This window comes from Trichechus manatus, unplaced genomic scaffold, assembly GCF_000243295.1.
Source record: "Trichechus manatus latirostris isolate Lorelei unplaced genomic scaffold, TriManLat1.0 scaffold00001, whole genome shotgun sequence".
NCBI classification, from domain to species: Eukaryota; Metazoa; Chordata; class Mammalia; order Sirenia; family Trichechidae; genus Trichechus; species Trichechus manatus.
In genome coordinates this window covers 31,664,288-31,735,479 of record NW_004443937.1, presented here as the reverse complement: position 1 = coordinate 31,735,479, position 71,192 = coordinate 31,664,288, and the positions used below count along the sequence as shown (strand labels likewise).

At 46.3% G+C, this 71,192-nt stretch overlaps 1 protein-coding gene across 3 annotated transcripts; it reads left to right on the top strand.

Annotated features, from left to right (window-relative positions):
* Positions 1-15,599: 15,599 nt before the first annotated feature.
* On the top strand, positions 15,600-55,230 carry RFT1 (RFT1 homolog). 3 transcript variants are annotated; one of them, XM_004368753.2, is made up of 13 exons: positions 15,600-15,676; positions 20,832-20,917; positions 25,374-25,490; positions 26,613-26,802; positions 28,710-28,811; positions 32,272-32,409; positions 39,712-39,790; positions 43,703-43,753; positions 44,727-44,857; positions 45,989-46,133; positions 50,257-50,362; positions 54,166-54,415; positions 54,761-55,230. In XM_004368753.2, the coding sequence occupies exons 1-13, from the start codon at positions 15,614-15,616 to the stop codon at positions 54,926-54,928; spliced, it is 1,626 nt and encodes a 541-aa protein (XP_004368810.1). In that variant the 5' UTR covers positions 15,600-15,613; the 3' UTR covers positions 54,929-55,230. The 3 variants fall into 3 exon arrangements, with proteins under 3 accessions (XP_004368810.1, XP_023583081.1, XP_023583083.1); XM_023727313.1 differs by lacking the exon at positions 54,761-55,230 and adding an exon at positions 53,438-53,550 and having other exon boundaries at positions 54,166-54,326; XM_023727315.1 differs by lacking the exons at positions 15,600-15,676; positions 20,832-20,917; positions 26,613-26,802 and adding an exon at positions 23,430-23,500.
* Positions 55,231-71,192: the final 15,962 nt, after the last annotated feature.

Genomic DNA, 71,192 nt, shown 5'->3' with positions numbered 1-71,192 from the left:
TAATCAGCAATCAACCCGCAAACCTTTACGGAGTCCCTACTCTGCTGAGTGCTGACGAGAGGTGGAAGGAGGGAGTGGCAAATTCCTAGCAAGTGTGCTGCTCTGTGCTTGGGACAGATATTGCTAATTGATCATAGCACTTCCTGCTGAGCCTGGAGGGATGCAGCTCAGAATCCTTCTCAACACAGCTCCAGGGAGCCACTGGCAACCAGTCGCATGAGCTGAGACCCATTTGCCCTCCCTTCTGCAGCCCGCCCCCTGCCCAGGATTGAGGCCAGGGTCAGGGCCAAGGCTTCCTGTGCAAAGCTGTCCTCATCCGGTCCCACCTTGCACCGCCTGTGCCCTGGATTCTTTGTCCTCGTTCTCAGCACCTGACACAGGATGGGGAGGAGGGAGACAAGATCGTCTGTCTTCTCAGCTCAGGTTCCTGCAAGGCTGCGATGGCCTGGTTAGGGGACACGGCCCCAAAGTGCTGCAGTGCCTTTGGCTGGGAGGTGTCTGGGCTGCTGCAGCACAGTGCCCCCACAGCCACCTCCATCCAACACCTGAGACCCTCTCCTGCCACACGTTTTCTCAGGGCTGCCCTGTGGCCTGCCTGCTCCCAAGGCATGCACTGGGCACCCTTCCCAGGTCGAGGACAATCTCAACCTTTCCTGGCCTTTTCCAGTCACTCTACCAATGGGCATGGGCACCCTCTAGGTGCCACAGCTTGTGGGAGGAGTCGAGGGCCTCCCTGAGCAGAAACGAGAGGGTCCTGACTCAAGAAGCTGGAGGTCTGCAGGGGAAGGAGGTGTGTTGCCAGTGGGTTATTGAGAAAGCACCGGCCTTGGGGTCAGACAAGCTGGAGATCAGTCCCAGCAAAGCCACTTGGGCCTCAGATTTCTTATCTGTAAAACAAGGATAATAGTAATCATAAAAACATTAACACTTGTCTGGCAGACTTCTTTCAAGGATTAAGCAAGATAATTTCTTCTGTCCTTTAACGCTGTCAAACACCTACTATACACCAAGCTCTGTGCTCAGCTCTAGGAAAGGGATTGCTCTCTTGGAGCTGACAGTCCAAGGGAGAGCAGACAAGTCACCAGGGAATGACCGACCACACAGAGCGAACAGAGCCAGGTGTGGGAAACCGAGGGACCGTGGGGGCAGAGGGGCTCCGGACCCCACCTAGAGGAGGTGACTCCTGAAGGGGAAGGCTGAACCAGCCAGTTGGCCACTGGATGGTACAAATGGAGTTTTGCGTTCACCCAGAGGCACCTCGAAAGAAAGGCCTGGTGATCTACTTCTGAAAAATCAGTCATTGGAAACCCTATGGAGTACAGTTCTACTCTGACACAGATAGGGTTGCCATGAATTGGCATCGACTCCACAACAACTGTTTTTGGGAGGGAGAAGGGCAGCATTTCGTTCCGCTGTGCATGAGGTCACCGTGAGTGGGGGGCGACTCAACAGCAGCTGTGACAACAACAAGGTAAAAGGAAGTTTCAGGGAGAGGGAGCGGCCCGGGCAAAGGCGAGGCAGTGCCGATGGTGAGTGTGAAAGCGCCCTGCGCTGGGCCTTAGAGTTTGTTTAAAACCTACAAGGCAGGAGCGAGGCCCAGACAGACATCCCTGGGTGCTGGATGTGGGACAGATAAACTGGGTCGGGCGTGTCCTGGGAGCTGCATTATTTACCATCCCAACTATAAAATATTTACACAGGCTTCCTGATGATTTATGGTGTTTGTTTTCCTACCTCCGGGCTCCTGGCAGGTAACCTGTGTGCCCTGCAGCTCACCCCTGGGAGGACTCCCAGGCCACTGGTGCCAAGCACCTAACTGGGCCAGGGGAGGAGCTCCAGTCCAATGGGCCAGGCCGGGAGGCAGCTCTGACCTCTTCTCATGAGATGTGTGCCCCACAGGCCTGAAGCTACTGCCCGAGGATCCCCAGGGTAGAGCCGGGAGCGAGAGACAGGGGTGCTGACAGGGAGAGGCCCAGGCCAAGTAAGGGGCAGAGACAGATAATGGCCCTGGTACTCACTGGCTGTGTGGCCTCAGGCAAGGTGCTGGACCTCTCTCATCCTGCTTTCTCCCCGGAAAGATGGGGTTAGCAACAGTACCGTGCTCTGAGGAGCAGACTGAGATCACAGAGTGCAGGGTCGGAGCTCAATGACAGGAAGCTCAGAATTTCTACGTGTTGAATTAAATGGCTGCAAAGTGTAATATTAGGACAACCTGTCAACTGCAGTGCACCTCAGCTCCTACTGAGTGATGCAAAGGTGTTTTAATGTGAGAAATGAGTGCATTTTAAGCTGCTGGGGAAGCTGGGAGTCGAAAACCTACAGAGACTTAGAAGGGCCTGACCTCAGCCTCCATAGGAGGGAGACTGGGCCTCCCTTGTTCTGAGCCTATCTTGGAGTCTTCCTAGAAATCTTCTGGGAACTGGTCCATTCTCCTGTTACCTTCTGGAGAGGAGGAAAGGAGGAACCCGAGGCAGTGGGAAGGAGGTGGGGTGAGGCATGATGTGGGGAGAAACTCAAGTGGACCCTGCCTGGGCCAGGTGGTACCTCTGCTCTCCTTAGGAGAAATGTGTCCCTCTGCGCAGGCAGAAGGCGGATCCCCTGACAGCTGGAATCACTCCTGGTCCCCCAGGGTCGGGGGCCTGGGCTCATGAAGATTGGGCTTCAAGGGAGAGTGGGCACAGGACTGGATGGATTCCAGCCTGGAACAGCAGGATGGACAAGAGAGGTCAGCAGGGCTGGTGAGGTCAGCAGATTCCTGAGAGGAGCTTCTAGAGAATCGTGACCTGGATATGCATGAGAAATTAGTCTTCACACCCAGGGTCTTCCTCCAAGGCCTCCAAGGCCCCCTAGCCTGACCAACCCCTTCAATGAGCAGGTGGGCACACTAAGGGCAGAAAGTGAAGGAATTAGGTCATCCAGGATGAGAATTGCAACCAGAACGTAGAGAAATTTGTGTCCTTGCTCTAAGAGTCACAGCTCTGTGGACTTTCAAAGAGCAAGGGTCCTCAAAAACCATCTCGTCTAACTCCTTGCCATGGTACACAGAAGGGGAATGTGCCCATCCTGAGCCTGTTTGCCTTGAAAAATTCCTCCCCCTTTATCTGCTCTGATCTTTGTCAGTGGCAGAGGGGTCAGTCCCTGCAGGGTGGATTCCCCACACTTCCCTGTGGCTTGGTTTGGTCTAGGAGGGATACTGGAGGGAAACTGGAAGGAGACAGGAAGAGAGACCCCTTGGGTGAAGTTTCCAGTTGTGGCTGCAACTCCTCTGTAGTTACAGACAGGACCAGTGTGATTTTAGCTTCTGCTAGGTGACCCAAGTATAAGTCATTAATACTTTAGTGAGAATCAGTTGATGAGGTTCCTTAAATTCACTGCATTCCCAGACAGTACTCCACAAAGCAGAGGGAAGCTGGCACAAAAGGCTGGCATGGAGCTGGTGTGAGAAAGGCAGATCTCCAAAGGGGCAGGAGACTAAGGAAACAGGATGGGCTGCCACAGGCAAGCCCTGTGATCGTGGACAAGTGGCCTCACTTCTCTGGACTCAAGGTCCCATGGGAAAAGAGGAACTACTCTAAGTATTTCAAACAGAGAGAACTGGATTCAGAGAATCGATTACGCCTGTGACGGAAGAGTGGAGAAGCCGTACAGGGGACTGCTAGGCAGCCCATAAAGTAGCACCAGCCAGAAGCCGCTACCACCCCCAGGCTAGAGGGACAAATAGAGGAGGGGTGATCTGTATGAACCACCCCCGGAGATCCCCCTCTGCAGAGCCTGGCAGCCTGGTGGATGTTTCTCAGCTGGGTGTTTGCTGCGAGAACTTCCCCATTGAGGACACACTTCCCTCCCTCAGCTGCAGCTCCAGGGGCACAGCTGGCTGGGAAACCAGCTGCTTCCTCTGCAGGGCTTCTCTGTGAGCTTTGGGGCCTGGGGCCTAGGCCTCTGCCCCTACAGTACCCACAGGGAGAGCCAGGCACTTTTTGGGCCCAAACACCAGGGACCTGGGGAGAGAGCTGAGGAATGGGCTATGCCTTGCAAACCCAGAAAGCTGAGATCTCCATTCCACTATCTAGACTCCAAAAATCACCAGCCCTGCAGGGACTTGAGGCTAGCTTTCAACTGACCAATGGATCCACAAGTCTTTGCTGAGCACTTACTGTGTGCCAGGCAAGCACTATGATGGGTACTTGCATACACGCTATCTTGGTTTTACCTGACTCCAACCCTGTGAGGTGGGTATTATTATATAAGCCCATTTTACAGATTGCGAAACTGAGGCTCTGAAAGGTCAAATCACTTGTCCAGGATCCCTACCCTAAGACGGTGCGGTGCTATTTCGTATTTATTCTCTCACAGCTCTGAGATGTAGACATGGAGAACCCTTAGCATTCACCATTTCAACATTTGCAGTTTCAAATGTTTGGGAGTGAACCCAAAGGCTGGGGATTTTCTGTCATTTGGAGCATTGCTGAGGAGTGAATTTGAAAGCTACACAGGACAAGGCTGTGGCGGAAGGAGGTCACTGATCCTGAAGCTTAAATGTGGTGAAACAGGCTGAGCTCTTTGCAGCACCTCCTGACGTTCCAATAAGCCCTAAGACACGCTGGTGGTTACCTCTGGGGAGGCATGGGGGACCATGAGGCACGGGGGCCGGGTTACCTGGTCCCCTCCTACAGTTGCATGACCTTGAGCCAGTCCCTTTACACCCCTGAGCTGTAAAATGAGATAAATAATCCCAGCGCGCCCGATGGTTAAGTGCTCCGCTGCTAACCAAAAGGTTGGTGGTTCGAACCCACCAGCTACTCCACGGGATAAAAGACCTGGCAATCTGCTCCTGTAAAGATTACAGCCAAGTAAACCCTATGGGACAATTCTACTCTGTCCAACAGGGTTGCTGTGAGTTGGAATCGACTTGATGGCATGCAACAACACAAGAGTTACCGTGAAGAGTATGCGTGGAAAGGGCCCAGTGCTCCTGGCACGTAGTAAGTGCTTTCAGGACAATGAGGTTGCTTGCGGCCAGCGCAAATCGAAGTAAAGCTCAGGACCACACTGCAGGTCATGAGGCCTGACTTGGTACAAGCTCCAAGGGCAGGTGGGGGTAATCCCAGGGGGCCAGGGCAGCCCTTCCTGAGGAGGGTCCACATCAGTGAGCCATGAAGTTTAGGCAGGCAGGAGGGGATGGGTGTGTGCTCAGGGGCTCTGGCCTTTGAGGTCACTGAGTCCTGGGTGCAAATGGAAGCTCTGACCCTTCTTGGTGACCTTACGTAAGTTATTTCAATGGGGCCTCACTTTCCTCATCTATAAAATGGGGGTGACATCAATGCCCATTTCCTAAGGCAAAAACAACAGCGCGCGCTTGTAGCGCAGTGCAGACAAAACCACGTGATTCAAAGCATCACTGTAATTGGGTAATAATGACAGCTCTGACAGGAGTGCATTAGAGGGTTGAAAACGTAAATTAGTACAGAGTTTTAGCCTTGTAGGTATATTGATACATGTAAGCTGGGCTTATGAAAAGTGTTTTTGTTGTTATAATTAATGACAGGGATATTTTTATTAAAAAAAAACAAATTTATGCTGAAACACTGCACAAAAATTTTAGACAGTCATTTTGGTGTCACCTCCTCTGACAGTGTCACCCAGTGTGGTCCACACCACCCCTAGTGACACCACTGATCACTTCCCATCAGAATAGAATGAGGGGAGTGGCACTTCTGACCGTCCGCCCGCCCCTACGCGGTCATAAGGAAATGGGTCTGGATATCAGCTGTGAGGAGCTGGCTCCCCCACCCTGACCTGAGCTCCAGCGTCACTGTGCAGAGGCCCTCCCTGGCCACCGCTGCTGAAGGCGGCCTCCGGATCACGTCACCCAGCCTTCCTGACTGCAAAGCACTTATCAGGATCTTGAACTATAACATCATTACTGGTTTCTGGTCCATCTCCCTGCACCAGGAGGAAAGTTCCTTGAGTCAGAGTCCTTGTCTGTATCTTTCTTTTTTTTTTAATTGTGCTTTCGGTGAAACCTGGTGGCACAGTGGTTAAGAGCTACAGCTGCTAACCAAAAGGTCAGCAGTTTGAATCCATCAGGTGCTCCTTGGAAACTCTACGTGGCAGTTCTACCCTGTCCTACAGGGTCGCTAGGAGTTGGAATCTACTCGACAGCAGTGGGTTTGGTTTAGGTGAAAGTTTACAGAGCAAATTAGTTTCTCATTAAACAATATACAAATTGTTTTGTGACACTGGTTGCCAACCCCTTTGTATCTTACAGCCGGTATCTAGCACTTAATATTTACTCAGTATTTGTTGAATGAATGAATGATTGAATGAATGACCAGGGAAGCAGAAGGTGTATCTTCATGGGAGGCCTGAGAAGAACCCTGGATCAAGATGCAGGAGGCCCAAGTTCCAGGCCTGGCCCTGTCCTGAGCAGCTGTGTGACCTAGGCCTCAGTCTCCCCATTTGTACCATGAGGCCTTTGGGAGATCGGCAACCAGACCCTTTTAGGCTCTGACATTCCATGTCTCCAAGGGATTCCATGACTCTAGGAAGTAGCCTTGGCCATCGGGTAGCAGGAAGTCCCCATGACAAATGCAGCTGGGTCTGTTTTGAAATGCGTGCTCAGATTGGCTGTGTCTGGGCCATGAGCAACTACCTTTGCTTGGGGCCGCCTCCCATGGCATGTGACTCAGGGCACGTACATACATTCATCATACCACACACAGGAGTACACACACATGCTCACACATGCATGCACATATGCAGCCTGCAAATGCACACTTTTACACCTGCATGCATACACTCACACATACACACTTACCACACAACACAGGTGGACACATGATCACATGTGCTTGCACACCTGCTTTCACACACACTTGCTCTCACATACACACACATGCCCACATACACACTTGCAGGGACACACAGTCACACACATTTGCATTTATGCATGTTCACATGCTCACACACTCATTTGTACACACGGTCACATACACACTCACTTGTATCTACACAAGCTCACATGTATTCACAAGCATGCAGTTATTCACACGCACACATGCTTATGCACTCGCGCACATTCACACTTGCACATGCTCACATACTCTCATACTCAGTCTCTCACACACAGGCTCACACTCAACTTGCATACATACACTGTCACATATGCACACACAACTTACTCACATCCACACTCACACACACATGCACATCCACACTCATATACACATACGTTTATTTTATTTTTTATATTTTATTGTACTCCAGGTGAAGGCTTACAGAACAAATAGTTTGTCATGAAACAGTAGTACACATTATACACATACATTTATTGTCATGTATACCACTCATGCAGTCATGCACATACTCATATACACACACTCATCCACTCGTGTGCACACACTTACACTCACACACACTTTCACACTCACCCTTTGTTGCATAAGTCCAAGCCCTGCCATCCCACAGCTTCCCCCTCCAGGGCTCCCCGGGCCTGGCCTCATCTGATGACTGTTCCTGTTCCCTTTCCCTCTTGGTTCTATTTATTTTTCTTAGCCATGATGAGCATATTTGGAGAAGGATCTATTTTCACTCTATCTGGAAACATGTTTCCCCTCGACCATGAGCTTGGCAGATCAGCACGCTGGCTCCTGGCTGCTAGTGGTGTGGCTGGAAGGGCTGACGTGAAGCCAGGATGGACAGCAGGGAGCCACAGAGGCAGAAGGGCTCCCCAGGGTGGTATGGCCACCTGGCCCAGGCCTGTGCCTCTGAAATACTTTTGAGGCCTGAGTCAGTAACCCTGACTGGAGTCCCTGGATAGCACAAATGACTAAGCACTTAACTATTAACCAAAAGGATGGCAGTTCAAACCCACCCAGAGGCACCTTGAAAGAAAGGCCTGGCAATCTGCTTCTGAAAGGTCACAGTCTTGAAACTCCTATGGAGTGCAGTTCTGCTTTGAAATACATGGGGTCACCATGAGTTGGAATAGACTCGATGGCAACTTTTTTTTTTTTTTTTAACCCTGAACTCAGTGTGGCTTCTCCTCCAGAGGCTCCTTCCATCTAACCTAAGGGTACTGCTGGCTCCTTCTTGCCCCTCTTTTCTACAAGGGAGAAGGGCCCTTATAGATCATCTTATCTCTCTCCATTTGCAGGTGACAAAATACAGTGAACACGGATATATCAGTGATCATTTCCTCTGCTTCAATCTGTACGAAGTCCTCAAGTATCATCTCATTTCAGCTTCATAACCATCTCGAGAGGTGCCATTATTCTCCTATTTCACAGATAAGAAAATTGAGGCTCAGAGAGGTCAAGGGTTGTGCATAGGCACACAGCTGTGGGTACAGAGCAGGATCCTTCTGTCTTCCTGTTGCCCAGACCCCGAGAGTCTTAGCTGTGTCCAGCACCCACCCTGCAGAGCTGCCCGAGGATGACTAGGGGCTGTGTAGCTGGCCCTGGCTGGGTGGTAGAAGGTTTAAGGTCAGACTCCCCATGGGTGCATACCCAGGGGGTGCCTGCCCTGTTGGGGGTGCCTGCCCTCTTGGTGGCCCATGGCTGCCACTCCTGGTCAGCCTCTGGTGGCCAGGTATTGATCACACTGGTGTCGAATATGGCAGGGCAGGCCTCCTGGAGGGTGGAATGCACAGACAGCACCTCTGGAACTGTCTGCGCCTCCCCTTTCGGAGCAGTGTCTCTTCCTTCACACGCATGTTCTGGTGGAGAGCCCTGGGAGACAGAGCAGGGCAAGCCTTCAGACCTCAAGCAGAACCCCTAAGCTTTGTGTGCCCCCCACCATCCAGTATGTCCAGCACATGGTAGGTGCTCAGTAAACGTTGGCTAAAATCAAAACAATTAAAAAATGGACAAAGGGTATGTGTAGACATTTTTCCAAAGAAGATCTATAAGTGACTAATAAGCAAATAAAAAGATGTTCAACAACATTAGTGACTAAGGAAATGTAAATCAAAACCCCAGAGAGACACCACTTCACACCCACTACTATGGCAATAATCAAACAGATGGAAAATAACAAGTCCTGGTGACGATGTGGAGAAACCGGAACCCTCAGCCACTGTTGGTGGGAACGCAAAATGGTACAGCTGCTTTGGAAAACAATCTGGAAGTTCCTCAAAAGGTTACACATAGAGTTACCATATGACCCAGCAATTCCTCTCCTGGGTATATACCCCCAAAGAAATGAGAACACCTGTCCACACAAAAACTTGTACACAAATGTTTGCAGCAGTATTAGTCATAATAGCCAAAAAGCAGAAACAACCCAAACGTCCTTCAGCTGATGAATGGATAAACAAAATATGGTGTATCCATACAATGGGGTATTATTCAGCCATAAAAGGGAACGAAGTACTGATACACGCTGCAACATGAATGAACCATGAAAACATTATTCTCAGTCAAAGAAGCTGGACACAAAAGACCTCATTCTGCATGACCTGTCCTCTCCTGAGTTCCCCTTCCTCTTCTTACCACCTCAGCTTGCCTGGTGTCACTCTTGTGTTCTCTTTGGAAGGAAACCTGAGCTCTGGGAGGGCAGAGATTGTGGCTTTTTGTGTTCCTCCCAGTGCCCAGCCTGGAGCAGTGGCTCTGGAAACAGAGGCTGAATTGAAATGAACCATGCTGATGTTTCGGTATCGCAGGTAATGCTCTTCCCTCTGCACAAATCAAGGCCCAGAGGAGCTGGGTAAGACTGGGGCCCTGTGGTTGCTAAGCATCGACACATATGCAGACCCAGGACCACAGGCTGCCTTGTACACCCTTCTCAGCACAGAATTCCCCAAGGCCCTCACACAGGCACGGCCACCAGTCCCTGCTGCCCCGACCACTAGGCCCTGGGCCCAATCCTGACAGCAAGACCCCTCCAGGCTGGATAAGCCTGGCGGCAGATCTCAGGACCTGCTTTGCCTGATTTAGGCATACAGCCAGGCACACTTCTAGCCCACCAAAGGAGGCAGCTTCTCCAAGGTGCTGAAGATTCACCCTCAGGCAGGGCTTCTCACAGCTTGGTCCACTGTATCACAGGATGTAATCAGGGTGCTGGTTAATGCGGATTCCTGGGCCCACCCTAGCCTTCCTGAATCAGAATTGCTGTGCTGGAGCCTGGGAAACAGCATTAACAATAAACACTCTGGTTTAGTCTTTGATTAGGATTTTAGAAGAGTTCCTAAGTGGCACAAATGGTTAAGAGCTCAGCTACTAACAGAAAGGTTGGCAGTTCGAATCCATCCAGAGGCACCTCGGAAGAAAGCCCTGGCGATCTACTTCCAAAAGGTCACAGCCATTGAAAACCCTATGGAGTGCAGTTCTACTCCGATGCACATGAGGTCACCATGAGTCACAATCAACTTGATGGCAAATGGTTTGGTTTAAGAGTTTTAGAACCACACTGCCTAGATTCAAATTCTGGTTCCACCATTCACTAGCTGTTAGGCAAGTCCCTTAACCTCTCCGAGCCTCAGTCTCCTGGTCTGCAAAAGGGGGTAATAACGCTGCCCATCTGGTGGGCCGATGTGGGAGTTAAATGAGATTATGAAAGTTAAGCACCCAGCACAGTGCCTGGCACGTGGTATGGGCTCAACAAATGTGGGCTAATAGTATCACAGCTGTGTTCTCACGTCCAGAGGTGCCTGAGGAACAGAAGCTTGAGGTCCTACTGCCAGAAGTGACCCTGATGGAGGTCCTCTGGGTAGCAGGAAGCTACCTCACTCAAGACACCCTGCCACCTAGTATGTGGGCCATGTCCAGCTGGTGTGTGGGGGCATGCCAAACTCTCCCGCCTCTACCCATGCCACCCAGCTGAGGTCCCTGGCCCCGCTTGTCATAGCCTCTACCCTGTCTCCCTGCCTGCTGGCAACCTCCCTCCCTGCCCTGCTGCCCTGGGAGCCTAAGTGCTCTGGCACTAGCCTTGGCAGTTCCCTCCAGCTTTGTAATAAAATAGCTGGCACAGGTCAGCTTTTCCTGGCAGGGAGCCACCTGGCACAGTGAGCAGAAGAAGACAGGGTGGAGGCCTGGGGGATAGCTCCTTTGAGGACCATAAATTACAGCCTGGTATTTTCTAAGGGCCACGCGTTCCCCAAACCAGGTGACCCCCCAGGAAAGAACTCTTTCCTTTCCTAGTCCTTCACCATTCATTTGTTTACTCAGTATCGAAATGCGCACTCCGTGCCAGGTGCTGGGCTACAAGGGTGATCACCAGGGATTGGCAGACCTTTTCTTTAAAGGACCAGATAGTGAATATTTTCAGCTTTGCAGGCCAAATTACTCTGTTGTTGTAGCAAGAAACTAGCTATGGGCAATATACAAACAAACGGGTGCGGCTGTGTTCAGATAAAACTTTATGGACACTGGAATTTGAATTTCATACAACGTGTCACAGATATTCTTTTACTTTTGATTTTTTTTTCAACCATTTAAAAAAGTTAAAACTATTCTTAGCTTACAGACTATACAAAAACAGAGCCAGCAGGTCACAGCTTGCTGACCCCTGATCTAAATAGACAGAACTCTGTCTACAGAGAGACGCCAAACAAGTAAACAGTCAAAACACTTAGAAAATGGCATGTAGTGGTGTGTGCCAGGAAGAAAACAACGTGGGTGTGACTGTGAAAAACAGCAGAAGCCTGCCTCAGACAGGGTGGTCGGTGAGGGGCCCAGGAGGTTACACTGAGAATGAGACTTGAAAGATGGGAAGGAGGGAGTCGGCAAAAAGCCCGCGTATCGCTCCAGGCAGTTAAGGGAGCCTGAGCCACAGCAGCTGGTGAGAGGTGGGAGAGATGAGTCACGAGCTTGGTTTTATTCTCCTTGCTCCATGAGAAGCCCCTGGACTTGAAATGGTCTCCCTCCTCATCCTCTCTTTTGACACAATTTCCTTCATGTCCCCACTGCCCACCAGCCCTGACCTGAGTCTTCCACACAAAGCCCACAGAGTGTGCTAGGCCGTTAATGCCAAGACCTCTAACAGGGTCAACGTCTTTGGAGAGGCCCAGCTCCGAGGAGGGGCTGCCTCTCAACCCACTGCAGCTCAACCACTCCAGGCCTCCCAGAATCCACCTTTCAATGCCATATAGGTTCTCTGTGGTTTACATACGTCTTAGGTTTCCATCAGAACCAGGAACTTTTTTTTTTGTTTTTAAATTTTATTTATGTTTGTTGTCGATGTTGCTGAGAATGTACACAGCAAAACATACACCAATTCAATCATTTCTACGTGCACAATTCAATGGCATTGATTACATTCTTCGAGTTGTGCAACAATTCTCACCCTCCTCTTCTGAGTTGTTCCGCCCTCATTAACATAAACTCACTGCCCCCTAAGGTTCTGATCTAATCTTTCAGAGTTGCTGTTGTCATGTTGATCCCATACAGATAGTTCTTAAAAGAGCATAATGCTGAAGGCAGACATTTTTTACTAGTTAAACTAAACTATTGTTTGGTTTTAATAATACTTCAGGGAATATTTTTGGTTTAAGGTTTAAAGGTGATCTCAGGGTAATAGTTTCAGGGGTTCCTCCAGCCTCCATGGCTCCAGAAAGCCTGGAGTCCATGAGAATTTGAAATTCTGTTTTGCATTTTCCCCTCTTTTGATCAGGATTTTTCTATAGAATCTTCGACTGAAATGTTCAGTAATGGTAGCTGGGCACCATAGAACCGGAAACTTTTTAAGGGCAGGGGCATTGCCCTTTAAGCATATGGAGTCAGGAAGACATGTGTTCAAATACCAGCTTGACCACTCCCTAGCTGTGTGGCCTTGAACAAGTTACTTAACGTCTCTGTTTCCTCATCTGTAATGCCTACCTCTACCTCACAGGTTGTTATAAGGATGGAGGAGTTAATACATGCATGTAGAGCACTCAGATGAGTGTCTGACACAGAACCAGAGGTCACTACTCATTGACTCTCATCACAGGTCCTTCTCCTCCACCCACCCCAGCACCCACCATGGCTCTGGGTACAAAGTGGCCACTCAGTCCCTCCCTGCTAAGTCTTAACTCCCAGAATGAGAGAAAAAGGCCCCTGCCTCCTCACTACAAAGCCTCTCAGAGTCAGTACCCTGGACTCCTGGGAGGCTCTGCCTTTTGGACTTAGCTGAGAGCTCTTCCTTTTGGCTTCTTTGCCCCCGGGGAAATGATCCCCTTGCCCTCCCAGACCTGCCTGCCTGGATGCCCAGGCTTACGAGTGTGTGGACATGAAGAACTCTTGGCTGGTTTTGCTACAGGGGTGAGCTGTGGAGGAGGCTACTGCTTAACTGGGTATAAACAGAATAGGAACCCACCTTGCTACCAGCCTGGGGGTAGACCGGCTGCCCAGGTCAAGGCTTTGGGCACTCCAATCACTAGGCCATGGCCCTCCAGTGCTTTGCTCTCCTCCTCAGGCATCCTCGTCCCCCAGGTGGACACCCAGCTTGTTCTGCCTTCCAGAAGAGCATCTCTCCTTTCCCTCCAAGAGCCTCTATTGCCTTATCCAGTTTCATTCTCTCATAGCACTTATCCTTACGTGAAACTTCGTTATTTGCTTATTAGAGTTCTATTTTTTAATCTACCTTCCAATAGAATTTAATCTATTTGAGGGCAAGACTTTTGTCTGCTTTAATCTTTATGATTACCCTTACGGGGTAGATAATATCCCCATTAAATAAATAAACTGAGATCTCCCAGCTAGTCAGTGGCAGAATGAGGATTCAAGTCCAGATCTATCTGGTAGTTAAAAGCTCACATTCTAACACAGAACCACCATATGACCCAGCAATTCCAATCCTAGGTATATACTCAGAAGAAGTGAAAGCAGGAACGCAAACAGAAACCTGTACGCAATGTTCATTGCAGCACTTTTCACAAGAGCTGAAAGGTAGAAACAACAAAATATCGATCAACAGACGAATGGATAAACAAAACGTGATATATACACACAATGGAATATTACTCAGCCATAAAGAAAAACGAAGTCCTGATGCATACTACGACATAGATGAACCTTGAAGACGTGATGTTGAATGAAATTTGTCACTTGCAAAAGGACAAATACTGTATGATCTCAATTATATGAAACGTGCAAATATATAGAAACCACAAATTATTAGTGGTTATCAGGGGTGGGAGAGGGAAAAGGGGGAGTTTTGGCTTGGGGGCAGTGAGTTTATGTTACTAGCGGTGGAATGATTTGGAAAAGGATAGTGAGAATGGTTGTACATCTTGAAGAATGTAATCTATGTCACTGAATTGTACACGTAGAAGCTGTTGAATTGGTGTATGTTTTCACCACAATTTAAAAAACAAACAACAAAAAAGCTCACATTCTGAGCCTCTACGCTAAGGTAGAGCTTGGCTCACTTTTTAAGGTTGAATGCACAGGCCTCGAGCCCAGTCTGCTTCCTGCAGCAGCAGCAGCAGCAGCAGCACTAATGGGTCAGGAGACATTGATGAGAGTCCTAGGAACGTTCTCTGCCACTGCTGCAAGAGACAAGCTAGCTGGGCTGTGCTCCTGCCTTCTTGGAGCCCAGGGGCTGCTTAGACAGAGACATATATTCACGGCAAAGCAGACTCTGCTGAAAGCTATAAAAGCGTAAAAAGTGCTTTGGGGTGGGTGCCGACTATGGGATACTCAGGAAAGTTACGACAGTGGGGCCTGGGAGGGTGGGGTGCGCTGTCAGGGAAGACACATTGGGCAGAGAGGGCTGCAGGAGCAAAGGCCAGTAGCACAGGGCTTGTTTGGGAAATGGTAAGGGCCCAAATGGCTAGAGCCTAGAGTGTGCTGGAAAAGGTGGTTGAAATCAAATCATGGAAGGTCTAAAAGGGATTGGGAAAGACTGGGTTTCCTATGGCCTGCACACTTGATAATAGGTACACTAACAGAACAATAGCTGACTACTTACATTGGATACTTTTTATCTTAACAAAACACTTTCAGTGCATTCTTTCACTCTATGCTCACAACTGGTCGCATGCAGGAAAGAGCTGCAAGTTTAGGATCAGAAGCCTGGAGTCCACTGCACCTGGGTAGATTGAACAAGTCACTTCACATCTCTACGTCTTACCTTACTCATCTCTCACAACAGGGTCCAATTCACAGTGCTTTAGGAAAGATTACAGGAGATCACACATGTTAAAACGTTATATTCAACTTCTGGTTTTCAGTTCTTCCTCTGTAACATGGGGACAGATCCTGTCCAGCTTAACTCAGGGGGCTGTGGCTGCGGTTTTGTAAGAGAAGACCACATGGCAAAAATCTTATTAACGAGACAAGTAAGGATTTGTTCCCTTTTTGGCAGATGAGGCCCGGTAAGTTAGTGCTTCTTGGTTGGTGGGCTGGGCGCCTCAGGGGAGGGGTTCTATTAATGCTAGTCACAGTTACTTATTTGGGGCAGGGGAGGACGGAGGGATATGCACAGAAAGCGCAGAGTGGAGACTGAAAGACTGCAGAAACTGTGGCGCAGGTGCATTGACGTACCAGAACCCGGCCCATTTAAAGGGCCAGTACTTACCGCGCCCCGCCCCCAAAGTCTCAAGGTCACCAATCACCGAGCGTGTCACTCCGTGACGCTCTCTTCCCGCGACAAAGCCGGCGGACTTTCCGGGTGACAGCCCGGTGCCGAGACGATGGGCAGCCAGGAGGTGCTGGGCCAGGCGGCCCGGCTGGCCTCCTCCGGTCTCCTCATGCAGGTACTCTCTGCCTGGCCGGCTCCCAGCCTGTTCTGCTGCTGTGATTCGCGGGGAGGTGGCCCTGGGGCCTTTGAGAGCCCGCTCTGGGCCAAACATCTTGACGTGGACCCCGCTACGGAGGGGTCGACAGGAGGTGGTGGCGGTGGTGAGGGGGCGTCTGGGCGCCGGAGTTGAGAATCTGTGTTCACAGGCCTGGCTGGGAGACTGCAAACAAGCCGCTTTCTGAGGATTATTTTTGCCATATGGCACTAGGAGAGAGATCAGGTATCAGGGGAGCATTTCCTGCTCTAGAATCTGCTGTTTTTAAGACAAGAGGTTCATTTTCTCCATGCCCCACTCCTGCCCCACAAAACACCTTCCGCAAACTGTCTGACTCCCACTGAGTTCAGAGAGACAATAGGACCTGGGCTCAGGCAAGCCTGGATTGGAATCCTGGTTCTACCATGCGCTTGCTGCACCGGTGACCTCAGGACAAGCGACTTCATCCGCTAGCCTCAGTTCCTCACTGGTAAAACGGGTGTAATAACAGTATCTAGCTCATAAGGTTATGAGGATTGATTAAGATAATTCAAATAAATGCATTTAACACTGTTTAAAGTAGCTGGCTGCATCTTCCTTCTGGACAAGTCACTTCCCCTTTGTGACCCTAATTTTTCTCATCTGTCAGAGGATATGGTATATGCCAGTTGGACCAAATGGTATCTAAAGATTCAACTCTAGAAGCTGGTCATTCTAAGTCAAGGGACTCAATTTCTCTATGTCCCATTCTTGACTCTTTCAAACTTTCTTCACCACAAGTCTTGAATTCCCCTCCCCCTTATCTTAGACAGGCAGTGTTTCCCATGGAGGCTGGGAGAAAGAACCAGCCAGACTTGGGTTCAAGTTTGGGCCTTGCCACTTGCTAAATGCCTGCCCTTAGGAAAATCACTTCTCTTGCCGTCAGTTTCCTCATCTTAAGTGAGAACTGTAATTCAGCTTCATAGGGTCATTAGGAGGATTAGATTAAATCAGAGCTTTGAACGTGTTCGAACTGGTTCAGTAACAGCTGACGAAGCGAAATCAGAACAGACCTGAATTTTTAAAATTTGGGTGATCCAGAACCATAACTGGAATGAGAAAAATTATGGGTCAAAGCCTGGAGTGGGAGACTTGGAAGAGGTGCAGTGAGCCCTTTCAGGAGCCTGATGCATGAGACTGGATTATTGCCAGGACTGAGGAGAGCAACGCACATTCAAAGCGATGTGGTCGGCTGCCATGTTTGAGTGGGGCACCACTGTTTCTGACTCTGCACAAAATCCGTCGGGCAAGGGATTTGGTTGCTATGCAACGCATACACTGCCCTAGTTTTCTAAGAGGAGATTAAATTTCTCGCAGGGCTTTGACCCGTAATCATATCTGTTAAGTGCCTGGCACGTTGTTGTTGTGTGTTGTCCAGTCAGTTCTGACTCACTGACCCCATATGACAGAGTAGAACTGCCTCCATAGAGTTTCCTAGGCAGTAATCTTTATACGATTAGATTGCCAGGTCTTTTCTCCTTTGGAGAAACCGCTGACTTTTTGGTTAGCAGCCAGTTGCTTAGTCATTGCATCACCAAGGCTCCTTCCTGGGACATAACAAGTACTTAATAAATGTTGTTGTTGTTAGTTGCCATCAAGTCATTTCTGACTCATGGCAACCCCATGTGTGCAGTGTAGAACTGTGCTCTGTAGGGTTTTCAAGGCTGTGACCTTTTAGAAGCAGACATCCAGGTCTGTCTTCCGAGGTGTCTCTGGGTGGGTTCGAACCACCAACCTTTTGACTAGTAGTCTAGTACTTAACCATTTGCCCACCCAGGGACTTAATAAATGTGAACTATTTTTATTAGGTTAATAATGTTTTTTTAAATAGTATAGGGATGAAATGCGATAATCGACACGTAGAGCGTGTAGAAGAGTGCCTAGCATTCATAATTGCTTAATTGTTGTTAGCTGCCATGGAATTGACTCTGCCTCATGGCAGCCTGACGTACAGCAGGGTGAAATTTTGCCTGGTCCTGTGTCATCCTCAGTCGCAGGCATATCTGAGTCCATCGTTGTGGCTACTGTGCCAGTCCACCTCGTGGAGGCTCTTCCACGCCCTTGTTGGCCCTCTGCTTCGCCAAACATGATGTCCTCCTCTAGCAGTTGATCCCTCGTGACATGTTCAAAGCAAGCGAGTCAGACAATGTCTGTTGTGATCCATAAGGTTTTCACTGGCTACTTTTTGGAAGTAGATCACCAGGCCTCTGTTCCTAGTCTGTCTTAGTCTGGAAGCCCTGCTGAAACCTGTCCACCATGGGTGACCCTGCTGTACTTGAAATACCAGTGGCATAGCTTCCAGCATCACAGCAACATGCCAGGCACCACAGCATGACAAACTGACAGACGGGTGGTGGAAGTGCTTAATTAAGAGTGCTTTAATAATGTTAGCTATTCTTATGATACATATTTATATCTAACCCTAAGTTTACCTAGTTTTTTTTCCTATTTCATAACATAAATAACTGTGTTCAATGCTTTATCCATAATGTTGATTGTTCAACCTTTGATGATACTTTGCTACCCTGAATGGTTTCATAAAAGGAAAATAAATGTAGTAGAAAGCACATTGAACTAGGAATCAGATGGCCTACCCGCAAGGTCAAATAATTAAAAGATGTGAAAGAGTTTTTTTAAACTGTAAAGTCCTTTACAAAAGTAAATGAAGACTGTGTTGCTTGTAAGTGCCTCTGTGTGGAGCAAACAAACACCAGGTAGCATGAGTGACCTCAGAGTTTCATTAGCTCAAACCTTTATTCAAACCAGTTAGGAGATACGGATATAGCCTGGGACGTTGTTTCTTAGACAGTGGTAACTTTGGCTTTGAGGTTAACATAAGTGTGTGTATGTGGTTTTGTTTTGCTTTTTTAATAGCCATAATCTTTGGCTTTCTTGAGTGTTTTAGCTCAACCCTGCAGGCTTTCTAAATTATGATAGACACTTGAGGTAGCTTTGCAATTACATTTTATTCTGCAATAATTTCAGAGCTTATTCTCTGCCTTAACGCTGTGCCAACCACAGTAAAAGTGTGAATGCCTTTCATCTGTATGCATTTTTCAAAAATGCTTTCACCTGTACCATCTCATTCGCTCCTTGTTACCAACGCTGTGAGATAAGTAGCCTATTTGATAGAGGAGGGAACTGAGACCTATAAAAATTGGAAGATAATGGAATAAATTATAGCTAAAGAGTGAGGCAATACTCAGCTGAGCGCTTTCTCCATTAAGGGCTCCATGAATTGACTTCAGTCCTCTAGAACTGAGTGCAGAAGTTGGTGTGTGTGAATATACATGGATGTTTCTAAGGACAGGCTACGGAGCTTTCATTGGACTCTCAAAAGGTCACCTTGGACCTAAATAGGTTAAGATTGTGACATCTTAGCTTTGAAGAACTTGCCACTCAGTGACAATTCAGGGACAGTGTCATGCACCCTCCCTTCTTGGTTATACCTTTCCCTGGAGATTTTCAGACTGTAGTGGCTTCTTGGCAAACTTGCAGTTTTCCAGATTGTAGCTGTTCGTGGGTAACCCTGAGAGTGCTTGACACAGAGTGATTTGTCATTTCCTCTGGCAGGCACTTGAATTACACCCGTGGTGTTGCTGGGACGCACAGGGGGTGTCTCTTAGTGAGTGAGGCTGCACCCAGCCAGCAGCCTCATTTAGCAGCCCATATGATTACATCTGTGAGGTTCTCTAGGTCTCATGGGGAGAATTCTTTGCTCAGGTGGTTTTCTTTTTAATTCTTATTTATTTATTTTAAACATTTTATTATTTAGGTGAAAGTTTACGGAGCAAATTAGTTTCCCATTCAATGATTTATACACAGCTTGTTCCAGGACACTGATTGCAAACCCCTGAATGTGTCAGCACTCTCCCCTCTTCCTCCCTGGGTTCCCTGTGTCCATTGACCCAGCCTTCCTGCCCCTACCGTCCTTCTGAGCTTTGCTTTTGGGCAGATGCTGCCCTTTAGGTCTTGTATAGTTGATTGTTCTGAGGTGTATGTTCCTTACTGGTGTTATTGTTCATTTTATAGGCCTGTTGTATGGCTATAAATGTAATCTCCGGGAGTGATTTCAGTTCCAAGTTTGAAGGGTGTCTAAGGGCCATAGTCTGGGGGATCCCACCAGTCTCTATCAGACCAGTAAGTCTGCTCTTATTTATGACTTTGAATTTTGTTCTGCATTTCTCTCCCACTCTGTCCATGACCTACTATTGTGGTCCCGGTCAGAGCGGTGGGTAGGGGTAGCTGGGTACCATCTGGTTCTTATGGTCTCAGGCTAGTGGAGGCCATGGTTCACATGGTCCGTTAGTCATTTGGACTAATTGTTGTCTTCACTCTTCTTTGCCCCGGGCAGGAAGAGAACAATTGTATCTTACATGGCTGCTTGCCCAGGTGGTTTTCTTGAGTTGAGAAGTTTTTAAAGTTTCAGGATGTGTCCCCTGCAAATGGCAGTAGTTAGAGTCTCCCTTTATATTTTATTAATTTTATTATTGCAGTTGTTGTTTAAAAGGTATTTCAACTCCTCTCCGGAAAGTGGCAAATATTCAATAAATAAACACAGCCTTTTCTGTTTTCTAATTGAGAAACCTGAAGTTCAAAGAGATTAAATGTCATTATTGTAATCCCTGGATACTACCAGGCAGAGAAGAAAGGGGAATTAGACCCCAGGATTCCTAGTGAGTCTGCTATACCCTGCAGGCTCCTGCTTGCGGAGTGTGTGCTATTGCTGCACAGGCTGGTGGCTTTCAGCTAGAGGGAGGGGCAGTGGGAACCACCAACTAGGATTCTCTTTCTGCCTCCTGGAGTGCCTACTTCCAACCTGAAGAAATGCACTGAATCTCTGGGGGTCTCCCTCTTCTCATCAGTAAATTACAGAGACTTCCAAGTGCCTTCCTGGGTACTCAGGAGTACTGAGAGGCCCCAGGGAATGAAATTTCAGAAGAAAAGCAGACAGGCTGATCATTTTAGAGAGAGCCATGGTGGTAAAGCTAGCTTGTGTCATGGTATCATGTTAGGGAGAGCGGCCACGTTGTTCTCATCTCAGCGAGGTAAACGTTTCAGCATAACTGAATCTTACACGTTTGTTCTTTTTCTGTAGGTATTGTTTCGACTGATCACCTTTGTCTTAAATGCATTTATTCTTCGCTTCCTGTCCAAGGAAATTGTTGGCATAGTGAATGTAAGGTAAGAGGGATGTACCCTGGCCCTGTCCACAACTCCCATCCCTAGTCAGGTTTACTTCAAACCCTCTGCCTCGAATTTTGCAAGCATCCACGTTCACCAGAAGTGGAGTGTTTTGGCAGTGGGCTGAGGAGGAGAGTGCTAGGGTGGGGAGATGACGGGGTGATGGTGCTTTTAATGGGCCCGTGGAGTGTTTTCCATTAGCAGCCTCCAACTGCACATTTTTCTGCCAGCTGTTCCGGTTTGCCTGCTCTTGGAACTCAGGAGACGAGTGGGAGTAATTCATTGCAAACCCTGTCTCAGGTATAATCCTGTGTTCTTGTCCTGCTGTCAGCAAAGGAAGCAGGAGTTCTATAGTTCGTGAGGATGTGCTGCGTAATTGCAGGGCTGGAGCAGCCACCTTCCTCCCTCCTCAGCGATTCCATGATTGGGATGCTGTAACCAGGATGAGAGCTGGGGTTCTTGTTGGTAGTTTCTTGGTGACTCCTAGAAAGCTGACTTGCTTTGTCTTTCAGACTCAGCTTGGCTCCTCTAGTCTCCTCCTTTCTGCTCAAGGACACCCACACATATTTTGTATTCATAAATGACACAGAAGTATATGAAATGATGTGGGTGCTCGGAATAGCTCAGCTTCTCAGGTGTGTCTTCATGTCCTGATAAACAAGACAATGTGTTCCAGACAGATTTCTCGTCTAGCACTTACAGCAATACACCCTTGGTTCTGTTCTCAGTGGCAGTTCTCAAACTTCGGCGAGCGGAAGAATCATATGGGGTGCTTTGCACTAGGTCGGGCTCAGGAGAGGTTTAGGAGTCTGCATTTTGACAAGCTCCTCAGGTAATTTTGAAGCATGGACCATATTTTGAGAAACAGTGTTTTAAAAGCAGGAAGGAAGAGGGCCAAATCCTCTTAGGAACTCAGATTTTAAAGCAGTTTGGGCTCTCCCCATCCAGCCTTGCCCCAGTTGTAGGTCTCTGCTTTGACAGCCTTGTCTGGCCTACCCTCATCTGCTTAAGATCTCCTCATTTGCAGTGTTGGGCAAAAGCACTGTGTAGCAAGATGACCCTTGGGTAGCTGCAGAGACCTTAGCCCTGGGCCATTCTTACCTGGGCTGCTGCCTGTTGAGGAAGGCAAACCTTAGTTACTCCTTGCTGAGGGGCAGGAAGGTCTACCTTGGTGCTGCCCACCTAGGAGGTACCCAGGCAAGCCTTGCCAGTCTGGGTTGCAGCCTCTGGAATGTTGCCAGACTGATTGCCTGTCTTAAGATTCTCTTGGCTAGAGCCTCCACTTGGCAGAGACTCAGCTTCTCTTACAGGGGCCGTCGGGTCACCAGTACTGGTGTGACCAAAAGCTCCCGCTGCTGTGTGGGGCCGTGGTTTTGTCCTACTCTCCTCATGATCAGAGCCACCACTGCCTAAAGCCACGAAACTTGCAGGTTTTGGGGGGCCACTGTAGCAGTTTTAGTCCTGGGCAACACTCACTATAGGCACACACACTCAGGTGTCCCTTGTTTGGTTCCTAACTCTATTGTTCACCTAAATTAGACCAGTGGGGAGTGTCTTAGCTGTCTAGCACTGCTATAACAGAAATACCACAAATGGGTGGCTTTAACAAGCAAAAATTTATTTTCTCATGGTTTAGGAGGCTAGAAGCAGAATTCAGGGTGCCAGCTCTAGGGGAAGGCTTTCTCTTTCTGTCAGCTCTGGTGGAAGGTCCTTGTCTCTTCTGAGCTTCTGCTCCTGGGCAGTCTTCATGTGGCTTGGCATCTCTCTTCCCCCATCTCTGCTTGCCCACTTGCTTGTTTTAATCTCTTGTATCTCAAGAGAGCTTGACTCAAGACACACCCTACACTAATCCTGCCTCACTAACATAACAAAGACAACCCATGCGCAAATGGGATTATAACTACAGGCATAGAGGTTGGGATTTACAACACATATTTTGGGGAAACACAATTCAATCTATAACATTCCACCCTTTGGCCCCCAGAATTCATGTCCTTACCACATGCAAAACACATTCACCCCATCACATCATCCCAAAAGTCTTAAATCCACCCTGTCATGGATTGAATTATGTCCCCCCAAAAATGTGTGTATCAGTTTGGCTGGGCCATGATTCCCAGTATTGTGTGATTTTCCTGTGTGTTGTAAATCCTGCCTCTATGACGTTAATGAGGGAGGATGGGCCGCAGTTGTGTTAGTGAGGCGGGACTCAATCTACAAGACTGGATTGTGTCCTGAGGCAATCTTTTGAGATATAAAAGAGAGAAGTGAGTAGAGAGACATGGAGACCTCATACCACCAAGAAAGCATGCCAGAAGCAGAGCGTGTCCTTTGGACTCGGGGTCCCTGCGTGGACAAGCTCCTAGTCCAGGGGAACATTGATGAGAAGGCCAACAGAGAGAGAAAGCCTTCCCCTGGAGCTGACACCCTGAATTTGGACTTTTAGCCTACTTTATTGTAAGGAAATAAACTTGTCTTTGTTAAAGCCATCCACTTGTGGTATTTCTGTTATAGCAGCACTAGATGACTAAGACACACTCCAAGTCCGGAATCTCATCTCCTGAATCATCTAAATCAAATATGGTAAGACTTCAGGCGTATTCCATCCTGGGGCAAAATCCCTCTTCATCTGTGAAATCTAGACTACAAGTTATCTATTTACAAAGTACAATGGTGGAACAGGCACAAAGTATACATTTCCATTACACATACGAGCTCCTTTGGCCTCTTTCCTGCCTGTAGAATTCCAAGAGGCAGACAGCATTCTTTCCTTTTGTTCTTTCTCTGTCCCCTTCAGTCTAAGCTGAAGAAAACCTCATCAGGGTTTTCTGCTGTGGTAGTTGGTTAGATCCATCAGTCACAGGCTTAATTTCTTTAGCAAAAGATTGTGCAGCCACGTGAACATTCTAGGACATGTGTCCTTAGTTTGTACAACAGAATTATCCAAATCTTTAATTTTTGTTTTAATTTTGCACAGTTTATTTTTAAGTCCATCTCTTTCCTTTTGCATTTTGCTGTAAGTGGCAAGGAGAAACCACATGGCCCCTGTAAGATCTTGCTTAGAAATCTCCTCAGCCAGATATCTAAGTTCATCACTTACAAGTTCTACCTTCCACCAAACATCTGAACATAATTCAGACAAGTTCTTTGCCACTGCATAAAAAGCATCGCCCTTCCTCCAGTGTTCATCATTTTCTTTTAAAGCCTCACCAGAAGAACATTTAACATCCACATTTCTAGCAACATTCTGTTGCTGGCACCATATGTATTCTCTAAGGTGACAGAAACTTTCTCTGTACCTCTCCTCACTTCCTTTTGAACCCTCACCAGAATTGCATTTGACGTCCATAATTCTACCAACAGTCTCTTCAAGGCAATCTAGGTTTTTACTGTTAAGCACCTTAAAACTCTTCCAGCCTCTACCCATTACCCAATTACAAAACCGCTTCAGCATTTTAGATATCTGTTAGAACAGCACCCCACCCTTCTGGTAAGTGGTCCAATGTAATCAACCCGCCACCAGGATTGGTACCATATCAGGGACTCAGTATTGGTCTCTGCTGCTGGCAGATTGGGCACTCAGCAGTGGCTGTAGCCAAGTCAGCCTTGGTGAGTGGAAGTCCATGTTGCTGGGCCCATGCATAACCTCTATCCCTGCCACTGTGGCCACTTTGTTCAGGAGCCCATTGGGCAATGACAGTAGTGGCTGGGGAAAGAGGGTGACTGGTTTCCACAGAATGGTTCACCCTATCCACTTGATTGTTAAAATCCTCCTCTGCCGAGGTCACGCTTTGATGAACATTCACACATGAGACATAAATATCTTCACTTCTTTGGCCCATTTAGAGAGGTCTGTCCACATACCTCTTTCCCATACCTCCTTGTCACCGATTTTCTTAGTTATTTAGTGCTGTTATAACAGAAATACCACAAGTGGGTGGCTTTAACATACAGAAGTTTATTTTCTCACAGTTTAGGAGGCTAGAATTCGGAATTCAGGGTGCTGGCTCTAGGGAAAGGCTTTTTCTCTCTGTCAGCTCTGGAGAAAGGTCCTTGACTCTTCTGAGCTTCTGCTCCTCGACAGTCTTCATGTGGCTTGGCATCTCTCTTCCCCCATCTCTGCTTGCCCACTTGCATGTTTTAATCTCTTTTATATCTCAAAAAATATTGACTCAAGACGCAGCCTACGCTAATCTTGCCTCATTAACATAACAAAGAGAACCCATTTGCAAATGGGTTTATAACCACAGGCATGGAAGTTAGGATTTACAACACATATATTTGGGGGACATAATTCAGTCCATAACAGGGAGTTCTGTAGGAGTCCACGGCTCTCCACATTGCCACCAGCGGGCTATAACCAAGACTTTTTCTCCTCACTGACGCTAGCCAAATCCTAGAAGTTCTTTCAAGGAAAAAACTAGAGACCTTGTTTGTTTCTGCATTTCCTTTTCAGGCTAACATTGCTTTACTCGACCACCATCTTCCTGGCCAGAGAGGCCTTCCGCAGAGCTTGTCTAAGTGGAGGCGCCCAGCGAGACTGGAGCCAGACCCTCAACCTCCTGTGGCTCACGTGAGTTGCTTTGGTAGGAGAGTTTCACAAAGGGAATTGTAAGTTAAACAGCAACATTTGCCGAAAGCTGAATTTACTCCAGATTCAGTTTTCCAGTGGCTTTCTGGGAGTTAGGCTTGTGACAGGAAGAGAAAAGTGTCGGTGCTGAAGGAGCTTCTTGGCTTGTTTTATCTCTGGATGGCCAGGAGCAGAGAGGAGGCTCTGGGGTTGGGGTTTCCGGGCCAGGTTTCTAGCCCTGTTTACCCTTTTTGGAGGTTATTTCTGGTGTTCCTGATCTCGACTCTTGGCCCCCTTGGCCAGTGCTGTACTTTTTTATTCTTAGTCTTTTCCTCCTGTAGTATCTTTTGAGCTTTTAACAACCACTTTGTATTTTCTGAAGACCTTTTAGGAGTTTCATTATATCTTTCTTCACTTTTGTTAGGTTGATTTCAGTTCTGAGCCTTTTAGAATTTTCTTGGAGACCAAGTACGTCAATTGAAAAATGCAATGGCTCTTCCACAGTTAGATCCCTGCAGGGAGGGCTGGCAGATGAGGTTGCTTCCTAATGCTGCCCTTGCATAACCCCTTGTTGCATCATGGAAATGGCTGTCATAAGGGCTGGTGGGTGTTCATTTATTAGAGGAATGACTGCCACCACCTGGTCTTGTTTCCATGCTTTTTGGTGCACATGTGAAAGGCTATCGTGCACTGGACTGTGGTCATTTGGAGTGCAACAGCCAGCTGTATACTGTCTGTCAGTCATTCTATGTACAGGCACCAGGCATTTTTCCCTGGGATTTTTGCTTATTGAGCCAGTATAACACAGTGGGTAGAAGTATAGGCTTTTTGGTTAGACACGTTGGGATTGGGTCCTGTTTCTGCCCTTGACTGGTTGTTGATGACCTTGTCTAAATTATCCAGTGCCCATCAGCCTCTGTTTCCTCATCTTTTAGATGGGCACGATGGCAGAGGATCATTGTGAGGTATCAGTGAGATAGTGAATCACAGTACCTGGCATATAGTAAGGGCCTTAATAAGTGGTAGCTATTTTTATTATGCTTATATTCCTTTTCTGTTCAGTGTTATTATTCTAATGTGTATTTTAAACTTAGCAGATTAAGAACTTTTTTTTCCTTCTTCCAGAGTCCCTCTGGGTGTGTTTTGGTCCTTGTTCCTGGGCTGGGTCTGGTTACACTTGCTTGAAGTGCCTGATCCTAATGTCGTCCCCTATTATGGAGCTGGAGTGGTGCTGTTTGGTCTCGCCGCAGTGGTGGAACTTCTGGGAGAGCCCTTCTGGGTCTTGGCACAAGCGCATATGTTTGTCAAGCTCAAGGTCTGTGCCTTCTGCTGTGAATGGGAAACATGATGAGTAAGGGAGTGTTTTTTTTTTTTAATTGTGATTGGATGGAGTTTACATTTCAGGTTAGTCTCCCGTACAAAAATTTATACATACATTGTTATGAGACCCTAATTGCTCACCCCATTCTGCGACAGCACACTCCTCCTTTCCGCCCCTGATTCCCCATGAACATTCAACCAGCTCCTAACTCTCTCTGCCTTCCCATCTCACCTCTGGACAGAAGCTGCCCCTTTGGTCTCTTGTATCTACTTGACTAGGAGGCACACTCTTCACGAGTATCACTTTATGTCCCACAGTCCAGTCCAATCCCTGTCTGAAGAGTTGGCCTCAGAAATTGTTTTAGTTCTGGGCTGATAGAGAGTCCAGGGGCTGTGCTTTCTGGGGCGCCTCCAGTCTCATACCATTAAGTCTGGTCTTCTTACTAGAATTTGAGTTCTGCATCCCATCCTTCTACTGCTCCATCAGGGACCCTCTGTTGTGTTCCCTGTCAGGATGTTCATTGGTGGTAGCCGGGTACCATCTAGTTCTTCTGGTCTCAGGCTGATGAAGTTCTGGTTTATGTGGCCCTTTCTGTCTCTTAGGCTAATACTTTCCTTGCAGGGAGTGGTTTTTTAAAATACTTTTATACAAGAGAATGATTTCTCCAGACTTGCATCTAAAAGAATATTTGGAAAAAGGTAACTCGATTAGTTCAGTTCATTCACTTGAAGTTTGTCAGATGGGCTGGGCTAAAGTTTACCTCTGCTACATACTATTAGTGGAGCCCTGGTGGCGCAGTGGTTAAGAGCTCGGCTGCTAACCGAAAGATTGGCAGTTCGAATCCACGAACTGCTTCTTGGAAACCCTATGGGGCAGTTCTTCTGTGTCCTACAGGGTTACTATGAGTCGGAATCGACTCATTGATAGTTAGATAAGAATTTAGGAAGACTGTAAAAATTTTTCAGGTTTTTCTAGTGATCCTGTTTAGTTGGATACTCATACTAACTTTTCTCTGCATCTTTTAAAATATAGTATTTGATACCTACAAAAGGGTATGTCTTAGTTACCTAGTGCTGCTGTAACTGAAATACCGCAAGTGGGTGGCTTTAACAAAAAGAAATTTATTTTCTCACGGTTGTTGTTGTTTACCATCGAGTCAATTCCAACTCACAGCGACCCTATAGGACAGAGTAGAACTGACCCACTGGGTTTCCTAGCAGACATCTTTACCGAAGCAGATCACCAGGTCTTTTCTCCCATGGTTCAGCTGTTGGCTTCGAACCACCAACCTAGCAGTTGAGCGCTTAACCACTGGACCAGCAGGTCTCCTTTTCTCACAGTTAGGAGCTGGAAGTCTGAATTCAGGGCACCAGCTCTAGGGGAAGGCTTTCTCTGTCTTTTGGCTCTGGGAGAAGGTCCTTGTCTCTTTTCAGCTTTTGTCCTTTGGTTGCTTGGTGAGCTCCATGCTGCATCAATCTTCCCAGTTTGTCCTTGCTTGCTTCTGTAAAATGCTCCTTTATATCTCAAAAATGATTGGCTTAAGACACACCCTATACTGATATAGCCTCGTTAACACAACAAAGAAAATCTGATTCTCAGGTGGGATTATATCCGCATGTATAGGGGTTAGGATTTATAACACAATTTTTCAGGGACACAGTTCAATCTATAACAATACAAGTAACAAGTGTAGATCTTAAAGCGTGTTAATATAGATTCATGAACCTTCCACCCAACCCAAGAAGAGAACACTGCTGGTAAATCGTGTCCACCCATATGCCCCAGCCCATCCCCAACGAAGCCACTATGCTGGATTTTTTGTTTAAAATCTAGTTTTAAATTTGTTGCATTTTTATTTGTTAATAATGTTTGTATAGTGAAGCTTTCCCCATGTCTTGTAGGTGATTGCCGAGAGCCTGTCAGTAATCCTCAAGAGTGTCCTGACAGCTTGCCTCGTGCTGTGCTCGCCTCACTGGGGACTGTACATTTTCTCTTTGGCCCAGGTAAGAGTCATGGCCTTTAATCTTTTGTGTAAGGTCTTTGTTTCTCCATCGAGTGTATTCTTTTTGTTCCCCACTACTGCGTGGTTTATAGTCACAGTTTTCATGGATGTAGGAAAGGCTGGAAGCACTAGAAGGCTGGCCTGGGACCCCTTCTCCTCTGGCTGCCACTTCCATCCTAATGTAAATATCCATACCCTGGGGCTCCCAGGGGCCTGGTGGTGGCCACACACTTGGCCTCTTTTGTCAAACATCCAAAACTCCTCTTAGACACCCAAACGGATCTGTGATTGTTTGACATCTTAAGGAGGAGAAAAAAGGCAGTAAGGGGGTGGGTGGGAAACAAATTGGATGTGTGTATTTTCCCTGAGTTTCAGTCAGTTGTTTGTAGAATAGGAGGAAACTTCGCCAAGCCCGTTTAAACTTCAATTGTAATCTCCCAGAATTCCAGAGGGCACGGATCCAGTCAGAGCAGGTCCGTTTTCAGTCTTCGCCATTTGGGTTTCATTTCCATCTCATCATTGTCTAGTTCTATTCAGACGATAAAAATATAACTATGGTACAAGTGCTATTTTAAAAAGTGAAACCTAAAATCAGATAGTTACTAGAACATCTCATAGTACAAAGAAATTTGTAGTTTTTATTAATGTGTAGGAAGACAAATGAAGATTCTTAGTAGTGATTTGTGTGAAATTCTTTCTCACGTCATAGGCAAAAACTACAAATATTTCTGTGAGACACAAGAGCTAGATTTAAAATTAAGAAAACAAGAATGAACTGCCTCCTAAAAGCAGTTTACAAACAGTTGCAAGTTTTAGAGGAGTTATCTGTGGTTACTTTTGCCATGTTTCATTGGAGCTGGAGCTACAGTTCTCAGCATCAGTCATTATTTCTGATGCACTCTCCCTAACAGGATAGAAGGGCCATGGAGTCGCCCGGTTATTGGTTGACCCTTCTTGGGAAAGGCGCTTGCATTATGACTTTCTGGCTATGTGGTGATTCATAGGTCAACAAGGCCAAATCTGAATTTATTTGTTCTCTTGTCATATGACTTCTGAGAGCTCTTCTCTGGTAATGTCTCTGTCAGTGTCCATGTGAGAGGTCAGAGAACCAACAATACCTCATGGCAGCAGGTAAGCCCTGCCCAGGGCCCTGGAATTCCCCTTTGTCCTGCCTGCCTCGAGGCTTCTTCTTAAACTGGCCCTTTGCGCCCGCTTAAACCGTGGTATCATACGTTAAATAAACAGTTCAGTCCAGAATAGGTAAAGAACTCTTAGGACTCAATAACAAAAAGACAAACAGTCCAATTAAAAAATAGGCAAAGGACTTGAATAGACATTTCTTCAACAAAGATATACAAATGGCCCTTTGCCCCCACTTAAACTATGGTATCATACGTCAAATAAAGGGTCAATCCAGAATATATAAAGAACTCTCAGAACTCAATAACAAAAGGACAAATAGTCCAATTAAAAAATGGGCAAAGGACTTGAATAGACATTTCTTCAAAGAAGATACACAACTGGCCAAAAAGCACATGAAAAGTTTCTCAACATCATCAGTCATCAGGGAAATGCAAATCAAACCCACAGTGAGTTAGCACTTTACACCCACTCGAATGGCTACGATTTTTTCCTCTAAATTTTATTTATTCTGTTGTTGTTGTTGAGAATATACACAGGAAAACATACACCAATTCAACAGTTTCTACATGTACAATTTAGTGACATTGATGGGCTAGAATTTTTTTTTAAGTGGAAAATAACAAGTATTGGCAAGGATGTGGAGAATTGGAACCCTTGTCCATTCTTGATGGAATTGTAAAATGGTGCTGCTGTGGAAAGCAGTTTAATCGTTCTTCAAAAACTTAGACATAGAATCACCATTAGGTAATTAGGTATATACCCAAAAGAATTGAAAGCAGGGATTCAAATAGATATTTCTACACCAATGTTCATTACGGCATTATTCACGATAGCCAAAAGGTGGAAACAACCCAAATGTCCATCAGCTAATGAATGGATAACCAAAATGTGGTACATCCACACAATGGAATATTATTCAGCCATAAAAAGGAATGAAACACTGAAATATGCTACAACATGGATGAACCTTGATAACATCATGCTAAGTGAAAGAAGCCAGGCACAAAAGCCCCCGTATTGTGTGATAGCAGTTATATAAAGTATCCAGAACAGTCAAGTCCGTGGAGGCGCAGAACAGATCAGGGGCTGGGGGGAGTGGGTAATGGGGAGTGACTACAGTGGGTTTCCTTCTGGGTGATGAAAATATTCTGGAACCAGATAGTGGTTGTGGTTGTGCAACATTGGGGCGGTACTAAAAGCGCCTGCATTGTATACTTTAAAATGGTGAATTTTGTTATGTGAATTTTTCCTCAATAACCAGAAAAAGGGGGGGGGGGCTCATGTAGTTAGGACACGCCCCATTAAGACTGCCTGTAGGCTTTTACTGTCTCCCATAGGCTCTGGTCAGCAGGAAATGGAGAGAGGGGAGGGCCCGGAGGAAGGGCCCCTTGTCGCAGAGGAGGCTGGCATCTGGCAGTGTGTGTGAGTCGTAAGGGGCTAGAGGCCAGAGAGGAGGGTAGGTGGGCTCTGTCCTCAGGCACGGATGGAGGGAGAGCCGAGGCACCTGGACTAGCTGAGCTGAGACTCCTTGTCCTTGCTGTGCCGTGACAAGTGCCGCCTCAGTGTTCCCCGGGAGAAAGTGGGGCCTGCAGGGCCGGCTCCTTCTGGAGCTAGTGTGCGCTGCTCTTTTCTGGAGGGCAAGAGGAGAGAGCGGAGCTTGCGAAGAAGCTCTTTTGAATATTCTTGCCCAACCTGCAAACAAAACCCGGGGCAGCTTCTCCTGGCCAGAAGCCATCTTTTCTCCTTCTCCCGGATGGGTGGAGGGAGGGGCGGGGCCTTCTTATTGCTGCACCCTTCCCTCCCCCATCCTGTAGTAGCCCAGACCACATACTCTAGGAGAGTGGAGAGAGCCAGGAGCTCAATTCTGCTTTGTAATCATAAATGTCACAGGTTTCCTGTCCGAGATGACGGCACGTTCCTGGATATGAGCACACTGGGGACACATAGATTCTAACAGGGTGCTGTCTAGGTGGGAGAGCGTTTCCTTTGACTAAATACAAATGTTTGGAGAACATACCCGACATTGTTGTGGCTGTTGAGCTAGTGGGTTTCTGGCATGGAAATTATGTTCTGCCTGCCAGAAGAACGTCCGTCCTCCCTGTTAGGTGAAGCATTTGCAACATTTTCCACCAGGTGCTGCAGTGGAGGTGGGTCCGAGTGCATAGTGCTGTTTTTCTGAGGGTGAGGCATTGCCCAAAAAAAGGTGCTGTTAAAATAGTGCTGTTTCTTGACTGGCCTTTGAAGTCAAATTTGTAGGCATATCTTCATTATGCCTATATTCAAAACAGTCTAATTTAAATTCATTATTTTTTTTTCAGCTTTTCTATACCACAGTTCTGGTGCTCTGCTATGTTATTTATTTCATGAAGTTACTGGGTTCCCCAGAATCCACCAAGCAACAAACTCTTCCTGTCTCCAGAATGACAGATCTGTTACCCAGTATTACAGGAAGTGGAGTAAGTGATGCGTTTTGTCTTTTATCATTTTAATGACAGATGCTGGTTATCCTTGAAGGAAAGAAACTATGACTGGCTTGTTGCTGTAATAATAGAGATAATTTTATTCTAGCTCACATTTATTGAGTGCTTGCTATGTACTATGTCAGGGTTTCTCAGTCGTCACACTAGTGACATTTCGGGATGGGTAATTCTTTGTTATGGGGACTATCCAGTACATTACGATGTTTAGGGACATCCCTGATCTCTACCCACTAGATGCCCGTAATACCCCTCGCCACCAGTTTAACAACCAAAATTGTCTCCAGATGTTGTCAAATGTGCCCTGGGGGGCAAAACTGCCCCCAGTTGAGAACTACTGTGGTAGGTCCTATGCTGAACTCTTCACATGTCTTAGTTAATGCTTGTTACAGTGCTCTGTGGCTGACACTGTTGTAATGTCTAGTTTAGCGTTGAGGAACTGAGGCTTAGCGATTAAATACTTGTCCAAGGTGAGGGTGGGAGCCTGGAGTAGTTTGAATCCCAGCAGAGCATAGGCTCTAACCACTGTGTTCCACTCTCTCTATTCTGGTGTGTCTGTTGGCTTTCCCCTGGACTGACCTCTAGCACAGACAGTCTAAAATGTTGAGAAAGCAGGGACGACACGTACATAGTTCCTTTGGCTACATGTCAGAGCAGTCTTTCAGGTGATCTACTTCCTATCTGCCCCATTGAGAACTCTAGATGCTGAAGTATAGAAGTGAGGCTTCATCTTCTTCTTTTCAACTCCTTAGCTCTCAGTCCCTTTATTTTTACTGCCTGCTGTACACGGGGCTGGAGTGGCACACGAGGTACTATACCACGCTGCCTTGGCTCTGCTGCTTTGTGAACTGCTCCGTTCTGGGCTGACCCACTTTCCCGTCTTCCCATACTTGTTTGCTTACTGACTGTGTTGTACTTAGTGGAGGTAAAGCATTTGATGGAACTTCCTACTCCTCTTTTATGATTACTTGAGAAAGCAGTAAAATATTTGGATCTTCATTCTCAGAATTTCAGAATCCTGTTACACAACTTCTCAAGAAAAATGAGATGTTGTGCAACAAAGCCAGATATGTTCTCATTTGTTAGATAAGAATTCTCCACTCTGATCAGCTAGCTCTTACCTTTAACCTAAATCAACATGACGCTTTTTGGACACTACTGTGCCTCATTCTGCAGGCTTAGGTGGTTAGGACTTGGTCTCGCTTCTCTTGCTTGGAGCTTCTGCCACCTGCCCACAGAGCAGATCTGAGACTGCAGAAAAGTCCCTCCTCCCCCGAGTGCTCCCCAGTACCCACTTGTACCAAGCCTGGCCAACTTTTCACACTGGGCAGCCCCTATACTCCAGCAGTATTTTGGAAAGGAGCATTTGAACTGTTAATACAAGCAAAGAGAGACAGGATGATGAAAAGAGTCTATCAAGTGTTTATTAAACCTTGTGATGGGCTCATAACTCTGAGCTTCAGTTTCCTTATCTATCAAATGGGAAGAATAATAGCACCTCTGTCCTAAGGTTGTTATGAGATAGGGCATGTAAGACGCTTAGCACTGTGGCCTGGCAGAGAGTCAGTGTCCATAAGTGTAGCTGATAATGTCACCACCACCATGCTGCTGTCCTGAGAGCAGGGGTAGCCCCACTAGGACATCGTAGTAAGGCAAACACTGATGGTGTTGGTGTGAGCGCTCAGCGGTTTCATCTGGCAGTCTACCCTGAACATGTCGTCCTGCCGGGACAGAGCCCTGATCACGAGAAGGCTGTGCATATCTGTCATGCACAGTGGCACCATTCCTGCCGACAGACAGAGACAAACCGTGCTTGGTGCTGCCTGAGATACAGACAGGTGGGAGAGGTGATTCCTGAGCCCCAGGGAGCTTCCTGTGGGCTTGGGGAGGTGGCGGGTACAGATCTGAAGCCTGCAGGACTATCTCTAGACACAACCTGCGAAGGCCCCCGAAGACTTCAGGAGTTCCATGAAGAAATTTAAACTTTGACCAAAAGCCATTTGCAATAACTGCCGTTGACTAAATGCATATTTTATGCCAAGCACTGCACAAGGATTTTAGCATTTAATCTTTACAGTAACCCCATGAGATAAATCCTCTTGTCCCCATTTTGCAGATGAGAAAACAGGTTCAGAAGAGTTACATGACTAATCTAAAATCACACAGCTGATTTTGGACCCAGTCTGTCTAACTTCTTTCTGTGGATTTGAACCCACTTCTGACTAAGTTTAATCCATGTATTTAGCCTTCATATTATATGGTCTTCCAAAAGAAATTGACTTATTGCCCATGGCAGTTACTTGTTTACTTAAAGATTGGGAGGTCCTGGATAGAACAATTCACTATTCAGGTTTCTTTTTTAAAAAGAGGACAGCCACGAAGATGAACCTGAATGCAGTGTATGACTTCACCCCAGGCAACGTGCCTGTCTTGACTCCCTGGAGCAGCTTTCTGCACTGGGGGTTCCCTCGTATAAAACCAGTCAGACAATTACAATAAAAATCAGTTTGACCAAATTGGGAGATTTTACTTCCTATTCTTGTAGAATTCCATCTTCTTTAAAAATACTTACATCTACTCCTCACTTACCGACTATCTCGTTACCTGACATTTTGCATTTAAGACAATAGTAAAAAATCTACTATCTGACTATTTTTTGCATTATCGAGGCAGCAGGCATGGTGGCAGCAGCTGCCAAGTGTCCCCTTTCTTGAGGAAGGTCTCCAGGAAGCTGGGCCACACTGCCCCATGCCCTCTGCTCCCTCATGCCTGCTGACGCGCTGCACGTGGGGTTGGCCTCCTCTGTGGCCACGGCCTCCCGGCGGACATGCAGGCAGCATGGAGCCAGCAGGGGCCTATTCTGGGTTCCCAGCTCCTGTGTGACCTGAGGCCCTGCACCTCAAAATTGCTGTGGGGTGGGAAGGGAGGAAAGAAAGAGGCAGCGGAGAGTGTGTTTGGAAGAAATGCTTTCAAGTTTAAGGACATCCCAAAGTGAGCTGAACTGTGCCTGAAGCCTCCACCTCAGTGGGGCCGGGTGTGCCACGATGCTCCTAGCGTCCTCACAGGAATCCCCAAGCGTTGGTGACTTGCCAGGCCTTGAATGCAGGCTCTGGGATCGTGAACGCAGGGCTTGCAGAGGTAAGAGTGGAACCCTGGAGGCGGCTCCACAAGGGAAGCTCTGACCCGGCACAGGAGGAAGATGAAGTGGTTAAGCCATGGTCCCTCTAGTCACAGAGCCTGGCTTTATCCAGCTTTGTCCCTTCCAAGCGTCCTTCTCTGCAGAGGAATAATCCATAACTGGGCTCGCCACAGTGATGAGCACATCAGTAAATCTTACCTGTTATTATTTTTATGGTCATATTTTCTAAATGAAAAGAATCAGACAAGTGGATGGTCTGAAAACAGAAAAATGCTCCATTTTTACGTAATGCTGATTTTCACATAACAACCTGGTCTTTGGAACCTAACCGTGTCGATAAGTGACGATTGGGTGTATTTAGCTTAGCTTTAAAATAAATTAGTGATACTTCATATAGTTACTGCCTTTTCCATCCTTTGACACTTATGAGTGACTTAACATGAGAAATTTGTTAATATTTGAGTAAAACTGATGAATTTAATACAGAAACATGTATGAAGCATTACTGTGAAGGAAGCACTGTATGAGGTACCACGAGTGAAGTCACACATGATCCTGGTGTGGCCCTTGCCCCATTGTGGTGGGGAGATAAGGTGTGCGCTCAGCTAACTATAGTGCAGGGCAGTGTGTGCAGTGTTATCCAAACAGAAGCACCGGGGAAGGACTGATGAATTCCAACTGGGAGCATCCAGGAAGGCTTCATGGAGGAAGCTGCTTTTGAGCTGACCTTGACACATGGGTGGGCACAGGTGAAATGTGTATAGGTGGTGACAATGGACACTTGTGGCTGCAGGAAGGAAGGAAACTTGCTCAGGCCTATTATATGCCCATCACTGTGTTGGAATTGGAGGATACAGAGATGACTGGGTACTTAGGTTGGCTGGACAGTTGGGAAAGGGAGAGGAAGCAAAAGGTAGAAGGAGGTTGTGGAGGGAAGTAAACCTACCTTTCTGGGCTGGGGCCAGTTAGTGGTGGCCTCAGTGCTGTGCCAAAGGATTTAGACTTAATTCAGGGGCAGTGGAGGGTTTTATTTTTTTGTTGTTGTTGTTTTTCTGTTTTTATTTTGTTTTGCTGTTATTGTTGAGAATATACACAGCAAAACATACACCAGTTCAACCGTTTCTACATGTACAATTCCTTAACATCGATGACATTCTTTGAGTTGTGCAACCGTTCTCACCCTCCTTTTCTGAGTTGTTCCTCCCGCATTAACATAAACTCACTGCCCCCTAAGGGTCCTGTCTAATCTTTTTAGATGCTGTTGTCACTTTGAGCTCATATAGATAGTTCTTAAAAGAGCATAATGCTCAAGGCAGACATTTTTTTACTAGTTAAGCTAAACTAATGTTTGGTTTTAAGAAAACTTCAGGGGATATTTTTGGTTTAAGGTTTAAAGATTATCTCAGAGCAATAGTTTTGTGAGTTCATCCATCCTCCATGGTTCCAAAAAGTTTGGAGTCCATGAGAATTTTAAATTCTATTCTCATTTTCCCTCTTTTGATCAAGATTCTTCTACAGAGTCTTTGATCAAAATGTTCTGTAATGGTAGTCAGGCACTATCTAGTTCTTCTGGTCTCATGGCAAAGGATGCGGTTTGATGAAAGGTTTTTGAACAGGGCCATCATCTAATTGCCTATGTTAAGGAGCTTACCATCTATTACAGATTTATTGAGTGTCTCCTTTTCACTTATTCAATTCTCAGCTTCATGAGTTAGACCTTCTTTTCTCGTTTTGCAGATGAGGAAACCAAGTCTTAGCAAAGTTAAGTATCTTGCCCCCGGCCTTAGCACTAATAATGGAGCTGCAATTTGAGCCATATGCTCTCTGACTCCAAAGTCCAAACCCTACAATGAGAAGGATAGGTTAGAGAAAAGGTTAGAAGTGAGAAAGCTCATTAGGAGGCTGTCACAATCATACAGATGAAAAGTGATAAGGACAGTGGGATGGTGGATGGAAATGGGGGGACAGACAAAGCTAGAACATAATTGATAGCCCCAGAGCAGCCTGGGTAGGTGGAACAAGAGGGAGAGGAAGGGGTGCTGTGTGGGGTGGTAGAGGTGATGGAGGGCAAGGGGACAGGACCATGGCTCCAGACTCCCAGTAACTCTGGGTCAGTGTGTGGTAAGGATGTGGCTGATAGAATCATCCTGAGTCAGAAGAGTTTGGGAAGTGGAAATGACTCAGGTTAATACAGGACAAGCTTCTCAGTTCTTATGCCAGACCTTCTGCGGAGTTACTGTCTACCACTTTTCTCCTTCCAAGCTTCAGTTTCCCCATCAGTACAATGGGGCAGGGAAATGGCGCATTGTTGGGGGAATTCTGGAGAAATTCACAGCTGCTTAGACTGGCTCAGCTGTACCTACCAATTTAGTTCTTGCAAAATAGACCTCGTTTGACCATCTCAAGTGACAAATCCTCTCTGAGCTGAGTGGTAAAAGCCCCAAAAATGTGCTTCCTCTTTTCTTCCACTTAGCAGATGCGTCTGAGAAGAAACCCAGTCTCAGATCTGACTTCCTGCCTCCATGTCTTTAATGAGCATTTTGGAGATACGAAGTGGTGTGGCTATTCTTTCTGAACCATGGGTCTGTTTAAACTGAAGGCATTAGGAGAAATGAATCCACAAGTACAAGCTTTCAGATCAGATACACTGTCATGATTTTACTCTCCTAAAAAGCTTTAAAGAGCTCAGTCATCTTCCCAAACCCATTTACAACTTACCAGCAAGCAGGCTTCACAAAAACCTCATGGGCAAGCTGCAATTTTTTGTTTCCTTTGAAATAAAGAGCAGGGCACTGCTGCACAGACCGTCAGAGGACCACCATCCCTTAGCGGTATGTGTGAGAGAAAAGGTGCTGTGCCCACATCTCCCCTAAAGCCAGCTGTGGGTGGAATCGGCATCACGGGATGACGTGGTCTGCAGTGCCCCCTGGTGGTGCTAAGCAGTCTGGTGCTCTTTGTGTCTGGAGACGGAAACTGTGGCCTGTTTTATACATTGTGTCCTGATTTCCCTCTCATTGAGGAAGATTTACTCCTGGACTGATCTACCCCTGGCAACTGCTCCACGTTCAGTGATGTCATGAGGGCAGTGTAGTTTGGGAGGATTCAGTCATGTCTTCCCAATATCTGAAGAAAGGTTCAGAAACCAAGGGGTCAGGAGACTTGGGGCTGCAGATGCCCTTTCCTTTTGGGTACTCTAGACTTGCCCTGTCCTAAATGGTTGCCATGTATGGCTATATAGTATTTGGAATGTGGCTACTCCGAATTGAGGCGTACTGTAAGTGCAAAAGACACTGGATTTCAAAGACTTTGTATGAAAAAAAGAATGTAAAATATCTCTAATTTTTTTTTTAACATTGATTATATGTTGAAATAATAATATTTTGGGTTAAATAAAATATGTTAAAATTAACATCACCTATTTATTTTTACTGTTCAATGTGGCTACTGGAAAATTTAAAATGTGACCTAATTTATATTTCTATTAGATAGCACTGCTCTACATAGATGGGCTTTGGGCCAAGAGTGGGGTCCCATGTGACTGGAGTAGGTTTCAGACCTGCTGGTAGGCCAACTTCCATGGCTAATCCTGCAAGAGAGGTGGCGTGGACTTGACCTTTGTGAGTCAGTTTGAAAGGTTCCTGGAAGACCCTCCTCTACCAAAGAGCTCCTTGAAATCCCACTATTCAAAAGTCATCGCTTTTGGGTTAATCAGAACTTTTGAAAATGCAGGTACCCTGGAATTAAGAGCCTAACACCTAGACTGAACCTTCTGGAATCCAGGATGCCTGCCTGATAGAGGAGGGTCCCCCAAAGGGAGTGGGGGTGGGGAGGAAGCTGAGGGAACAGCAGCAGTTTTTCTTTAGAGATCTCATGGTACGGATCTTACAAGGAGGCCCTTATACCTAAAAACTTTGTCTTCCTGTTTAGCAATGCAGTATAAACAATGCCACGTAAATTCTTTCCCAGTATCTGTTGGATGACTTCTGTATGCTTAGCATTAAATGAAGCATTAGTGGGCATGTGTCCAAGCTGGGACTTAGGGGCCAGAATGAGTTTACCTCTCATGTAGCGTTGTGTTCTTAGGTTTGAAACGCCTGGGATGTTTTGTTCTGTTGGTTGATTTGTTTTGTTTCCTCTTGCAGGCTTTTGTAAATTGGAAAGAGGCCAAATTGACTTTGAGTTTTTTCAAACAGTCTTTCTTGAAACAGATTTTGACAGAAGGTAAGTAGAAGAAGGATTTCTCTGAGCAGTCAGGAAACCATGGTATAAACGAGGGGATTTCACAGGATTGCTGATTACTTGGATCAGACCACCTGCAGCCTAGACCCCCTGGGCAGAGGGACCTCATAAATGAGAGCTTTTGAAGTAAGGGGAGGGAAACTAGCGTTTAGTTAGTTTTATGTTTTACTTATGTTTACTTTTCTCTCCACAGCCTTGTAAGAAAAATGTAGTCCCCATTTATTATGGATGAGGAAACAACGTCAGTGAGGTCACATAACTTCTTCAAGGTCCTACAGTAATGAGTAACAGCTTAATCTGAATCCAAGTCTTAACTCCAAAACCTCATATCATTTTAATAAATTTATTATATAAGTATTATATCTAATTGGAGCCCTGGTGGCACAGTGGTTAAGAGCTTGGCTGCTGACTTTAAGAGGTCGGCAGTTCAAACCCACCAGCCACTCCTTGGAAACCCTATGGGGCAGTTCTCTGTCCTATAGGGTTGCTATAAGTCAGAATCTAATTACAGGAAATTTGAAAAATAGGGAAAACTATCCATAATTTCATTGTCCTGTCATAGCTTTTTATACATTGTTTTCTTTTTTTTTTTTTTTTTTAACTCTTTTAAGAGCCACATTTTTATTGTTTTATATTCTAAACAACAAGATTCACCCATGCGATAGTTGGTGTTTTGGCGGAGCTTTTGATGCAGAGGGCCAGCAAGAAGCTGAAAGTCCATGTAGTTTTATATATATGTGTGTTGGTGTATTTAGATCCAGCTTCGGTTCAGAGAAGGAGGTTTAAGGGAGCTGTAAATTGCTGAAGGTAGTAGTTTGTATGTACAAATTTCCTGTGTCTGTACGTCTACGTGGAGCACTGGTAGCACAGTGGTTTAATAGCTTGGCTGCTAACCAGAAGGTCTGCAACTGGAATCTACCAGCCACTCCTTGGAAACCCTGTGGGGCAGTTCTGCTCTGTCCAATGGGATCACTATGAGTCAGAATCTATTCGATGGCAACATTGGTTTTTTTTTCGGTTTGGTCCATCTACATCTCTATTACTGAACAGATTTTAAAAAATCTTTTAAAAATTATCTTTTAGTTTTAAAAGTAATATAACCCCATTCCAAAAATTCTGCAAAATTAGAAAAAATAATCTATAATCCTGGCATTCTAATACAACCATTTCTATTATTATTTTGGTATTTTTCTTTTTCCTCCTCTGTTGATATTTTTGGTGAATTATGCATCCAGAGGGAAGCAACTCCCTCTATTCCTCGCTTTCCCTGCCTGCAAACTGAGGGACTAGACCAGAAGGTGTCTGAGGGCTCTCTGAGCTTTGAAAGCATGTGTTTCCAACTTGAGCCCAAAAGGTTGCTGCTACAAAAGCAAAACTGTTCAGAAGACTTCTGGGGAAAGTAAAGGTTGGTTGTCTTGGGATGGCAGAGTGAAAGCGCCTTAACTGTAAGCTCCTTGAAAGCAACGCGCGTGCCATTCACCACTGTCTCCCCAGCACCCTGCCTGGGGCCTGGCACATTACTAGGTATTCAGCCAGTGTCTGTTGATAAAGAGAAAGAGAAAGAGAAAAGCAACAACAGAAGGTGACTGGTGAAGTTGTGTGTTGTGATCGTTCACGTTATTGTTAAAACATGCAAATCAGTGGAGGAAGTTTTGTAAGGACGGTTGCTTATGTGCACTTCTTTTTTTCCTCCCAAAGTTTTAAGAGCAGTTTTAATGAGTTTGAGGAAATGGATCCAGTCCAAGCGATGGCCCTAAGTTGGTTGTGGGGATTGCAGTCTCTAGACGCGTGTGCAGCAGCAGGTTTAAGGTTGCCCCCTCTACCTCCGCGCTAGGCCTGAGTGTGGTGCTGGCTCCATGCTTGGGGCCACCCTGGCCTGGCCTCCTAAGTGGCAGAAGGACTTCGAAAAAGGGCCTGGTGCTAGCCAGCCTCTCAGGTCCTCCACCTCCTCACCTGTGAAGCAAGTGGCTTGACCAGGGACTCCCCACCCCAGGTTCTTTTTCTTAATCTTTAAAGCCTGCAGCTCTAAAAAGGTTGAAATCATTCTTTGTAGTAGCAAAAATGTATATGTGATTACCTTCTGGCCTGCATTTACTGAACACAGCATGCCAGGAGTTGAGAATACAGAGATGAATGAGTCCCAGGCCCTGGCCTCAGGGAGCTCAGTCTCTCCCCAGAGACGCAGACAGTTATGTGTGGTTAACTCTGATACAGGGCTGTGAGGGCTGTCCTCAGGACCCTAACTCAGTTGCCAGGCGTCCCTTGAGTGCCCTCTTGCTTCCAGGAGCTTACAGATTCGGGAAGGATAGGCTATAGTGCCAGAAGACAGGGAGGTCCCTGCAGAAAAGCCATGCTAGGTGATGAGAATGACTAGAGCGCGGGCCCCAGAGCCTTACTGAATTGGCAGCCCAGCCTGACCCAGCTGCTGGCGGGATGAAATCTGGCAGGGTGCAGGGGAGGACGACAGCGTGACGGTGGGCGGTGGGGCCGGACTGGTGAAGGCAGGCCAGAAAGATGGCTTGGGGTCACTTTGTGTTGTTGTTGTTGTTGGGTGCTGTTGAGTTGGTTCTGACTCATAGCAACCGCATGTGACAGAGTAGAAGTGCCCTATAGGGTTTTTTTGGCGATAATCTTTATGGAAGCAGATTGCCAGGTCTTCCTCCGGTGAAGCCGCTGGGTGGGTTTGAACTGCCAACCTTTTGGTTAGCAGCTAAGTACTTAACCATTCACCACCCCCCCAAAAGAAACCAAACCAAACCTGTCGATTCTGACTCATAGCGACCTGTAGTACAGAGTAGAGCTGACTCATAGTGTTACTAAGGCTGTAATCTTTACGGGAGCATACTGCCACATCTTTCTCCCACAGAGCCACTGGGGGATTTGAACCACCGATCTTTTGATTAGCAGCCAAGTGCTTAACCCACTGCGCCACCAGGACTTCTCTATTTGCCATCAAAACCCATTGCCGTCAAGTCAATTCAACTCATAGAGACCCCATATGACAGAATAGAACTGCCCCAGAGGGTTTCCAGGGAGCGGCTAGTGGATTCAAATTGCCAACCTTTTGGTTAGCAGCTCAGGCTGCTAACCACTGCGCCACCAGGACTCCTCAAATGCAGAATTAAGGAGCCTGGACTTTTTGCGAGAACACTAAGAGTTGAGTCATTTAAAGGTGTGAAAGCAGGATTAACTTAATCAGATCTGTATTTGTCAGAGATGCAGCTGTTAGCAGTGAGGACGGATCAGAGCCGTGGCAGAGCAGACATGGAGATTCAGATGGGGGCTAGTGCAGCAGTGTGAGCCAGTGCCTGGGAGGGCCTGCAGAGGCAAGGACTGAGGAGACAGTTAAGAGGAGACAATCTCTGCTTCTAGTCTCTCCATGCTTTCCTTCCACAGAAACGATTGAGCTGTTCACTAGGAGGTGAGAATTTACCCTGTAGGGTCACGGGCTCCATCTCCATAGTGGCCAATGCTTTTCACTCATGGATAATAGGAAGATGGTAATTCATAGAAGCCAGCAGGGGTGGGGCTCTGGGCTGGTGTCTCCACCTTGAAGGCATTCAGACTGTCTTCGACCTGAATCGAATTGGGGCTCCAGAGCTTTGGCAGCCTCTGCAGAGATCTCGCCACCCCAGGAAGACCGTTTTGATGAGCATGTGCGCACGATCAGGGACCTTTCATATCACAGAATTTGCGCTCAGATTATCTGACCTCCCTTAGAACTTTTGAGAATATTGGAAATCAACATTAAGACAAGGAATATGTCTTTTAACAGATTATTTCAGTATTTTTCATTTGAGAATATCAACTGGAAAAGTTGATAGATGGTAAGAGAAAAGGAAACGAAATTAATATGCATTTAAATGATGAATTATTTTGCTTTTCCATTTATAGGAGAGCGATATGTGATGACATTTTTGAATGTGTTAAATTTTGGAGATCAGGGTAAGTTGAAATTCTGTGGTGTTTTAATTAAAAGTGAATACCACTAATAGATACTTCCTAATACTTTTCTCTGTAGTTTGATATATTTAATGACAATGAAACTTTCAGTTCCTGAAAACTGTTACTTGTAGGTCTTTGTAAATTTATGCAGTGTGCTGACTATCCCGTCTAATGTGACTTGGGTGGCAGGTTCTCTGTTGAGATCCCCTGCCCTCTCTCCTACTTCCTGCAGAACTCTGGTGCCCACGTTGAGGGGTGGAAGATGCTAGGATCTTACCACAAAGGAAGATGTAGCTAGATAAGTCTCTCTCAATATTTATTTTTAATCTTATTTACTTTGTTTTTGTTGTTGAGAGTATGCACAACAAAACATACACCGATTCAACAATTTCTGCACATACAATTCAGTGATATTGTTTACGTTCTTCGAGTCGTGCAGCCATTCTCACCCTCCTTTTCTGAGTTGTTCCTCCCCCATTATCATAAACTCACTTCCCCCTAAGTTTCCTATCTCATCTTTCGAGTTGCTGTTGTCAATTTGATCCCATATAGATCTTAAAGGAGCATAATGCTCCAGACAGACTTTTTTCTCTGAACATTTTCTTACCTTTATTTTTAATATAATCCTAAAGTAGTAGAAGTAAAAATAGAAAAAAGTCAACTTTGCATTAATGAGTTTTATGAAGAAGTACTGTGGATTCTTATGATGACAGAACCTTTCTGTATCTTGACTATATCAATGTTGGTGTCCTGGTTGTGTTATTGGGCTATGGTTTTGCAAGATGTTACCATTCGCGGAAACTAGACAAAGGGTACTGTACTGTAATTTCTTACAACTGCATATGAATCTACAATTACCTTAAAATAAAAAGTTTAATTAAAAGATTAATCAGAAAATAAAATTTTAATAGTGCTGTGAAAATTAAAATGGAAACCCCAGTATGATTGTTGTCTCTTCCTTTTTGTTTTATAGGTATATATGATATAGTGAATAATCTTGGCTCCCTTGTGGCCAGATTGATATTCCAGCCGATAGAGGAGAGTTTTTACGTATTCTTTGCCAAGGTGCTGGAGAGGGAAAAGGGTGCCACACTTCAGAAGCAGGTAGTCTTGGTTCTTAGGTCATTGCCTCTCAGTTGAATTCTCCCTCAAACTGTGAGATGAACAGACAGAAGTGTGGAGGAGCCTGTTTCCCTTCTGTGTGAGCTGAAATTGCCTTCTAGCTTTCTTTCTTCTGTCATATTCTGAATGTGGCAGGACCCTCAACTCACTTCTTCCACGGCCTTCTCTTTATTTCCAGGCTGCTCCTTTCTTCTCACCCCTTCGTCCCTCTTTGTGACCTTATTCTTGACGCAGCCCTCAGAACTTCTACCTTGGGCAGCTTGTGTCTATGGCTGTCCCCTGTGCAGTGCAGACCTTTCTGTGGTCTAGTCTTAGGTGTAAGAATGAAGCTGCCGCCCCACATCCTCGGATGCTTGAGAACCTCAGGGTGAGCCCAGGATGCAGAGGTTGGAGAGGGGCTAACCTAGGGCACAGGAGGAAAGGACGTGCTCATGTGGTTTCACTCACCACACCGATTGTTTAAGCATCTCCAGGACCGTGAGAGCCCAGAGCCATATTCTGACTGTGAGAATCTCCATGCTCTGGTTGGCTAACACAGAGGGAGAGATTTTGATTCAGGAGTATTTGGTTGTAGAAATGTCACTTTTTCTAAAGCCATTGAAAATGTCTGACATCTTCTAATTAAAGCAAGCTAGGTTGGCCTCTTACATGTCTTAGAAGACATTTTGCAAAGTATAGCTTATGCACAATATCTCAGAATGAGCTAGTCTGGCTCTCTGTCTGATTTAGAAATATTTTCCTAAGCATGGATTGATGGTAACACCAGAATGTTGAGACGTTTGTCAGGAGAAGCGCTCTGACAGAGCCAACTAACATATATTGAAACCTCTGCCCAGTTAAGAATAAATATCGAGGAAAAGCAAGTGTTTCCTAAGCAACATTTGAAATAATTTATCCTAAATGAGTTAAAAACCAAGCCTCCCCCACTTCCTAAGGAGGCACATGCTGTCTTTTCCTTCGTTTGATGATAGAGGTAGAAACAAACAGGCTTCAGAAAAGCAGCGATGCCCCTCACACAGTTGAAAGGGTGATCTGCTAAACAGTGAAGGGAGAAGGGAGTTTTCTTTTAGCTCATGATTCATGCAACTTCCTTCCCTCTTCCCCTGGCCCCAGGAGGACCTTGCTGTGGCCGCCATCGTTTTGGAGTCCCTGCTCAGACTGGCCCTGCTGGCTGGCCTGACCATCACTGTGTTTGGCTTTGCCTATTCTCAGCTGGCTTTGGACATCTATGGAGGGGCCATGCTTAGCACAGGATCAGGTATGCACAAGAGTTTTGATGGATTTGTTCTAATTTCTGAGTAGAAATAGAAGAGTCTTATGAAATTCCAGAACTTCTGCCCATACAAGTTGAGATCTATGTCAGTGGAGGGAAAAAGGCCTGGTGGCTGGGGTTGTGGGACTGTTCCCCTCACATAAGGTCAGATCCATGCTCAGGGTGCAGTCACGGGCTTTGGCACCAGGCCATGCACTTCCCCAACCTTTTGGAGAAGTTGTTATGACTCCGGCCTGCCATTCGCTTTTCTCTTAGGCCTAAAATGTGTTTTGTCAAGCATTTCCCCGCTCTCCCTCTGGGATGAGGGAGGAAGGCAGAGAGCAGGCTCAAATGAGTCTCTGCTTGGTATTAAACACATCTGAAGACAGTAAATGCCACCTAAATCTCATGGCCTGATACACAAAAGCCTCTGAAGAATAACCCAGAGCCATTTGCAGGGAATAGAATTGATCTTGGCAAATAAAATGGTATGTTTAATCTAGTGACTCTTAGTTTTGAAGGAGAAAAGTGTTGAATGTGTCTAACTTTGAAACACCTGATGCCCAGACCACTGGGTGTCTCACAGCACCTGCTTTACCTCCCAGCCCAGAATCTAGGCCTTGAGGACGTCACCAATTTGAAATTGCATCAGGCTGGAGGCTGGCAGCCCATTTGCAGTGGTTCATCTTGGGTTCAGCAAAAATCTTTTTAATTCCTCAGGTCACTAGAACAAGAACACTGAAGACTTTTTCTGCTGCTCCATGTCAATGTGAAGGGCTCTGTCAAATGCCATTTTACAAATTCATTGGCGTGTTTTGTCTCCATTATAATGGGACCCAAACTTTTGGTATGAGGGGGAGAGGGGCCAAGTTTCTGCAATAAAGCAAAGGTCATTAAGTTTGGAGAAACACCTGCTGTGAAACCAGTGGCATGGTTTGCAGCTCCCTGGGGCTTCTGTGAGAAGTACATTTGGATCAGGCAACTGGAGGGAAGCCTCATTAGGAAGCCATTAGTAAGTTTATGTTCAGAGACTGGGGACTCAACTATTTCATAGCAGCTCTGCCCCTCTAGAAAGGCAGTCACCAAGGAGCAAGCTTTAATGTAACATAATCATAGGACATTATGTGGGGAGAGGGCTGTCCCATCATTATAATGTTCACCTGGGAGACTGATTAGTCCTAGACAAGATATCAACAAACTAATCGTGTGGTCCTTCTGTGTCCATGAGCTGCTCGTGCCGGTTTTGAGTATTGATAATAAATTTATCCATTGGAAGAGCCATTGTTAGTTGAGTTCTAAGGTAATATGTTCTGTCCCTAATGGTTTAACGTCAGAGTAGTTAACAATTTTGGACTCAAAAAGATGCTCTCTCAGTCTCATCTTTAGAGAAAGAGCAGAGTCTTGAGGATGATTCCGGTTTGTCAGTGTCTTAAAAGATTGTGTGCTTGGTGTGTCACTTCAGGGTCTACAGGACCATTTTCATCTCATCTGACCCAGAGTCCCATCCGTGTCGCTGTCCACCCCAGCAGGGTTGTTTAGCGTTTGTCTTCTCATTGTGACTGCTTCTCATTTTGACCAAACTTCTGGCTCTCTGTAAGGCCCATGGTGCTTCTTGATGGGGTCAGTGCATCTCTTCTGGCGCCTGCTGGCTTTCCTTCCCTGGTCTCCTTGTCCCACTGCTGACTCTTCGGACTGGTGCTGCCTATCTGCATGCCTTTCCTGTGCCAGGGAGTATTAACACTGCCACCCCCAACCCCCAGTCTTTTTTTGATCACTGAAGTACTTCGTAAAACTTGACTTTCTCCAGAGAGTCTTCCCAGCTTAATCAGAAAAGAACGACAGCTTTCTGTGGCTCAGCTCCACCACCTTAGTTTTGAAAGTGGAACTTACAACACTGCTGTTCTCAGTTTCCCCAAGTCCATGTTTGACTTTGTCCTCTTGAAGTGGACTTACCTGTGATCTGTATGGTCCTCTTAGATCCTCTGTCCTCTGTGATGACCATGTTCAAGTTGTGAACTTGAACATAGTGTGGACAAGCTTTTGTGTCGGGGTATGATTTTGCTTTGCATTGTTTGGGATTAGGATTATATATAGGCTTCGTAAGTCAAAGGCTTTTCTCACACTTAGCTTTTCCATCTTTATGAAAAATATAAACATTCACTGAACTTCCCTAAGATTTAATTAGGGGCTTTGTAAGGGAAAGAGCTTTCTCACACTTAGCTTTTCTATCTTTAAGAAAAATAAAATATTCATTGAACTTCCCTAAGATTTCACACATTTATCTTTTAGTTGCTTTTCTCTTACTCTTTTACTTTACTTTTTAAAACCTTTTATTCTTCTCTATCCCCTCAATTCAATCCATGGTTTAAGGTTCCATCCTTAAATTCCCCAATTTCAACATCTTTCCCCAAAATGCACTCAAAACCATTCTACTTGCACCACTGTCTACTTCAACCACTGTTTCATGCAAGAGTTAGTTCTCCATGCTTAAAAGCAACTCACTATCTGCCTTCAGAAGGTCCCACACATGCCATTAGCTCTCAGTTACCAGGTGAGATGTGCAGATGAGAAGAGCCTCCATTCTCCACTTCTGCCAGGAGGATGGAGAGAAGCAGGAAGCAGGCTGACCGTAGCTGAGCCCTCGGGGCAGAGCCTGGTCCTGCGTCCTCTATTGGAGTCTTTCCTCATGCGGGTGGGGGCCAGGCTGCTTTCTGCAGCAGCCTGAGAAACTGAAATGCAACACGATAAAATGTGGAATCCAAGAGAAGGCCATGGAAAATACTTTTCTGTTATGCGTCGGGGCTGTTCTGTTAGTATTCATTTTGCAACTTTGTGACTGCCGTAAAACTATTTGGATTCCCCACAGCACAGGAATCTTTCATATTAAACAGCTTTTCGTAAATCATGAATGAGTCCTAGACTCTGAGTCTGGAACTTCAGCCCCGCTTCTTCTAGTGGTTAGGTTTTTCCTTTTGTTGTTGTTAGGTGCTGTAAAGTCTGTTTCGTTTCATAGCTGCCCCATGTACAACAGAACGAAATGTTGCCCAGTTATTTTAATTAAGGTATAACTTAGTTTGTTGCGTTTTGACAAATATACACTGTGACTCAGCCCCACCTGTGAGGGGCAAATCAGAGACACTCACAGCTGTGATTTTTATCACCATATATTAGCTTTGGTTTAAAAAAAAAATTTCATATAAATGAAATCATACAGCATATAATATACATTTTTGTTTGGCTGCTTTCCCTCAGGGTGTTTGAGATTCATCCATGTCTTTGCCTGGATCAGTCATTTTTTCCCTTTTATTGCTAAGAAGTATTTTTTTTTGTATGGATGGGCGATAGCATATTTCTCTTTTCTCCTATGGATGGGCAGTTTTGGCTATTCTGAATAAAGATGTTATGTATGTTTTTGTACAAGTGTTTTTGTGAACACGTACGTTCATTTCTGCTGGATGTATACCTAGGAGTGGAGTTGCTGCATGGTTGGATGCATGTTTATTAGAGACATTAACTCTTGAAAATGGCCCTGTGGATAAAGAGGATCAATCCCATTTTGAAGGCCCTCGTTCTTTTGTTAGTAGACTTGTCCAAAGCTTGTTTGTTAGCTGTAGAGCAGCATTACTTCATCTTAAGGGAAGAGAATAACATTACAGGCTCTGGTTCTCACTGCATATTTGGATGTTCTTTCTGTCTCAGTAGTTTCCTGCTGGCCTCGGGCTCTGGGCTTTTCCCCAAGGTCTTTTCTTCAGGACCTGTTCAACTGAGGTTCTGTTAACATGCATGGCCATTAATGGCTTTGAATGTTCAGACTAGCAGGCCTCTTCATGCTGGTTAAAAAGCAAGATTCGTTCACTGGCCAGGTAAGTTTTTAGTTGTTAAGCAAGAGATCTGTACATTTATTCCTAATTGTCCTTTTGTTTCTAGCTGTTTATTTTAGTCAGTGCCATGGAATGTTGGGACACCTTCTAGATAATTAAGACCATAGGCTCGAGCATGCAGTTGGCCCGCTGATACCAGCAGTGTTGATGACGGGGTTCTGGTGTTCTTTGAGCACTCAGCAGAGCTGAGGGTGCATGTGGACCTCCATTTGGGCTCTGGAGAGTCTTGGTGGGTTGTTTCCTTCTAGGTCCTGTTTTGCTGCGTTCCTACTGTGTCTACGTCCTCCTGCTTGCCATCAATGGAGTGACTGAGTGTTTCACATTTGCTGCCATGAGCAAAGAGGAGCTCGACAGGTATGTATCCCGAAAGGTACCCCTTTAATCATGGCCTTCAGGCAAAATGAAACAACTTGCCCATCTTTTTCTATTTATTCCGAATGCGCTTTTACATATAGCTCTTTTAGAGGTAAACTTTTAGACCCCCAGCCTGGTGCCCCCCCCCCACTGGGATCACCACTGCAGAGGCACTTTCGGTTCACACCCCCTACGTGGAGCCGGAGGCAGTAGCTACTCTCAGCCTCGCTTTATGGAGGGAGAAATATCCACCCTAAAGGGGTACAGAGTCAGTCGCTAGACAAGCTAGACTTCTGTTCCTCTAGCTCTTTGCTCAGTGCCCCCAAAGAGTGGCCCTCAACCTATTTGTATGTCCTTGGGAAACTCAGGGCTTCTGTGACCCCTCTCCTCAGAGAAAGGCCCAAATGCGCATACACATTTTGCCACCTTTTTTCCCATCCATTGACTGGGTCAGGACCCTGCCCTATAGCCTCAGCCAGTGATTCTTAACCCTGGCTATGGGTCAAAATCCCTCATGGAGCTTGTTAAAAATGCAGATTCCTGCCCACCCTACCTCCACCGCTCTCTCTGCCACCGCTCCTGTGGAATCAACAGGGACCCCCTGCACACATGTGCGTGCTTTCAAAGCTCCTTAGTGATTCTGATGTGCAGTCCTGGCTAAGAGCCTCTGTCCCACACCTAGGCTCATCTGCTTCTTGTTCCAAATGCCAAAAAGCAGCCGCAGTATCTTAGGGCTGTCGCTGTAGGATAAGGTGAACGAGGGCAGAGCTGATGGGGGGAAAGAAGGGAGAAGATAGGGTGGGTGAAGGCGATGAGCGAGTGGCCCCTTGAGCCCTGGGTCCCTCGAGGGTTTTCATAGTGCCTCTGTAACGCCTTAGAGGCCCAGTGGTGGGGTGGGCCGGGAAGGGGTAGCTCAAAGAGTTGGGGAGCCCTTCCTCTTACTGAGGCAGCCTCTATCTGCTTCCCGCCTGGAGCTGGCTCACGTAGAAGCTTGGGGACACAATGGTTGAGAACTAGAGTCCAGACCAGCAAGTTCCAGCCCAGACTGATCAGATGCCCCTCAGAAACTCCTTCCAGACCAACTGAGTTAGAATTTTAGGGGGCTTGGGCCAGGAAATCTGTTTTATTACACAGCTCCTAGGGATTCTGATGAGAGCTAGGACTTTGGGAACCACTGGCCAAAACCAGCTTTCACAGGAAAAAATACGTCGAGCACTGTGACGTATTAACTGTTAGGTGTATGTAACTGAAAGAACAAAAGGTGCACAAAGCGGTAATTACCCAGCTCAGGATGCACTGACGATTTGTATTCTGTTCTACTTCATTTTTCCAAAATGACTCACTAGATTGATTTCTAACCTACTAGTAGGTTGCAACCCATAGTTTTAAAATAATAGTTTAGATTTTGTTTTTACTTCCAATAGTTAAATTTATAGGTATAGAACTTCTGTAAGTCCATTCTTTTTTTTTTTTTTTAATGGATGAAAAGGTCTATGTAACTCTGAAAAAAAAAATTTTTTTATTTGAAAGCTTCATCTAACACTGAATGATTTTTAATACAACATAAAACTTGCTAAGTGAGATGCTGTGGCACAGTAGAAAGAGCCCAGGACTAGGAGTCTATCTCTTTAAAAGAAATTTTATTACGATAACTCAGCATTAGCATTGAGGGAGAAAGTCAACACTAAGCCCATTTAAAATGTTTAAAAAGTATATTTTACAACCAAATCATGAGGGAGTATAAACAGTGGCTAGTTGCTTTCTTTCCTCTTCTATTACATCAAACCAAAGGAAACAACCTTTTAAGTCAGTTGTAATGGAATTTTGACAGCATATAAACATCTGGAAAAATTATTTTCAGGGTATTAGTCAACACAGAGAAAAGACAGAGCACCTTCTAATGCAGTTCTCATCTGGGGTAGTCACTTCTCCTAAGATTAAAATGTGACTTTAAGCACAGTCTTCAGACATGTATTAAACATACCAGCCCTAGTTCTGTCTGGGCCCCAAGCCCCTGGCCCTGTTCTGAGCACACGGAGCCCCTGAGCTCCTCACAGACCCTGGTATTTTTTCATCTCTATGAATTTAACCAGACGTAAAAACTCTAGTAAGGGTTTTTATTGTAGAATCGGGTAGCTTAGTTAAATGTTATGATTGATAGAGATGATTTTGCATTGGACATTTCAGATTCTGAATTAACAATAAAACATGGATAAAAACACGGACTTTTACTAAACCAAATTCTGGTTAACCAGTGTTTTTTCTAAATAAAAATAGGGCATTGGTTAGATGTGAAATAGTAGAACTTCCTTTGAATTACAAGCTGTTTCTTTTTTTTAATAACCTCATACTGAGTATTTTAGAATATGATGGTGGACTTTTCATTATGCCCTATTGAAGAATTTTTGTTCTGTTTTGTTAAGGACGTCCCATTTTCTTTTGTTCACTCAACAAATATTTTTTGAGCATCTAGTGGCTCAGTGGTTAAGAGCTATGGCGAGCTACGGCTGCTAGCCAAAAAGGTCAGCAGTTCGAATCCACCAGCCGCTCCTTGGAAGCCCTGTGGGGCAGTTCTACTCTGTCCTGTAGAGTCGCTACAAGTCAGAATCGACTCGACGGCAATGGTTTGGTGTTTTGTTTTGTTTTTAAACTCTCTAACAGGCATTATTTTAAGCTCTGGAAAGACAACAGTGAACAAGACAGACGAGATCCCTCCTCTCCTGGAGAGCTGACATTCTAGTGGGGGAAGCAGATAGTGAGCAAGTGAATAAATAAGACATTTCATGTGATGTGCAGAGAACTGAAACAGGGCTATGTGGTGAGGGTGGGACCCTTTTATATTGGGTAATCTGGACAGGCCCCTCTGAGCAGCTAACATTTAAGCTGACGCGTGGATGACCAAGAAGAGTCTGCCATGAAAGATGGGGGCAGAGTCTGCCACGCAGAGGGGACAGTGGCGTAAAGGCCCAAGAACGTTGAGTGCCCAACATGGAGGTGGACTCCGTAACTGTTAACTGAAGGATGAGTGTAGTTTTCTCACGTTGGCACATAAGAGACCAGCACCCTCCTTTGCAGGGCTGTAGAGGCTACACTGTGCGGCTGTGCCCTGCTGTATTTAACCAACTCCCATTGCAAGATGCTTGCGTTGTTGCTGCAGTGGACATCCTTGACCAGCCATCTTTTGATAGGTCTGATTTTAAGTCTAGTATCTTCTTAGGGGCATGGAGAAATAAGCATTCATAAATAATTTACTGGTTATGTTAACCAAACCTTATAGAATAGTCATTATTGTCACTGACTAATAATTTTTCATTGATTGAGAAAGTGGTATTTTAATTGCGTCTTTCAAATTCCCATGTTTTCCTGAAGTGGATTATGCCTGTAAGGTTGTCGACTGTGCCTTCTGGGAAGCTCAGCAGCCACAGAGCCCCCTTGTGGTGGAAAGCAGCTGGCCTCATCATGATCAGCTCCTTCCAAATGACCACATCAAAGAGGCTGTACTGTTGAATTTGTCCCTGCTTGAATTGGCATAAATTAGCTATCAGTTTTATTAATTGTTGCCACTTTACTTGGAGTTGGGTGGCGGTGACTTCAGAAGTTTATGACTCTATGGCTTAAACTCCAAGGACAATGACGTTTTCGTGTTATCCATATAACTTTCAATGTTATTAAAACCAACTGGATTATAGGATCTCCAAGGTTCTTTTCTGCGAGTTCATGTTCACAGCCACTTAAATAAATGTTTTTTGTGGCGATGCTGTCTTGGGACCATATACCCACTGTTCTTGTCTCCCTCTCCCCAGGTACAATTTCACGATGCTGGCCCTGTCGTCCTCTTTCTTGGTGTTCTCCTGTCTCCTGACCAACTGGTGTGGTAGCCTGGGCTTCATCTTGGCCAACTGCCTTAACATGGGCATTCGGATCACACAGAGCCTTTACTTCATCCACCGCTACTACCGAGAGAGCCCCCACAGGCCCCTGGCTGGCCTGTACCTGTCACCAGTCCTCCTTGGGGCATTTGCCCTCAGTGGTGGCATTACTGGTATTTCAGAGGTGAGACTCCCTGCGGCCTTCACACCACATGCATCTGCAGGCAGTCCACTGTCCCTGCCTCTAGGCTTCCCCTTCCTTCTCTGCCTGAACCAACTGTTTGCCCCCTCCTCTCCCTTCCCCTAGGTCTCTGGGGCAGCATCTTACCATAGACTCTGTGACGAAACAGGGTCACTGGTAGGAACAAAGTTGGCTCTCAGTATACAGTAATTATGTCTTTTATCTGAATTGGAAACTGGAACAGTAGGGCCTCTGCCTTCCTTGGTTTGCCCCAGTGAAGGGAGGTATGGATGGAAGAGCCAGGGCACAGCCAGAGACTATGGCAATGACAATGGTTTATTCCCTCAGGTGTTCCTCTGCTGTGAGCAGGGCTGGCCAGCCAGGCTGGCACATGTTGCTGTGGGGGCCTTCTGTTTGGGAGCGACTCTTGGGATGGCATTCTTCACGGAGACCAAGCTGATCCACTTTCTTAGGACTCAGTTAGGAGTGTCCAGACCCACTGACAAATCAATGTGATGTCGAGGATACATGGATGCCTGTGGTGCTTAGACCAGTTGTGGGGCGGTTTTGTGGGAGGACACATTTTCTGCACAGAAGAGCCCCACTGAGGGGTCTGCAGTGGAGAGAGACCAACCCAGCCAAGTGAGGCATCCGAGGGAACCACTGGCTGAACCCTCCTGTCCATCTGAAGTCCTAAACACGGGTGAGGATTCTTATTTTTAAATTAACAAAAGACCCATTTAAAGATACAGTTATTTTTATTTATTTTGTTTATTGTTGTAGTTTAAGTGAAAGTTTCCATTTCAAGTTAGTCTCTCATACAAAAATGTATACACACATTGTTAATGTGACTCTAGTTGCTCTCCCTATACTGTGACAGCACACTCCTTTCCACCCCGGATTCCCGTGTCCATTCAACCAGCTCCTGACCCTCTCTGCCTTCTCATCTCACCTCCGGACAGGAGCTGCCCATTTAGTCTCATGTATAAAGATACAGTTCTTTTTTTTATCAGCATTTTTCTTTTTTATTAATGGATTAATTCCTTTTGGGTGTGATTAACCTTTGGAACTGTCCTCTCCAACAAACTAGTAAATAATCATCTGGCCCAGAAAAAAAGACGTAGCTATTTTACTGGTGGTGGAATACTCAATCTGTTACTTAAAAGCAGAAGGAGACCTGACACTCTTCACAGAGCAGGAACAAAGAGTGGCCCTGGAGTGCGGCTTTCCCCGTGTCAGTGCTGTGGTCTGGGCTTTTAGAGAAGGAAAAATGCTTCTCAGCGAGAAATCCAAGAAATGAACAAGTGACGTTTTCCAGCTCAGATTTCCTAGAGTTAGCTTAGGAGAATCAGGCCCGCCATGTTCACCGCTGGGTCCCCAGACCAGCACAGTGCCTTACCCAGAGGGGCCTCAGCTTTTGTTGATGGAAGGGTGGATGAAGACCCCTGACCTGGCCATCCAAAAGATGGTTTTGGAGGATGTTGTGATCCAAAGTGAACTACTTTGTCCCTTGAAGGGAATGCTGCTTTGCAGCTGGCCATACCTTCTCACACGGAAATGGCATGGTCGACAACTAAAGTTGTTTAGATGGATCTTTTTTTAACCAGGATGAAATAGACAGGGTCAAATTCTACACAGCGAGTATCCCTGAGTCCAGCGCCTCCCACTGACCCACTGCTTCCAGCACTGGTCGATACAACCGAATTCCAGCCCTAAGACAAGCATGGCAGACCTGGGGGTCTGGCCCTCCAGGCCGCGGTGTGAGCCCAGGCTAAGCCTTACCTCCCTGGCCCTCCAGGCTGCAATGTGAGCCCAGGCTAAGCCTCACCTCCCTGCACCCTGCACCCTACACCCTGTAGGTGAGCTCACCGAGCATTGTTCCAGCGCAGTAAAGCATCCCTCCCATGCCCTCTCTGTTCCCTGAGTGCACAGAAATGGGCCTTCAGTCCTCACAAACCCTTCCTCTACTGCTGTGGACCACTTTCCCCACTGCTGAAAATCTGCCACCCACCCCATACCCACTTGACCCCAAACTCAAAGCATGATCCTCAGGCTGCCTGCCTCTGAGTCACCTGAATTACAAGTTAGAAATGTAGGTTCCCAGGACCGCTCCAGACCTCAGAGTCTGCGTCTGTGTGGACAGAGCTCTGGGATCAGCTTTTCTGGCAAGCCCATGTGACCATGGTGTCACCAAGGTTGAAGAAGCACCGTCACGCCCTGCTGTCCTCTTCAGCGTCAGGGCTCAGGCGTGCACATCCTCACCGGGTCCATTTTCTGTTCTAGAAGAGAGCCGCTGTTGCAGGGCAGCATTCCTGCCTTCTCCGCCCCTTGGCGAGCAGAGCACCAAGGTTCCCCTGGTGTGGGTGGAGGGAGGCTCTGCGTCTGACAGCATGCCCTCCTCTCATCCCTGTGTGGTCCACCTGGCACTGCTTTTAGCACAGGGCTGCTGCGGTCAGGGCCAGCTCCTCTGCAGCCTTGGAAGCTGGCCAGCTGGGACAGCAGCCCAGGACTCCTTCCGTGTCCTATTTCCCTGTCTAAAGGAAGAGTAGTTGCCGTGGCTGAGTGGCACGGGTGTTTTCCCATTGCCAGGATCTGCCTCCTGGGCCAGCAGCACTCTGGCAACAGGCCCTTTACAGTTCTCAGAGGACGCTGCTCCACCTCCTCGCTACCTCTGCTGTGGCTCCTGCACCCCACCCCCCAGAGCCACACCTGTCACGTCGGGACTCTTGCATACATGTCTGTCAGGCTGCCTCACTTTACCCAAGAAGGATTTTGGGGGAGATTCACACCTTGTCTTCAAATACCACTTAAAGTCTCATAGGGCCACTTCCCCATGGAAACCAATCTCTGAGACACATTCTTTATGAAATGAAGATGTCTTTGGTGGTGGGAATAACAGTATTGCTGACTTTCGTGTTGGTGACCTGAGACTTGGCCCGGCGGCCCCTCGTTGAGCGGAAGTTGCTGTGCTCCTAGGTGCTTGCTGAACGGCGACTCGGCTCTGGAGGTGCTGACGGTTCCCGCCACTCACTACTCAGTTAAGCCAGGCTTTTCCTTTCTCCTCTCTTTTTTTCATGTTGCTAGTTTCATGTCAATTCCCTGGTTTTAAAATGAATAAATTATTTTCTTCATGTTTTTGTATGGATCTTTCTTCTTTTATACCCCCTCCCTCAAAAAGAAAAAAGACTCAAGTTTCCTAAGGAAGGTGGGCAAATAGCTTGAGTGTAGAACCATTTGAGTACACCAGATAGCTTGAGTTTGTGATTACTGACTTTGAAAGCGAAGGCCAGTTTCCTCCTGTTTCTGGGATTGAAAGGCCTGGCACTTCCCTCGCCCCTTTCCCCTTCCCCCCCAAGCAGAGTTCCCCACTGCTTATTGCACTTTCCTCTCCCATCGTTTCTGTCTGACCTGCTCCTCTCTGAGTCATTTATTTACTAAGCAGCCATTCTTTGACCGGCCAGGACTAGTTTCAGGGGCTTGTAGGGCAAGGGGTGGCCAGGCAGCATGAGTTTAGGGAGTCCACCCTTACATCTTCCTCGGTTAGGTGCTTGGATTTCCTTTCTCTGGGATCAAAGGCTGTTCTTCCATAATTGGAGAGGAGACTGGAAATTCAGACCCCCAGAGAAGGACTCCATGGCTCATTCACACTACGATGTAAAATAATCCTACTGGGGAGTCTTTCCTGAGCAGCTTTTGATGTTGAGAAAGAAGGGGGAGCGGGAGCATCCAGGACCTGAAGGGGGTAGCTCAGGCAAGAGGCTGCACAAGCCCAGAAGGTAGGGAGCTCTGAGCACTGCCAGGTGGCCTCTGGGATGGATAGAATTCAGTTATAAGGAGGCAACGGGGAGCCAACCATCTGGGAAGAGCCATGACTGACAGTGGGGCAGGAACCCAAGAAGAGAAAGAACAAGAGCAGGAGAAACTCACATACTTACAAACCCTGCTGTTTGGGGAGGCCAGGCCGGAGGCAGAGGGGTGATACCCGGCAGTGATGGCAGAGTGAAGAGGACGTTGTCTTAGTTATCTAGTGCTGCTCTAACAGGAGTACCACAAGTGGATGGCTTTCACAAAGAGAAGTTTATTCTCTCACAGCCTAGTAGGCTTGAAGTCCAAATTCAGGGCATCAGCTCCAGGGGAAGGCTTTCTCTCTCTGTCGGCTCTGGAGGAAGGTCCTCGTCATCATCAGTCTTCCCCTGGACTAGGAGCATCTCTGCACAGGAACCTCAGGCCCAAAGGACGCCCTCTGCTCCTGGTGCTTCTTTCTTGGTGGTATAAGGTCCCCCTCTCTTCTTGCTTCCCTTTCCTTTTATCTCTTGTAAGATAAAAGGTGGTGCAGGCCACACCGTAGAGAAACTCCCTTTACATTGGATCAGGGATGTGACCTGGGTAAGGGTGGTGTTACAATTCCACCCTAATCCTCTTTAGCATAAAATTACAATCACAAAATGGAGGGCAACCACACAATTCTGGGAATCATGGCCCAGCCAAATTGATACACACATTTTTGGGGGGACATAATTCAAACCATGACAGATGTGGAGGGTGCATCCTTGGGTGCCCAACCAGAGGAGCTTGTTGGTGAGGGCTCCAACCAGGAGCTCAGTCTTGAGACCCTTTGGGAGCTGGCCCACCATTAAACCAGGCCCCTGAGAAGGATCACGGGCCCAGGATGCTGCTCGTAAGGTTCTCGGTGGTCTTGAGGAAGGATTCTGGAAAACAAATGAACCCAGGAGGCTGGTAGAGCCTTCAGAAAGGTCCCAGTATGGGGAGAAGATGAGCTGAGACATAAGTGTCAGAAGCTCCCTAGAAATTCCTTGGCAGTGAAACACAGAGCTGGAAGGAGTGACTGAACAGGAACACTGCTCTGAAATAGCGCTTCTACTTGCTGAATATTCCATGAGTGCCCTGGGAGGGACTGAGACTCATATTTAATTTGGAAATGAGACTTTTAAGCCAATCAGATGCAGATGAAAATGTATTGTTTTACTGTTATTTACTGTACCTGGGTGAATTAGCCCTTACTGTTGTGAATACTTCACTTGCTAATTGACTTTCACTGGTAGCAGAAATGATGGGTTTTTTTTTTTTTTAAGAATTTGGGGAGAGGGAAGATTTGTATCATCAGTTGGTACCCAATTACTTTGGTGTAATCAATCCCACTATTTAGTGTCGTTCATTTTTAACCAATATCAGAGCAAAATTGGAACAATGGGCTCTTCATGTAATTGAATCTCCGTTAGGGACATAGTGAAGGAAGTTTTAGAAATACTTCTTAATTATCCTCCAGATGAATTAGCAGGAGTTGCTGGTGCCTCTGTCTACAAAATGCAGTTGATTCTTTGCCTGTAGACTTCTCCGTCCTTCTTGGACAGTGTGGCTCAATGCAAAGTGCCGAAGTTGGGATGTAGGGCATTAGACCTTTCCTTTCATGTGAAAGGCCTTGTGCAGAGTCAGTGCCCCCATAACTCTGTCCCAGCCTCTGCAGGCTTGGCACGCTTTTGGAGACCCTACCCCATAGCTGGTCAAATGTATTACAGTACACCCATGTCCCACGTTGAGCATAACGAGTGTATAAGTATACAAGAATTGACATGATGTTATTGTCTACAGACATTTTAACACCACTTTTGAAACTTTCTGTTTGTGTTTAGGAGCCAGTAAATTCTGTTTCTGTCCCAGTCATTTCTGTAGGTCTCTGAAGAGTTGAAGGGTCCTTGATGCTGTGCTTGTGAGGCTGAATGAGCAAAGGCCCTGGGAACTTGGGAAGCAAGGAAGAGGTATTAGGAGGAACAAGGAGGTGCCTATGAGGCTGGCAGGGGCCAGGCATGTCGCAGCTCCCAGGCCTGCCTGCCCCCCTCCAGCCTTCATGCTGGGAGCTTCTCACCTCTCCTGGGGCTCCGACAGGGAGTGGTCAGACTGGTGGGTAGTGAGAAGAGAAGGGCCCAGAACCAGGTGCTCCTCTCAAGGTAGAGGCCCAAGTTCCTGCATTGACAAGACAGTCATTTTCACTACCTCTTTTATCTCCAGCCCTGCCCCCTCCACTTTCAGCTTCAGGCTGTGTTCTGAGTTCTAAGCCCCTGAAGGAGAAATGGCACTGGCCCAGGTCATCTTTAGAGGGCAGCTACTGTAGGTCATGGCTTGTAAGTGAGCCAGTGGATGGGCTGCCCTAGAGTCAGGTGAGCACCCCTGGCCCTGTCAGCTGTCACAAGGTGGGGGCTGGGCAGGGTGGCCCTTCAGCCACAGAGGAGGTACATGAGGGCTGTGATATACAGTGACTTGTGAAGGGACATTCTAGACCACTATGTGTTTGTTTCATTTCCTCCTTCCCTCTAATAAATGTGTCCCAAAGTTAACCCTCTTGACTCTCCTGTCACAGTGTTGCCCTGACCTGACAAATCCATTTGGCAAAGACCACCTGGGTCACAGTGTTCAGCAGGAAACACCAGACCCATTGCCATTGAGTCAATTCCGACTCATAGCAACCCTATAGGACAGAGTCGAACTTCCCCATGGGGTTTCCAAGCCTGTAATCTTTACGGGAGCAGACTGCCACATCTTTCTGCATTGTAGTGGCTGGTGGGTTCGAGCCGCCAACCTTTCGGTTAGCAGCGAAGTGCTTAACCACTGCGCCACCAGGGCTCCTTGCTCAGTAGGAAAGGGACCTGAAAAATTGGCAACTCCTGGCCCTTCCCTCCCACCAGCTCCTCACTTTTAATCTCATCTACACTGACAGATCACAAGTTTAGGGCCTTGGATCAGGGCTCCGATGCCGTCAGCGAAGTCGGTGAGCGGTGACTAATTAAGACACAACTGCATTAGTCACGTTGGAGGTAACAGCCGAGCAGAATGTTTCTGGTCCATGTCTGGGAGATCCTGACACACTTTCCAATTATGTGGAACAAATAGCATGCGGCTTCCACGCAGCCATGTTGGGCAGGAGGGAAGGGGGAAGTCAAAAACGAAAGCATGACTCACTGTGGGCAGCGTTGGTTTCGTTCTCAGTTCACCTACTCCTAACTCACTTCTTTGTGTGCTTCGTTTTGAAAATCCCGAAAGCTGATACCAGGGTGAATGGCATACAGGTGCCAGAAAGCCCCTGTCGGGAGGCCTTTCAGTTTCCACCCGCTGTTCCCAGAAGAATTACGAGACAACTCAGAGAGGGAAGTCGCCTGACATAGGGGCCTCAGACCTTTCAGTAGGTGCGTGTTGAAAACCCTGGAGTTGATCAACTCCAGCCTCCCCTGTCTATCAAGGGCACTCTTGTCTGGCCCTGATCAGCCTGGCACAGACCACGCAGGGAGAACCACGAAGACCCAGGAGAATCAAAGCTTTCAGAATAAAAACATGAGTGTGGTCCTCCGCGTGGAATCCCAACCAAACGAGAGAATGGTGCTAAAATAGCTTTCTCGTTTGTCTCCCCTGGGGCATTAGCACAATCATTTCCTGAGCAAGCCACGTTAACATAGTTTATTTTCATGTTTCTGAACGAGCTGGAGCCTCCTTTCTTCCCTGCATGCTTTCTGAGATCCCTAAGTGGATGTCTCCCATGACAAGAGGATGTTCTTGCAGGTATGCAGATGTCAGGCTCTACGGGGCTACAGAAGGGACAGAGCTACTTGCATTTTTCTCTTGTAACCGTGAGCAAAATCATCTGGAGCTCTGGCCCCTGATGGGGCTGGTGGGCATGACGCCCGAGGACACCAGCGACTCATCCTTCCTCTCTGCTCCTCCTGCAGCAGACCTGCAAACGCAGGCCCAGAGCCAGGCTCTGGCTGGAAGGACCCCAGAGGCAGCGTGCCTCCAGAGTTTCTTCCATCTGCACTGTCACTGCGGAAATCCACGCACATCCACACCTGCCTTTTGAGGTACATGAGCAGGGCTTCGTTTCACCGTGTTTAGTTTTCTAGATGACGCATTATGTCGGTACATGCCATCGGTTATACCCCGGTGTGGCATCCTTTTTCTAACTTCCTGGGTGACCTTGAACAAGACCCTTCCTCAGTCCACCAGTTATGAAATACTGAGCCAGGTACTTTGTGAGGACACACTTCACATGTAATAGCTGCAAAATCTTCACAACAGCCCCGACTATTTGTTGTCTACATGTTATGGGTAAGGAAACTGAGGTACAGAAAAGTGGCTTGATTTGCCCAGGGCCACACAGCTAGGAAGAAAGTGGCACAACTGGGATCATACCCAGGTCTGCCTGATTTCTGATCCTCCAGGCTCAGTTCTGCCCTATATTAAACCAGTGGTGGGGGTGGGGGGTGTTGGATCTGTGGTTTTAACATCGTGACCCTGAGGAAACCAAGGGGCTAACCTCTGAGGGGATTGAGGGGGCTCCCAACCCTTGCTCCTACTTCAACTGGAGCAGCACCATTTTTATGCACTTTGGGATTTGGAGATTGGTATACGAGTTTGCTAGAAAGAAGAATTCTTGTTAAAAAAAAAAAAAATTTTGGAATCCACAGGATTTGATCGTTTTAAACTCTATTCCCGAACTTCCTTGACTTATTTTTCCCTGTAGTTTCCCCCCATCTCAATCTTCATCCCATCTTAAAGAATTAAGGAAATTGTTTTGCACAGGCATTATTAGCATGAATAAGAAATATTTGAGAGAAATAAAGCTGGCAAAAAATTTTTATGTTCATGGCATAAACAGAATACGATACATTACTAACAATGCACAAACACCAGGAGAGAAAGTAGATAACTGGGAGCTCCTAAACATCAAACACTTATGCTCATCAAAAGCTTCACCAAAAGAGTCAAAAGACAACCTACAGACTGGGAAAAAATTTTTGGCTATGACAAATCCGATCAGCATCTAATCTCTAAAATCTACAAGATACTGCAAAACCTCAACCACAGAAAGACAAAAAACCCAATTAAAAAATGGGCAAAGGATATGAACAGGCACTTCACCAAAGAAGACACTCAGGTGGCTGACAGACGTGTGAGGAAATGCTCACAATCATTAGCCATTAGAGAAATGCAAATCAAAACTACAATGAGATATCATCTCACCCCAACAAGGCTAGCATTAATCTAAAAAACACCAAATAATAAATGCTGGAGAGGTTGTGGAGAGACTGGAACACTTATACACTGCTAGTGGGAATGTAAAATGGTACAACCACTTTGGAAATCGATTTGGTGCTTCCTTAAAAAGCTAGAAATAGAAGTACCATACAGTTCAGCAGTCGTACTCCTTGGAATATATCCTGGAGAAATAAGAGCCATCACATGAATAGATATAGGCACACCCATGTTCATTGCAGCACTGTTCACTATAGCAAAAAGATGGAAACAATGTAGGTGCTCATCAACAGATGAATGGATAAACAAATTATGGTATATTCACACAATGGAATACTACACAACGATAAAGAACAACAGTGAATCTGCAAAACATCTTGTAACATGGATGAATCTGGAAGGCATTATGCTGAGTAAATTAGTCGGTCGCAAAAGGCCAAAAATTGTATGAGACCACTATTATAAGAACTCAAGAAAAGGTTTAAACACAAAAGAAAACATTCTTTGATGGTTACAAGGATAAGGGGGGTGGTGTTCACTAACTAGATAGTAGACAAGAATTATCTTAGGTGAAGGGAAGGACAGCACACATTACAGGGGAAGTCAGCACAACTGGACTAAATCAAAGCTAAGAAGTTTCCTGAATTCAGCCAAACACTTCGAGGGGCAGAGTAGCAGGGGCAGGGGTCTGGGGACCATGGTTTCAGGGGACATCTAGGTCAATTGGCATAACAAGGCTTATTGAGAAAATGTTCTGCATCCCACTTTGGTGAGTGGTGTCTAGGGTCTTAAAAGCTAGCGAACGGCCACCTAAGATGCATCAATTGGTCCCAACCCACCTGGAGCAAAGGAGAATGAAGATCACCAAAGACACAAGGAAAATATTAGCCCAAGAGACAGAAAGGGCCACATAAACCAGAGACTTCATCAGCCTGAGACCAGAAGAACTAGATGGTGCCCGGCTACTACCAACGACTGCCCTGACAGGGAATGCAACAGGGAGCCCCTGACAGAGCAGGAGAAAAGTGGGGTGCAGAACTCAAATTCTAGTAAAAAGACCAGACTTAATGGTCTGAGTGAGACTGGAGGGACCCTGGAAGACATGGCCCCTGGACTCTCTGTTAGCCTAAAACTAAAACCATTCCCAAAGCCAACTCTTCAGACAAAGATTAGACTGGACTATAAGACATAAAATTATACTTGTGAAAGTGTGCTTCTTAGCTCAAGTAGATACGTGAGACTAAATGGGCTGCTCCTGTCCGGAGGTGAGATGAGAAAGCAGAAAGGGACAGGAGCTGATTGAATGGACATGGGAAATCTGGGGTGGAAAGGAGGAGTGTGCTGTCACATTATAGGGAGAGCAACTAGGGTCACATAACCATGTGTGTATAAATTTTTGTATGAGAAACTAACTTGAACTGTAAACTTTCACTTAAGGCACAATAAAAAAAAAAAAGTTGCATTCTGAAGCCAAGAAAATGAACGTTTCTTTGTTTGGGTTGTTGTTGTTTATCTGAAAAAATTCTCTTACCCCAGAGCCCCCATCTGCTGGGGTCTTTGACCACAGGTGACACCACCGGGGAGTGGGAAGGCAGCCAACTTTGGGCCTTTTAGGTCCACTTCCTCAGTTTGTAGCCATGGGCAGGAGATCTCTCCTCTCTATGCCTCAGTTTCCTCATCTGTTACTAGCCTGCCTTGCAGGGTCCAGTAAGGATGAGCAAGGTGCCTAATCTCTCTGAGCCTCAGTGTACTCATCTAAAAATGGGCAGGTCATAATACATCTACTGGTCCCATCCCAGCTGCAGCAAAGGAGAATGAAGAAGACCAAAGACACAAGGGAAAGATTAGTCCAAAGGACTAATGGACCACAACTACCACAACCCCCTCCAGACTGAGCCCAGAACAACTAGATGGTGCCCAGTTACCACCACCGACTGCTCTGGCAGGAATCACAATAGAGGGTCCCGGACAGAGCAGGAGAAAAATGTAGAACAAAATTCAAATTCACACACACACAAAAAAAAAAACAGACCAAGCTTGCTGGTCTGACAGAGACTGGAGAAACCCAAAGAGTATGGCTCCCGGACACCCTTTTAACTCAGTACTGAAGTCACTCCTGTGGTTCACCCTTCAGCCAAAGATAGTTCCTGTTGTTAGGTGCCGTCGGGATGATTCTGACTCATGACAACCCTATGCACAACGGAATGAAACACTGCCGGGTCCTGCGCCTTTCTGACAATCGTTGCTATGCTTGAGCCCATTGTTGCAGCCACTGTGTCAGTCCATCTCGTTGAGGGTCTTAGTCTTTTTCACCAACCCTCTACCTTACCAAGCATGATGTCCTTCTCCAGGGACTGATCCCTCCTGATAACATGTCCAAAGTATGTGAGACGTAATCTCACCATCCTTGCTTCCAAGGAGCATTCTGGTTGTACCTCCTCCAAGACAGATTTGTTCATTCTTTTGGCAGTCCATGGTATACTCAATATTCTTTGCCAACACCACAATTCAAAAACGTCAGTTCTTCTTCCGTCTTCCTTATTCATTGTCCAGCTTTCACATGCATATGAGGCAATTGAAAACACCATGGCTTGGGTCAGGCACACCTTAGTCCTCAAGGTAACCTCATTGCTTTTCAACACTTTAAAGAGGTCTTTTCAGCAGATTTGCCCAGTGCAGTGCGTCTTTTGATTTCTTGGCTGCTGCTTCCATGGGTGTTGATTGTGGATCCAAGTAAAATGAAATCCTTGACAAGTTCAGTATTTTCTCTGTTTATTATGATGTGGCTTATTGGTGCAGTTGTGAGGATTTTTGTTTTCTTTATGTTGAGGTGTAATCCATACTGAGGGCTGTGGTCTTTGATCTTCGTCAGCAAGTGCTTCAAGTCCTCTTCATTTTCAGCAAGCAAGGTTGTATCATCTGCATAACCCAGGGTGTTAATGAGTCTTCCTCCAATCCTGATGCCCTATTCTTCTTCATATGGTCCAGCTTCTCAGATTATTTGCTCAGCATACAGATTGAATAGGTATGGTGAAAGGATACGACCCTGACGCACACCTTTCCTGACTTTAAACCATGAAGTATCCTCTTGTTCTGTTTGAACGACTGCCTCTTGATCCATGTACAGATTCCTCATGAGCACAATTAAGTGTTCCGGAGTTCCCATTCTCCGCAATGTTATCCATAATTTGTTATAATCCACATAGTCGAATGCCTTAGCATAGTCAATAAAACACAGGTAAACATCTTTCTGTATTCTCTGCTTTCAGCCAGTATCCATCTGACATCAGCAATGATATCCCTGGTTCACATCTTCTTCTGAATCTGGCTTGAATTTCTAGCAGTTCTCTGTCGATATATTGCTGCAGCTGCTTTTGAATGATCTTCAGCAAAATTTTGCTTGCATGTGATATTGATGATATTGTTCGATAATTTCCGTGTTCAGTTGGATCACCTTTCTTGGAAATAGGCATAAATACGGATCTCTTCCAGTCTGTTGGCCAGGTAGCTGTCTTCCAAATTTCTTGGCATAGATGAATGAGCACTTCTAGTGCTGCATCTGATTGCTGAAACATTTCAATTGGTATTCCGTCTATTCCCAGAGCTTGTTTTTCAACAACATCTTCAGTGCAGCTTGAACTGCTTCCTTCAGTACCATCGGCTCCTGATTACATGTTACCTCCTGAAATGGTTGAATGCTGACCAATTCTTTTTGGTATAGTGACTCTGTGTATTCCGTCCATCTTCTTTTGATGCTTCCTGTGTTGTTTAATATTTTCCCCGTAGAATCCTTCGGTATTGCAACTCGAGGCTTGAATTTTTTCTTTAGTTCTTTCAGCTTGAGAAATGCCGAGTGTGTTCCTCCCTTTTGGTTTTCTATCTCCAGGTCTTTGCACATGTCATCATGATACTTTGCCTTCTCAAGCAGCCCTTTGAAATCTGTTCAGCTCTTTTACTTTATCATTTCTTCTGTTCGCTTTAGCTACTGTATGTTCAAGAGCGAGTTTCAGAGTCTCTTCTGACCTCCATTTATGTCTTTTCTTTCTCTCCTGTCTTTTTAATGACCTCTTGCTTTCTTCATGTAGGATGTCCTTAATGTCATTCCACAACTCATCTGGTCTTCAGTCATTAGTGTTCAACATGTCAAATCTATTCTTGAGATGGTCTTTAAATTCAGGTGGGATATACTCAAGGTCATACTTTGGCTCTCGTGGTCTGTCATGGATTGAATTATGTCCCCCAAAAAATGTGTGTATCAGTTTGGCTGGGCCATGAATGCCAGTATTGTGTGATTTTCCTACGTGTTGTAAATCCTGCCTCTATGATGTTAATGAGGGAGGATGGGTGGCAGTTGTGTTAGAGAGGCAGGACTCAGTTTACAAGATTGGATTGTGTCCTGAGGCAATCTCTTGAGAGCTAAAAGACAGAAGTGAGCAGTGAGACAGGGGGACCACATACCATCAAGAAAGCAGTGCCTGGAGCAGAGCGCGTCCTTTGGACTGGCGTCCTGTGCAGAGAAGCTCCTAGTCCGGGGGAACATTGATGAGAAGGCCGACAGAGAAAGCCTTCCCCTGAAGCTGACGCCCTGAATCTGGACTTTTAGCCTACTTTACTGTGAAGAAATAAATTTCTCTTTGTTAAAGCCATCCACTTGTGGTATTTCTGTTGTAGCAGAGCTAGATAACTAAGACATGGTCTTAGTTCTAATTTTCTTCAGTTTCAACTTGAACTTGCATATGAGTAATTGATGATCTGATCTGCAGTCAGCCCCTGGCCTTGTTCTGACTGGTGGTATTAAGCTTTTCCATCGTCTCTTTCCACAGATGTAGTTGATTTGATTACTGTGTATTCCATCTGGTTAGGTCCGTGTGTATAGTCACCGTTTATGTTGGTGAAAAAAGGTATTTGCAGTGAAGAAGTTGATGGTCTTGCAAAGTTCAATCATACGATCTCCATCATCATTTCTATCACCAAGGCCATATTTTCCAACTACCAATCCTTCTTCTTTGTTTCCAACATTCACATTCCAATCACCAGTAATTATTAATGCATCGTGATTGCATGTTCTATCAATATCAGACTGCAGAAGTTGGTAAAAATCTTCAATTTCTTCATCTTTGGCCTTAGTGGTTGGTGCATAAGTTTGAATAATAGTTGTATTAACTGGTCTTCCTTGTAGGAGTATGGATATTATCCTGTCACTGACAGCGTTGTACTTCAGGATAGATCTTGAAATGCTCTTTTTGACGATGAATGCGACACCATTCCTCTTCACATTGTCATTCCCGGCATGGTAAACCATATGATTGTCAGATTCAAAATGGCCAATACCAGTCCATTTCAGCTCATTAATGCCTAGGATATTGATGTTTATGCGTTCCATTTCATTTTTGACAATTTCCAATTTTCCTAGATTCATACTTTGTACATTCCAGGTTCCGATTATTAATGGATGTTTGCAGCTGTTTCTTCTCATTTTGAGTCGTACCACATCAGCAAATGAAAGTCCCGAAAGCTAGACTCCATCCACATCATTAAGGTCGACTCTACTTTGAGGAGGCCGCTCTTCCCTAGTCGTATTTTGAGTGCCTTCTATGCCTTCTAATCTGAGGGGCTCATCTTCTGGCACTGTATCAGACAGTGTTCCACTGCTATTCATAAGGTTTTCACTGGCTAATTATTTTCAGAAGTAGATTGCCGAGTCCTTTTTCCTAGTCTGTCTTAGTCTGGAAGCTCAACTGAAACCTGTCCACCATAGGTGATCCTGCTGGTATTTGAATACCGGTGGCATAGCTTCTAGCATCACAGCAACACGCAAGCCCCCACAGTACAACAAACTGACAGACACGTTGGGGAGCCAATGATTAGACAGGTTTATAGGGCCAACAATAACACATATGAGGGATGTGCTTCATAGTTCAATCATGTACACAAGACTAAGGGGCACACCAGCCCAGAAGCAAAGAGAAGTCAGGAAGGGACAGGAAAACTGTACAGATGGAAACAGGGAACCTGGGGTGGAGAAGGGGAGGGTGTTGACACATCGTGGGGTTTGCAACCAATATCATGAAACAATTTGTGTATTAACTGTTTAGTGAGAGACTAATTTGCTATGTAAACTTTCACCTAAATCACACACACACACACACACACACACACACACACGCGAAAGAAAATATGCAAATGACCAATAAAACAAAAGGAAACATTATCAGAAAATAAATACATAAATAAAAATGGGCATAATAGCGCTTGCCTCATAGGGTGTGGCAAGGATTAAACCAGGGAATGTAAGTAACGCACTGAGCTGCGGCTGCCTAGTGCCAGCCAGTGTTTGCTCTGTGAGTGGAATTATAAGTCTGTCACAGAGTGTTACAGGGGGACTGTGGCCCCGGGGAACGTTTGTTTCACCCCCTACCTGCTCCCTCCTCCCTGCCTAACCCCAATCCACAGAAGCTGCATGAATGTTGTTGAGAGTCCTTTTCCTTCGATGGAAACTTGTCTTTCCCTTTGCCTTGAAGGCTAAGCTGCAGGGGAGGAGGAAGTGAAAGGCCAGCTTCAGCCCAGCTAACCCAGGAGGAGCTCAGACGGGTGAGGACAGCAGGCGGGGGGACTATGCCAAGCCAGGCATCTGGATGTGGGTCTGAGGCCGCCTTCATCTTGGAAACCCCCAGTGGTCAGGTCCTTGGAAGCAAAGCCACAGCTCTGGGGAGGGCCACTAGCCGCCAGCAAATGGCCTCTTTTGGGCACAGTCTGAGTGCCTCCCCCGAACAATAAGGGATGCTTCAGATGCTTGTTAAGCGATTTTCAGCAATTTCAGAAATTGCCTCAGCAATTTAGATTGTTTAGATCTCCCAGCAGCCTTGGGTTAAAGCAGAAAGAAAGAAGGGCCCTGGTGATGGAAGAGAATGTGGCTTTGTCCGGGCAGTGCCAGCTGTTGTCGGCAGCTTCTGAAGAAAATGGTAAGGCCTGAGTTGGTCTTGCCACGTGGGTGGGCGGCCATGGACACTGGCCTGCAAGGCCTGCCCCTGTCCACCCTCACCAGGCAGTGCTTACAGACCACTGCAGGGCAGACTGGCTCCCAGGCTCCGCTGGCCTTGGCATTTCCAGGCCTGGGTCACGGCGGGCCGCGAGGACACTCCTGACCCACACAGCTTCACTCACCAGTTTGCCAGTGTCCTCACCTGGAGCCCGTGCACCTCAGGCTGCTCCCAACCCTTGAGTTTTCCTCCTCACCCCAAAAAAAGACAACAAATTGTCTCCCCAGTCATCCCTCAGACTTAAACCTCTGTGATTTCTGTTTTCGCTTGTTGTTCTTCTCCTCCGGGACAGGGATGAAGAGTGCCAGGGTCAGACCTGCTGGCTTTCTCCTTTCAGAAGCAGCTGTGAGGAAGAGTAAAGCCAGAACTTAGGACCCGCAGAGGGTCCGGTCTTAGTGCTACTCTTAAGGTGGAGTTTTCGTAAGAAGGGATGCATGTCCTGCCCACGGTCAGGACTCCTGGACAGCAGGGAGACACCAGACATGTCTGGGCCTAGTGCTGATCCACGGGGAAGGTGTGAAGCTGTTGACATTTGACATCTGGATTGTATCTGAGTGGTGAGGGTCCACCAGGCCTTCCTCCTCCTCCTGCTCCTCAAAGAGCCACAGTCTGGGATGTGCCTGGTTCTGATCCACACAGCCCACTGCTCCAGGCCTGCCCCGCTTCCATCGGCATCTGTGGGAGCCCCGCCAACAGCTCTG

Excerpts from the sequence above, each read along its gene's own strand:
- RFT1 (XM_004368753.2), top strand. The coding sequence starts at position 15,614 with ATGGGCAGCCAGGAGGTGCTGGGCCAGGCGGCCCGGCTGGCCTCCTCC. Across the intron at positions 26,803-28,709 it reads ATATGTTTGTCAAGCTCAAG|GTGATTGCCGAGAGCCTGTC; the intron begins GTCTGTGCCTTC and ends CATGTCTTGTAG. Across the intron at positions 39,791-43,702 it reads GAAACAGATTTTGACAGAAG|GAGAGCGATATGTGATGACA; the intron begins GTAAGTAGAAGA and ends TTCCATTTATAG.